At 34.5% G+C, this 72,089-nt stretch overlaps 2 pseudogenes; both read left to right on the top strand.

Moving 5' to 3' along the window:
- The first annotated feature begins 38,111 nt into the window (after positions 1-38,111).
- Positions 38,112-55,220, top strand: LOC149561939 (U-box domain-containing protein 15-like; annotated as a pseudogene).
- Positions 55,221-55,222: 2 nt separating this feature from the next.
- LOC149561938 (uncharacterized) lies at positions 55,223-55,841 on the top strand (annotated as a pseudogene).
- Positions 55,842-72,089: the final 16,248 nt, after the last annotated feature.

Raw genomic sequence — 72,089 nt, 5'->3', positions numbered from 1 at the left:
CTCCCCACAGCTCCAATGTGGGACAAATGAAACTTAATGAATATTAGATCAGCACACCTATAGATGCTCTTCTTGTGCTATGGCTTTGTATATCTGCTGTGTAGAGCATTTCATTGCCCATTGTGAATGTTTATTTCAAAACCTGGGTGTTAACTTGCTGTCCCATATGAAGTTCTTCACCTGCAAAACGTGGATCTCCCTTCTTTGGTCATTTTTGCCATGAATCTGTAGACTCCCCATAGTGCTGGTCGTTTTTAAGCTCATGGGCATTTATAATGGAGTTTCCCCCTTCTAAAAACGTGAGACTCTTGCTGGGAGAAACCGTGAGCTTTAAAAACATGGATTAATGCTTCCCTTTATGTATGGATCATCCTCTTTTCATTGCCTGTTGCAAAAACGTGGATCATTCACCCTTAATGATTCAACCATTTTAGAAAGTGGGCAGCCGCTTCTTTCTTTTGGCTCGTGGGTGTTCAGCTGATGAATGTTGCCCATAAAAAACACAAATCCATAAATCTCCCACATTGTATTATTATTTTTTATTTGAACACCAATGTCATCCTTTTATTACCGCATATTTTCTTAAAACATTCCAATCATCCAGTATCTCAAATGTTTTTTTTTTTAAAACACACTCTTGATCAAGACAAACAATCCTTTGCACATAGTCGACTCCACTGTGAAATCTCTATTGGGAGGCCCACCAGGTGGCCATAAAAACTGATCCAATCAAGTAATCGGGCTATGAAAATTGGCATGAGTGTTCAAACCTACACACTCTACCATACTGTAAATTTTCAGCCAATAACAAATTCCCAGTCAAGAGATTTTAATTGCCGAACATTGATACTTCAATTACCCTGCAGGCAAATAGTGTTAAAAAAATGTAAACTCGGCTCGAGTTTGGCGTTATAAAACTGGGCTATTGATCACTTGGGCTTCTAAAAACCTGGATATAGGTTCTTTGCCATGAGGAGAATATAATTCTATGGTTTAGGCTCATGACGAATCACAGGGCACGTTTGGCGAATTTTTGAAAATAGGCACTTGGAAATTTTAACTGGAAAACGTGTCAAAAAGGAATTTTTGGCAAATTTACGGACATAAGAAAGTATGCAAATGGATTTGTCATGACTTGGGAACTAGCATACTTCAAGGATTTTTAGGAGACAACACAATGATATAATCCATTTAGGCTCACCAATCACAGGATCAAAGTTATAACGTGCCGAATAGGGATGCGAATCAATCTGGATACCTTAGCCGTAACAAAACAATGCAAACTGGGTTTTTAATCATGTTAGCAAATTGATCAAATGGCTTCATCATGACCTCAAAATTTGAACATATGAAGTGTCTGACCCCTAGAACATGATACAAAAGGAATTTTTTCATTTGGGTCAATTGGGTCAAATATATGATTGGTCGAACAGGGCTTCCCAGAATTGTGAACAACTAGTTAAATGCACAAAACAGTAAATGACCAACTTTGCGGGGTGCAAAACCTAGTCAAACGGATTCAAAATGACTTGAAAACTGAAACATAGGTTCTCTATTATGGACACTAAACATCCCCAAAGTGGCAGGTTGTGAAACATTCCTGGGTAAAAGATATTCAAATGCAAACTGGGCCTCTAATCGCTATTTGACACTTGGATAGAATTGCAAATTTTGACACTAGCTCAAAATGGGACTTCACAGAATGATTCGAGATGGAAAAATAACATTGTGGATCACATGCATATGTCAAATGAAAGGTGTTAAGCCACTCAAACACCATCTAGGCCTCAAATTGACAATTGGCTACATATGCATAAAAGGCACTTTAGGGCATGATTTTCTCAAAATTTTCTAAATGTGACTGAAAATAGACCATGCAATTTTCAGTCCCAACAGTGGCTCTGTCTGGGGATGCATGCCCCTTGCGGGCATGGCAAGGATTCAGATCTCTGGAGGAAGCAGACCATTCCCAAAAACTTCAGAACTTCCCTCGAACATCTTATTGAAAGCAAGGAAACAACTACCTCTACTATGTACAAGCGATGGCCCGGGGCCACCGAACTTCAACAAAATTGTTTACCCCTATCATAGACCTGATTTTCATTCCTTTCATCATGAGGTAAACTAAAATTATTACTTACACCAGCTTCACCAATCATATTAACATTCTGAAATGAATCACTTAGCAAAACTGAATCTACAACTTCACTTTCATAATGCATATAAAAGCTTACTTCATCTTCAACCGTTAGCTCATTATGAAAGTTCTGATCAGCATGCTCAAAAATATTAGACTGAAACTGAAAACCTTCTCTAACAAATGACTCATGCATGCTATCATTCTCGAATATGAAGGCTTCATATTCAACTTGGGGAAAGGGATCACACATACCTTGAAAATGTGTATCCTTATGCATAACCAGATGATATTCAAACGAGCACTCTGACTTGTACTCACACATGTCATCAACATCAAAATCTGAAACTAATCCACAATATTCCATTGGTTCTTCACAATCAGCAAACAGATTAGTCTTCGCATTAAAATATTCATCATAAAACTTAGTACAAGATGCATGTTGATTTTCAATAATAACTTTGTCAAACATCTTGTCATCTATCTCATTAGATGTAACATCATAATCATTTTCTCTGTCAAACTCAGAAGAAGAACATTCTGATCTCTTACAGCAGTAAGATAAAGTATCATCATCAAACTTATTCTCTGCTAAAACTGAAACTTCCATGTGTTCTTCAAAAAGAGGATTGATAACTCCATGCAAAGTGCCTTTGTAGACATTAGGACAAGTAATGTGCTGATCAACATCAAAGTCCTCACCATATAATGGATTAGTGAAAACTTTAAAATCATTTCTAACATCACTGTCATGGACACTTTCAGCATATGAAGAAGAAAAATCAGAATCATATGAAGACTCAACATCCACTCCGTCAACGAAGCATGTAGAATATAGATCAAAGTTACTTTCATTGTCTCCATATAGGTGATTCAAATGTCTTGCAAGAAAATCATCATTTATCTTACCAATAGGTGCTGATGCATTAATCTCAGAGTCAATCACGTATTGATCATCATTACACTCATCCTCAAGACACTCTTTTACACAATTAGGTAATACATCTTTATGGATAACCTCTTTGTCTTCATATTGTGTAGACACATTTTCTTCATAACTTTCAATCTCAAACTGGTTTACACAATTCTGATATGGAAACTCACTTTCAGATTTAGAAACAACATTCGTACCTTTATTAGCAAGAGAACACTCACTTCCATCATTGCTCTCTTCTTCCCAATCAGCATCTAATTCACATGAAGACGGACACACACTAGCACTATCCTCTTCTTGACTTGAGTGATAACTCTCATCATCAGCTTCATATGACACCTCTTGATAATATATTGGATCAGAAATTTCATTATCACTTGAAAAATGAATCTCAGCTTTATCATACTCACATTGATATGATTGTCTTTCAACTTCAGATTTAATAACGTTCTCAACATGATGCAATCTCTCAATGAGATAATTCATTTCTTGCCTATCCTGTTGGTCAAGAGAATGCATCTCTACCACTGAAATATTATCAACATATGAGCTTAGTTCTTCTGACTGTGACTGAGATACATATGATTTACATTCTTTATATTGTGTCATCTTGACATGACATGTCGGATCAGCAATTTCACCTTTATCACTTGATAGATCACTTCTGATTTCTTCCTCCCCATACTGAGATGAATACCTTTCCTCTTCCTGATTCATTATGTTTTCAACATAATGCAAATTATCAATGGGAAAATGAATGGCCGGATTTATATCTTGCATGGATGACTCATCAAGTGAATCAATTCTATCATTCGCTGTTGTAATACCATAAACATGTGCATTTACTTCAGCATGAATGGAACATGTTTTTATTTCTGAGGCTTCAACAAAACTATTTACAACAGCAGGAGTGCTTATTTGCTGATCTGAAATCAAACACTCCTTATGACATTGGCTTGTGCTTTGCACCTCATATTGCTAGCCAATATTTCTAGAGAAGTGACTCCGGGTTAAGCCATATTTTATGTTATTCTCAATCTCTATAGCTGTCATGAATACCTGATGCAAAGTCTTGGGTCTTTTATCTCTCAACAGATAGTTCATCTTCCTATCAAATGCACCGAGATAAACCACTAAACACATTTGATCATCCGGCTTGTAACTTTCAGGAAATTCACTCAAAATCTTTGCAAATCTGATATTAAATTCAGGAACTAACTCACCATTCCTGATTTCAATTTTCAAAAACTTATCAAAATATTCAGAGATGCTTACTCTTTCCCCGAACTGTATCATGAAGGCTAACATTAATTCATCACAAGATGAAATTGAACATGCTGGTAAAAAAGAAAACCAGTCCCTAGCATCATTTTCTAAAGTCTGAACAAACAATTTCATCTGAATGTCTTCATGAGCAATTTCAAAATCACCAACCAAGTCACTAAACAACTGAACATGATGACTGGCTGAAACTTCATGGTTCCCACCAAACTTAGGCAAATACTTTCTGAGGTTACAAGGCATAGTATTCGGGAAACCATGAATACCATTAAAATTTAATAGCATATACCTCCTGGTAGAAACAGATCTAAAACTTTCACTAACAGGCTGCATATTAGATGAGATAAAACTTAACATTCTTCAAAGTCAAGACTCATTCACCATTAAACACTTCCAGAATTTATTAATTGCAGCAGATCTGGAGTTCTTTCTACCGATTCAAAACTTCAAACATATTTTGACATATAAAACACTTTTGCTGAATCTACTTTCCACAAAGCATGTTGAACTATACTGAACCAATCTCCTATTTAATGCTATAAACCATTTGATCGAGAAACTTTTGAAATCTTACTTTCATGTAAATTAGAACACATGAAAGTGGAAAATACCTTTTAATATGGATGCCTGCAACTACTTCAATGCTGCAAATAACAGCAGATTCAAATCTTAACCATATTTATTAACACTTGCACTGCATCTTGTTTCATTCTTTTACCCAGTGTCAAGAACTTGAAATGAATTCTTCAAACCTGCCTTCCCACTGTTGTTTCCTTCAAAATATCTTCACATTCTGAAGCACTGGTGCAGAGATATACTTAGAGTCGCCACTCACTTAGTGAGAAAAGATTAACCAATCTTGCAAAACAAAACAAGATGGTCTAGAACTTACAACTGGTATTTGCAAACTGTATTTAACAACAGGGAAATTTCACATTCTTGACATACTAAAAGAACATGACATTAACTCTAAAATTTGACAGCAACTTATCAAAACTTCAAGTGACTTTGATATTGCAAATCATTCAATTCAATTAAACTTCTGCTGTCAATGAATAAGAACATTGGGGGACATGAATCTTCAACAAAGAAATGGAAAACACTTCATGACCTTGCTATTTATACCAAAAATTCCAGTAGTTCCAACAATGAATTTCTTCATAGAGTCCCCAGCAGAGTCGCCATCTTGTTGGTGTTTGAAAATGTTACCCATTTCCAATTACCCTGATGAGAACAAGATGCATCTAAGGGCAGCTAACTCCCATTATCAACACATCCATTCAGGCACTAGGCCAACTATAAGGTCGTACTCCTTCTGCACTTCAGGCTTTGCAAAACATAGGCGGGTGAACCTCTTTAGAACTGACTATTTGACCAGTGCAATAAGCATATTCAGGATCTATAAAAGCAGATGAAACCCCTAATCCTTCTATGCTTAACCAGGAGATCACAACCATGAAATAGCTAAGGACATGACTCATGAAACTGGAAAGCTAAGTGTGGGTTATACTTTGAATACCTTTCAACAATAAAATGAAAATGATTTAATAGATTGATATCAGCAAGACCCAAGTATGAGCAACAGAACTTAATGATCATATCTCTGACCAGTACCTTATCTATTGGGCAATTAAATGAATCATAACCATACATCTCCTGGAAACCTCAAACGTATCTCTACATTAAGATCCCTGATCTATCTTTCACCGTGTGAATAGACATCTGCTACAGAATGAATCTCATACTCAGAAAATCCTATCATGAAATCTGCAAACCCTGTGACAAATATCAAGCAATTACATGGTTCTTTGTTCCATAAGCAAGACATTTTAACCACATACATTTCAAAATGTAATGCAACCTAATTCATGCTCTTTGATCATAAATTAGAAGAAATAACAGAGCCATAATCAGGAGACAAGATTCAAACTGAACTTCAAACTTTTGCTGCACTTTATTTGTTTTCCTTGAAATCAAATACATGAAATGTACAGAAAATAACTCATAGATCACCTAACAGAAAAGAACTATCTGCACAAAACTTAAAATGCTATTCAATACAAGAAGAAATGCTGAAGAATGGTTTCTCAGTGCAAAAAATTGGAACCTTTACAAAGTATCAGAGAAAGAAAGATATAGACAAGAAAGAAATCCCGGATCTGATCTTTACTTGACAAGTGTCCACTTGAAAATCAATCTTCTAGCAACTGAAAACCTCTTTCATCTCTATACCATTTTATCTGATTTTCTGTTTCATCATTACATTGTAACTGATTTGCAAAATATCCTTGCCTAATGATGAAAACCCTTTACTTGCCAAAATATCTGATTGCCCCAAGAAAAAGCCAGTGAAAATGAGTTTTTATTGAGTAAATCAGAACAAATTCGACCCTAACTGCATTTCCATTGTCTTTTTACTGGTATTCAGGTCATTACCTTGACAAAAAACAAAACTGAACTTCCTGGTCTAAATATAGTTGCAATCCAAGTACCTGATAGAAAACCTCATGTAACTCAAACTAACTGATACCTGTGCAAAAACTGACTCCAGAATCAGAAAGTTCGTCTTCTCCCGATTCCGACGATATATAACACTTCACATTTTGGTTGTCGGAAGCGCCTGAAATTGCCATTTGAAAAATGTCCCCTCTGGCTATAAAATGCTTAGGTCTGCAACTCAAAATTTTTAAAAATTCAAAATTTTAAAATCTCTAATGTTCAGACTTTGTAAAAATGACCTCTTGAATTTAAAAAATTTTGTGAATGTGCACACCCACTAGAAAATAATTAAAAAAATTATTTTTTAATTCCTTTGAAATTTTCCCTTATCCTCTGAATCTGGGGTCAAACTTCTGTTGACCAAGTGCCACGTGTCACTCTGTGATTGACCTACATGGTCTGCATCATCTGCCACGTGTCATCTCCTCGCTACTTTGCCATGCTTAACCGGTGAGCAACTTCGGTTAGCGAGGTAACGCGAACCGTCAGATCTGCCACATGGCGCAATCTAGTGCGCTCCTGCCAGTTGCTCGCCACATCATAATCCAGTCACTCTGTCGCTGCCACTTGTCATTATTCGATTGGCTGTTGCTCCTGCATGAATTTTTTGGCCATTCGCTATGTCGCTAGCCGAAATTTCTTAAATTTTCTGGCTAGCGCCATGGTGACTAGCCGGATTTTCGCTTTTTCGACGGGCTTCAAATTGATAACATCATCCTTTATTGCTTGGTATATTCTGTCAAAAGTTAGCACATTTGCATGCTGACCAGGAGGGACCCACCACTTGGCCGCGGCCTTTGGAAAAGGCGTGTCTTTAAGACACTTTACATTGGACTGCAGATGTATTTAAACATTATTTTAACTCCCCATAGCTCCAATGTGGGACAAATGAAACTTAATGAATATTAGATCAACACACTTGTAGATGCTCTTCTTGTGCTATGGCTTTGCATATCTGCTATGTAGAGCATTTCATTGCCCATTGTGAATGTTTATTTCAAAACCTGGGTGTTAACTTGCTGTCCCATATGAAATTCTTCACCTGCAAAACGTGGATCTCCCTTCTTTGGTCATTTTTGCCATGAATCTGCAGACTCCCCATAGTGCTGGTCATTTTTAAGCTCATGGGCATTTATAATGGAGTTTCCCCCTTCTAAAAACGTGAGACTCTTGCTGGAAGAAACCGTGAGCTTTAAAAACATGGATTAATGCTTCCCTTTATGTATGGATCATCCTCTTTTCATTGCCTGTTGCAAAAACGTGAATCATTCACCCTTAATGATGCAACCATTTTAGAAAGTGGGCAGCCGCTTCTTTCTTTTGGCTCGTGGGTGTTCAGCTGATGAATGTTGCCCATAAAAAACACACATCCATAAATCTCCCACATTGTATTATTATTTTTTATTTGAACACCAATGTCATCCTTTTATTACCACATATTTTCTTAAAACATTCCAATGATCCAGTATCTCAAATGTTTTTTTTTTAAAACACACTCTTGATCAAGACAAACAATCCTTTGCACATAGTCGACTCCACTGTGAAATCTCTGTTGGGAGGCCCACCAGGTGGCCGTAAAAACTGATCCAATCAAGTAATCGGGCTATGAAAATTGGCGTGAGTGTTCAAACCTAAACACTCTACCATACTGTAAATTTTCAGCCAATAAAAAATTCCCAGTCAAGAGATTTTAATTGCCGAACATTGATACTTCAATTACCCTGCAAGCAAATAGTGTTAAAAAAACGTAAGCTCGGCTCGAGTTTGGCGTTATAAATCTGGGCTATTGATCACTTGGGCTTCTGAAAACCTGGATATAGGTTCTTTGCCATGAGGAGAATATAATTCTATGGTTTAGGCTCATGACGAATCACAGGGCACGTTTGGCAAATTTCCGAAAATAGGCACTTGGAAATTTTAACTGGAAAACGTGTCAAAAAGGAATTTTTGGCAAATGTACGGACATAAGAAAGTATGCAAATGGATTTGTCATGACTTGGGAACTGGCATACTTCAAGGATTTTTAGGAGACAACACAATGATATAATCCATTTAGGCTCACCAATCACAGGATCAAAGTTATAACGTGCTGAATAGGGATGCGAATCAATCTGGATACCTTAGCCATAACAAAACAATGCAAATTGGGTTTTTAATCATGTTAGCAAGTTGATCAAATGGCTTCGTCATGACCTCAAAATTTGAACATATGAAGTGTTTGACCCTTGGAACATGATGCAAAAGGAATTTTTTCATTTGGGTCAACTGAGTCAAAGATATGATTGGTCAAACAGGGCTTCCCAGAATTGTGAACAACTAGTTAAATGCACAAAATAGTAAATGACCAACTTTGCGGGGTGCAAAACCTAGTCAAACGGATTCGAAATGACTTGAAAACTGAAACATAGGTTCTCTATTATGGACACTAAACATCCCCAAAGTGGAAGGTTGTGAAACATTCCTGGGTAAAAGATATTCAAATGCAAACTGGGCCTCTAATCTATATTTGACACACGGGCAGAATTGCAAATTTTGACACTAGCTCAAAATGGGACTTCACAGAATGATTCGAGATGGGAAAATAACATTGTGGGTCACATGCATATGTCAAATGAAAGGTGTTAAGCCACTCAAACACCATCTAGGCCTCAAACTGACAATTGGCTACATATGCATAAAAGGCACTTTAGGGCATGATTTTCTCAAAATTTTCTAAATGTGACTGAAAATAGACCATGCAATTTTCAGTCCCAACAGAGTCTAAGCCTTCTCAAGCATCAAGTGTCACAATGCTTTGTGAGGCATCCAATTTTGAATATAGTCAGCACAATTGATAGCCTTAGCCCAAAATGAAGAGCTCATAACACGAGACTATATCATACAATTGGCCATCTCCCGTAATGTCCTATTCTTTCTCTTTGCAACCCCATTTTGCTGAGGTGTATGGGGAATAGAGAACTGATGCTATAAACCATGCTTAGTACAAAAATCTCTGAAAGAATAGTTCACATATTCCCCGCATTGTTAGTGCATATATTCCTGATTGAAAGACCAGACTACTTCTCCACAAATATCTTAAAGATTCAAAATGAATCAAAGACGTCAAACTTATACTTCAAAAAGTACACCCATGTGCATCTAGAGAAGTTTTAAATGAAGGTGAGTACATATCAAGCATCTAAAGAAGATGGAGTGGGAAATGACATAAGATCATTGTGTATCAACTCCAGTGGTGCCTTAGCATGTGTGGATCTACCTGCTAGAAAAGGATCTCTATGATGTTTTCTAAGTGCACAACCTTGACACAAACTGTTAGTACAAGAGATTTGAGGTAACCCAATCACTAGCTCTTGTGTACTCATCTGTTGTAGATACTTGTAGTTGACATGGCTAAAATGTTCATGCCAAAGCTTTCTCACTATGTTTGCATGAGCAATGAGAGAAACACCTATAGAATTGGAGCTCTCAAAGCCATCAAACTGATATAATTGAGACTGAAGATCAACACTCCCTATAGCAATTACCAAGTTAGGATCATGAAGGTCTCAAATAACCACATCATGTGGTGAGAACTCAATTTCCTTTCCAGACCCTAAATGAAAAATCAAAAAGATAGATAGGAGGTTCATAGAAATGACCAAAACCAAGAGAACATTTTATAATGAACCACCTTCTAAAGAGATAGTTCCTAAACCTATGATTGAAAGTTGAGAAGAATCACCAACTACAATCTATGTAGTTGCACTCTGAGCAAGTGAGGTAACTAAGTTAGGTGAGTGTGTCATATGATGGGAATCTCTGGAATCAAGAATCCAACAAGCTATAGAAGATAATGCTCATGTAGAAAGAGCATGTTGATTCCTTGTAGGTGGAGGTGGATGCTTCGAAGAAGCAATACTAGAATACTACATGGCTTCCTCTAATGCCTCAAGAAATTTCCAACACCTACAAACTAGATCTCCTTCCTTTCCACAAAAACTATAAGGTTCACTTGTATACTTCTTAGTCTTGGAGGAAGACTCACTAGAATTAGAAATATTACACTTTGAAGAGGGCTTCTGAGCATTTGATTTGGAAGGAGGCTTGGAGGAACTCTCACTACCCACTAAATCTATCTTATGCTTTAGTTTCTACTTCATCTTTTCTATATATGTCTAAGCTACCAATGCCTTCATCTTAGAACCAGTCATAGTATCTAACTATGTGAGCTTTGACTACTCTCTAGTCAAGCGATTACAAAATACCTCAAAAGTAGGCATAACAAATCTATTCCCCAAACCATCTTTGGTGGAATAGAATGTAGAAACAAATAACTAAAAATTCCCTCAAAGCTTAGAGAGAATTAAATAGATGCACTTAGCATCAGTCTTCATCTTTCCACAACCCTACAAAAAGGATCTCTATTGATTAAACTTCATCAAGAAATCATCAATAGTTAGAAAGGAATCTGACACAAGTGATGTAAGCTCTGCCTCTCACTAAAGTGCCCTAAACTCATTTTTAGTATCAAACAAGCCATGAAGCTTGATCCACATTGCTAGAGGGGCATCACACCCATCCAAATGAAACCATAGACTATCTGATACCTATAATGCAATCAATCTAATTGCCTCATCCATTTTGTTTTGATGCTGCATGATCTCATAAGGCCTTTGAAAAATAGGTAGCACAACATCTAAACATGATCACAACCCTTTTGAATGGAGAATCCAAGTCATCGGAGTCTTCTAGGTGTGATAATTGTGAAGGTCTCAAAAGTTTTAGAGAAGAAGTGGTCTCAACCATTGTTTTAGAAAGGGTTTTTAAAGTTTTCTAATATTATGATATAATAACATAAAATAATATAATAACGCCCCCCACAATGCAATGAATCGAACCCCAGCTTACAAATAAATTTTGTAAATGAGAGAAGAGGAAAAAAGCTTTAGATTAAAAAAAAAAACCTAGTACCAAATACTAGTGAAATGATAGAGAATCTAGAAAGTGCTCAAGAAGAGATTTTTGGTGCTTTTTTCAAAATGGAAAATAAAGCTATAATGAAGAAGTTATGCTCCCCAGAAGATAGAAGTTATCAATAGACTACAACCACCAAAACATGTATGAATTTGGAAAAAAAATCTCAAAAATTCCTTCCCCATCAACTCCATCTTGGAACTAGCTTTCTGGTGCTTCTTTCAAATTGAAAAAATTCCTCTATATGCTCGAGTTATTGGAAAAAAAGAGAAAAGGCCCCTAGAAGCAATACACATTATTGTTATTTTAAATAAAAATAAAAAACTTTTAAAAAAATCCACTGCCAATGAGCAATGTCCACGTGGAGGGTGGCAGAGGTGAAGCACTGCCGAGTGCAGTGGAGAAGAGTAGAACTGTAGCAGAGGGAAGGAGGCCTACCAATGGATGGTAGTGCCTAGACCACAACAATTTGTGGGACTATTGGTGGTCGTTAGGGCCGCTAGTGGTTTCAATGACTACTAGCCAATTTTTTAAACTATGACGATAAAAAAACCCTTTTTTATGATTTTGAATTTTTTTCATCTTTAACTATGTGCACCCTACTGTGCAATTTTTTTTTCCCTCCTGGATCAATGTTGTCTAAAATGGACAAACTTTATATGAAAACAAGGGTTTTAACACCTTCTAAATCCATTCGTGACATCCATTTGGCCTCAACCTACTCCAAAAATTAGTGATCCCCCTCTTTTCACAAAAAAATACCTAAAAAAATTGAAATCTATTCTATCAAACCCTCGGTCTCCTTTTTCTCCAAATAATGAACAAGCTACAACATATCTGGCTCTAATACCATGAAGGATTTGATCAATACAAATCCACAAAGACTTCAAACATCTACATGTAAAAAACCTTTCACTTTTGCTTTGAAAATTATGCAAATGTATTCTTAGAAATGAAAGAGATAAAAAATAATTACAGAAGATTAATCCTTATAAAAGGAGATCAAAACCTGAAAGGGTAACCTAAAAAGTTACAAAGGGTAACCTAAAAGGGAAAAGCTATTTAATAATTACTAGTTAATTAGTAAATCAAGATGTAAAAGGTGCATAGAGTAAAATCTTAAGGAGGGAATAAAGTGAATTTAATAAATGAAATGAAATTAACACTTTACTTTAACACTAGAAACTTCTCCTTAAATCCTCCTTGAATGTGCCTCAAAATGGTTTACCATGAATTCTATGCCACCAACTCTTCAATCTTATCTTCCACATGGTTCACACAATCCAATAAAATCAACTTGTCAGCTTAGATCTATCAAATTCATGTTCTTTCTAATAATTTTGACACTCGACATTAACTAGCTTTTGATGCATTGCACATACTATGTTTCTCGACATCCACTATACAATCACTTGGCATGAACTAAAGTTTACTGGTGCTCAACATCAATTAAACTTTACTCAGCATCAACTATTTTACTTAGCTTACACTAAAATTGACTTTGCTTGACACCTACCATCCACTTGATCAATCTTGGCAAACAAACTTTGTTTAACTTGTTCTTCTAATCTTGCTCAGTGTAATCAACCTTTGCAACCTTAAGTAGATTATCAATGCACTATGATATCAATGTCTTAGCTAATTATTGTACCCCTTTTCATATCATAAATCAACCCTTCCTCTAGGTGCTATTGTTACAAAATTTTGATCAAATCCTCTTCATCAATCAAACAAGTGATAGTACTTAAAACATATAAGTAGTTTTCTTACCATCAAATAGCAAGTTTGACATCAGTGACAAAACAATGATTGAAACATATTTATCATACTTGTATCAATCTATTTTCAAGATCCCCTCCTATCAATCTATTTGTTTTATCTATTTTCCCCATGATTGGGTTCCAAGAATTCTCATTGCAAACACCTTTTTCTAATTGGATATCAAGGCATTTGCATGGAAAGTGTTGTTATCTATAACCCATTATGTTACAAATGTTATCTTCTAGGCATTAAGGTGTGTTAATAAAGAAGATTTATGATTTAGCTAGATTTACTTTTTGTCCCAAGACCTTCATGTATGTTTTTATTATTTCTTTAAAACTTCTAGTCCCTTTTGTAATACTTTCTCTAGGGAAAATTATATCCTCAAAAAATTATTAGTGAGTAATTCTGGGTATTCCCTTTGGGAAAAGGATCCCTTTGATTTTACCTGATGATGTGCTAATTTTATTGCTCCACTAAAGGCTTCTACCATGATAATAAATAAAAAGGGTGATAATCGATATACTTGATTGATTCCTCTCAATATGTTGAAGAAACCTTCAAGAGTTCAATTGATGAGTAAAGATATTTTAGGTGTCAAAATGCAGTTAAAAATTAAATTAATTTACTATCAAGAAAAGCCAAATGTTTCAAGGGTTTTACATAGGAGTCTCCAGTCAACTTTATCGTAACCTTTTAGGATGTCTAGCTTCATCAATATACAAGATTCCTTTTTAGATTTTACAAAGTGAATCAATTCTTGGATGATTATCCCATCAAAGATTAATCTAGATAGATAAAACTGGTTTGTTCCTCTAATATAAGATGCAATAACAATTCATTGAGCTTATTTCCTAATGCTTTGGAGAAAATTTATAAATAGTGTCACATAATTATATAGGCTTGAAGTGACTTGGATCCTCATAATATGATTTCTTAAGTATTGGTGCTATAAAGGTTTTGTTAATTTTAGTGTATAATGATATCAAATTTCTAGTGGCTTTAGTGGCCTCCCATAAATCATGACCTAGGATGTCCCAAATTTTTGAAAGAAAAAAGCTCAAAATCCATCTGGACTCTACGACTTGTCTAGATTAAATTTTGATTCTAGGCGACTAGGTTGGAAAATTCAAAATTATTTAGGATAATAGCAAAAGATTTAACAAAAAACTCTACTATTTTGGAAGGGTCTTTATTTACAACCCTATCCCCATCCTTAATCTTTTAATTCTATTTATATTCCTTTTATGGATAGTGTTGTCATTTATTGGATAGTGTTGTTATGAAAGAATTATGTATTTCTATCATCTTTTGCTAAACATGTCTCACATTATTTTTGTTTCCAGAACATTTCTTCTTTAGCTAATGTTAGAGTAAAGGATTAATTTAATTTAATTTATTAAATTACCTTTACTGCCTACTTAAGATTTGCACTTTATGCATATGAATTCCCATTTAATATTTAAATGTCATTTACTTCTTAGGGTTTCCCTTTCAGGTTTTATGATTTCCTTCTATAAGCATTGATCCATTGTATATTTTTAATCATTCTTTTTGTTTGATAATATTCTTGTATATTTCAAAGCCAAACGCTTGCCTTCTCTTGTCTTTTTCTTCTCTATGATAGGTTCTTGCATGTAGGTGTTCTACTAGATCTGTGAATTTGGTGTCATCAAATCCTTCATGGTATCAGAGTGAGATTGTTGTAGCTTATTCACATTTGAAGGAAAAGAGGAATGTAGGTTTGACAAAACAAAATTGGTATTTTTTAGGCATATTTTGTGGAAATATAGGGGGATTTTGAAATTTAGAGCACTTTGAGTCCAAATGGACCTTACAGTTGAATTCAGAGCATGTTAAAACCCCTATTTCCATATAAATCACTTCAATTTTGAAGTGTGGGCAATCTGAGGCAATTTTTTTACCTACTAGAGTGGTATGACCCTTGGTATACATTTCAATGTGATTTATACTAAATGAAAAATTTTAAAAATCACATTTTAAAATAATGCATCAAATTTTAAAAATTGCACCTCTGATTGGTTTCTCAGTAGCCATTGTGCCACTACAATCCTCAGCTTCGCGACCATCACAATCACCATCACAACCGCTATCTCCACTCTATAGCCACCACAACTCCTGCTAGGCCCTTACACCACCCAATCACCATTGGCACCAACTAAATTACCACCATCACACCAACAATGACTTCCAACCCCTTTTTTATCTTACCTATGGTCACATGGTTGACTAGGGGGCTAATTTTTTAAGCTCTAAGGGGGTTCTATTTTTTTTCTTTGCTGTCTAGAGGCCTTGCCAATTTTTTGGCATTATCTAGAGCATACGATAGAATTTTTATGAGAAAAAGATACCATCAAAAAGTTTATTCTAAGACAAACACATTAGTGCATGTTTTATTGGTGAGTTTCCCTAGAATGATACTTGTTTTTGATTTGGAAAATAGGTTTTATAGGGATCCTGAAACCCAAAGTTTTATAGCAATAAACAACTTAAAAGCATAAAAGTCATAAATAACAAAAACAACCACAAAAGGCCAGAAACAAAAAGGCCCGAAACCAGGGAAGCAAAGGCCAGGAATAGAGCCTAGCGGGTAGACTAGTGCCCCTTCTCCATTGCCTGTAGGATTTCTGTAGTGTCACTTTCCTTCTGGATGGCTTCCTCCTCCTGGGTCACGGGGGGGAAATGCTTCTGGTCCCCCTGGCTATCCTGGATACCAATCTCTTTCTGAGGATCCTCCCGGTTGGTTCCGTAATCTGTACTCTGCTCCATGTTCCCCACAAGACCAGCGTTGGTCAGATAGTCCCCCAGATTGACAATGTTTTCATTCAAGGTATGGAGGGTATCCACAATTTGTTTAGTCACAACCTGGTGAATGGAATCCAACCTTTGGACCTTCTGATTGAGCCGGGTGATTCTGTCCTCCTGATTGTCACTGGGGTCCTTGCTTCTATCTTTTTCCTGGCTGCCCACTTGGTCTTTACCGTCGCTGGCCTCATGATCCTTGACTTCCCCCCTGTTGTTGGTCTGGTTGGACTTGTCCTTCAGAGTCTCAATTTCCTGAAAAAGCCACTTAATGGAGTGAAAATTGTCAATTAGGTTGTTCTTTGCATTGTTGAGGAAGTTGATGTAATCACCTAAAAATGGTCATCTAGACTATTAGCCCCCTTTTCAACATTTTGGCTAAATTAATTTAATCACTTACCTAAGCCAAATTGCTAATAATCAATTTATTTGATTATAACCTATAGTTTGACTATGCTATCCTAAGTTCATTATTTGATTAAAAGAACATGTCCCCTTTTAATTAAATAAAAGACCCCATTCTTATAACCCACTTAAAGTGCACACATAAAGTCCTTTTTCTATTTTGCAATTAAAAGAAAAGGCTTTGTGACTTTTGTCTTATATGACAAGTCAACTTATATTCTATTGGTTGATTTGTGTGTGCACATGGATCACTCCTATTTTCGAATTCCACCGTTGATCATCCACCATCTTCATCTTGATCTCCACCGTCCATACATCTTTAAAAGGGAGAGAGCTTTCCCCCTCAATCCGATCCTCATTTTGAATATTGTTATGCTGCAGGTTTTCTAACAGGTTTCTTTGGAGCTTTGTGGAGAACTTCTATTTCTTGTCTATATTCTCTCATCCATGGCATCATGGCATTTTAGCTTAGCTTAGCTTTCATTTTTACATGTAGCTTAATCTCACATAGCTTAATATTTGGATTGTAACACGCTCATCCATGCTTAGAATAGCTGCACTTTTCATATTCATTCTAGTTAATCTTTAGTTGCATTGCATTCTTGAGGAACTCCTTGGGACATTTGCATTCTTGCATCTTGTCTTTGGAACCTCCCATTGCATGGTTTACTAGCAAGAAGTACATTTCTAAGGCTTGGCTGAGAGCCTTCATGCTGAAATACTAACTCCTTGCACTCCGTGGATAGGGAGCTCTAAGCCGGCATTCAAACATTCCAACTCATGGAATCGTTTGGATAGAAGGGTTTAGAGTGTGACACAAATCGAGTGTACATTTTGGCGCCCACCGTGGGGCTTGAATCAAAATTTCAGCTCCATTTGCTTTCATTTCTTATCTTTGGTTTTTTACAGCAGCATATTGGGTCTAATCAAATGCTTTTGTAGAATTTTCACTTTGGTTTTAAGGCCAAGCCATAAGTAAATTGGTTTGAAGGCCAAAAACTTAGTTGATTTAAAGATTTGATCATATCTTTTAAACCGCTTAGAATTTGGTTCTGAAATTTTTTTTGCAGGTTGGGTATATGCTCAAAATGTCTCAGTCCAATTTTCAGAGAATTTTGACATGATTTTCGGAAGTTATGATATTTTCTTTATTTTTCAAAAAAAGCCGTTTTTGATCGCAAATCAGCGCATTTTTTGGAAAAACTTACATTTTCAGAAAGATTTTTGAATTCTAATGGGGGTTCTTTCTTTTTGTTTTGAATTTTGAGATCGTATTAAGGATAAAAAATTCGATTTGATAAATTTGGCCTATTTTGACAAAATCAATCTCTAGGGAGCAAATGAAGAGATTTTTTAAAATTTCTTGCATTTTTGGAAAGCTCTCTGATTTTTAACAGGGGTCTCTTTTTTTCATTTTCATTTTTGGATACGAAATCATAGCAAAAAATTCCAATCTTGTTGACTAGGTCAAAATCAAAGAGTAAAAATGAAAGCATTTGTGATTAACTTGCACTTTCTTTGCATGTACTTGGTTGGAGGATAAATTAGATTTTTGAAGCAACTCACCACTTTTTATTGCAGATTTTTATGTTATTTCACACTAACTTTTGTTGCTAACAAGTTGTGATTTCAGGTTGCCATCCTTGTGAAAAAAATTGAAACATTGCATAAAAAGAACGCATGTCAAAGCTTCAAATGCACAAGGGCTACTAACGATTGTTTGCAGGGCTGCCCAAAGCATAAAAACCCAAAATTTCTTGCTTTTTTGTTTTCATGTGTGGCATTGAATAATTGTTCATTTTTCATAGGCACATAAAACTTGTGATTGGAGTCTTTTGGTAATAGGAGAGTATGCTCTTCACCCTTGTGGTGAATCAGAAATCTTGACTTGCCATTTGGTTTCAAAAGCAAGGGGTAACTGAATCTTCTTGGCGTGTTTGGGAGAAAATGATTAGAATAGGAGAGTATGCTCTTCACCCTTGTGGTGAATCAGAAATCTTGACTTCCAAAATTTGATCCACTTTGTGTAGTTAGAATCCTTTAGAGGGCCTGCTCTCGGACAACCTGAGAGGAACGACCCAAGTGGGGACAAGCAGATTACCCGGCTCTTCCAACCCACTATAAAATCAAGGCTACCAAAGACACAAAACTTTGGTAGACATAGTGTTTGTCTTCGCCTAGTGTGATCGCTTATGGAATTTCGACCATAAGGAGATCACTAGGCAAGAATGCTTAAGGTACTCTTGTGATCGCGAGATCGGTTACTCATCGCAAGGTGAGGTGTCCCGTAATTGGGAGCAAGAGGAACACTATGAACGGAAGCCCTATCTAAAAACTCTAAGTTAGTAACTACCTTTTTTTTAGCCGCTCAACTTCTTGGTGCAAGGATTGATCCTAGTGGACTACCCGGATCACCCCAAGATTTACACTCACCATATGTGTTCCCTTGGTTATGCTTATGGCATTTCCATGACAAAGCCAATATCTCTTGTGGGCAACCACTTGGTGTGAGGCGAAGGAGCATCAAGCGTGGGCTAAGTTGTTGAGTAATGAACCATGACTTCTAGGTAGATATTGCTTGATGTGTTCTCGAATGTGGTATACTTATGGAAATCTTTGGAACATACACATGATGATACTTATACGGCTTTCTTTTAAGACCTCAGATATGCTTGTATCATGCAAGGTTGCTTTGTCCCTTGCTTGATTGTTTGAAGACTACTCCATGTGTCACTATCTTGCTTGGAAAGAAATTTCTTTTGAACATCAAACTTGCTATGCTATCAATTATTGTCAAACTTTGTCAACCAAGTCAAAACATCAAGTGCAAACATTTTTTTGTGTTGCTTCTTAAGGGGAGTCTCATCATTTGACTTTGATTTTCTATGTCTCTAGTTCTTGAACATGCTTAAATTGACTCTTTGGTCTTAGTGCTCTTGGTCTTTTTGTCTTCATGGTCTATGTTTGCTTGCTAGTTATCCTTTTGCTGAAATGGTTGCCTTGATTTCTTGACTACACTCTTGGGTTGGAGAGTTGTTCACTTGTCACCTTGCTTGCTCTATCTATTTGGCTATTTGGGGCATCTTGCCTAGCTATTGACTTGAGTCATTCATGTCGTAAGTTTCTTGGACATATTGTTTGACAAGTCGCTTTAATCTCTCTCTACTATCTTGGCAAGTGAACACTCTACCTCCTATAGTTTCAACATCAAGTTATCTTCTAGACTATTTTATGCTTGGCTTTGCATCTAAAACTATGGGATCTAAACCTTGTACTACCAAACCTCAACCAAATCTAGATGATCATGATATCCTCCATGTCACTAAAGAGTTTCAAGATCTATATGCACAATACAAAGAACTAGAAGAGACAAATGATCTTTCTTACCTTCATCTCTCTAAGTGCATGATAGAAATGAAGTCTAAACTTGAGAAAAGGTTAGAGGAGAAGATTGCATCATTACATGAATCTTCCTTAAGGTCTTTACATGCGTGTGAGTCACCTTCTTTGAAGTCATCCTCTTCTTCTAAGTCTACATGCTCTACTTCAAGACATCAAATGTCTTCATCTTTTAGATCTAAAGACCTCTTTAGAGAACAAGCAAGTGATACCTTCTTTGAGCCTATGCTAAAATTTCATGATGGACATATCTTTGATGAAGCTAATGATGAAGACATGGATGCATACCATTCACTTGAGAAACAACAAAAGGACTCTAGACATACTTCTAATAGAATTTTTTCTCCCTTGGAAGATTCTTATGATGACACATTGCAAAAACTTCTTGGCAATAAGATCATCATGTTACCAAAGTCTAGCTCGTATGGAAACCCATTCTTGGATATCTATTGTGCCTATCATCGATCTAATGACCATGCTACTTCTGATTGTATAGAGCTGAAACATAAAATCCAAGATCTCATTGATGATGAGATTATTGATCTTGGAACCTCTAGTGACTCATGTGCTGAGGATACTTCTCTTGAGCAAGATCATATTAATGAACCTATGTCTAGTGATGGTTTCCTTGATACCTCCACTTCTTCCAACACTCATGCATCTCCCAACACTTCAAAGCTTTCCAACATGCCTCTATCAAAAAAAGAACCTAATGCTTTCCACATTGACTACATGTATCCTCAAGGGCTACCTCTAAAAGAAACTCAAGCTAACCTTCACTTGGCTACAAACCTTTTCCATGCTACTAATCCTAAACATCCTCAACCTTCATGCACTACTATGCCTAATCCAAGCACTACTCCATTCACTCTTCATTCTCCCTTGTCCTTAGAAGTGGCTCCATGTCAAGAGGACTCTCAAAAAGAAAAATCTATAAATGTCAAGAAAGATCAAGATCAAGCACCCTTTCATCTCTTTCAAGATTTTTCCCCTCCATATTCTATATCTTATCCACCTCCTAAGTATGATGAAGATACCACTTCCATTATCTCCCTTGAGCTTACTGAAAATTATGAGAAAAGTTCTCTTCATATGCTATCCAAAGCTACTTGTCAAGATCAAAGTGTCCCCTCATGTTCTACTTCTCCATATCCACTTAAAAATTGTGCTCAAGCTTCAAGTCCTCCTATTAAAAATGGTGTTTCTATCAAAGGTACTCATGAGTCTATTCATGGCTTTGACCATGTTGCTCAATCTAAAGATGTTGATATCCCTTCCCACTATCCCTTTGCATCTTCTAAATCTATCCTTGGTCCTTATCCATCTAAGCTAAAGCATTCAAACCTTCCATCCATATTGGGGCCTTATGTTCCTCCATCTCCAACATTCACTCCTAGCTCATTCCCTAGCTCTCCCATCATACCTCAAGATCAACAAAGACAATCATCCTTGATGACTTTTCACCCATCTATCCATGTAAACCAGTCATATCAGCCTTATTCATCCACAAATCCCAAGTCCTTTGGAAGTGAGAATAAACATAAGAATCCATTGAAAAAGAAAGATCACTATGTCCCATCTAATCGACATGTGAATGCTAAGAAGGAGAATGCACAAAAGAGATCGCAAAGGTCCACTATTCAAAAAGCTAAATCAAAGAAAATATGGGTTCCTAAACCCATTATTGAAGAAATGTGTTTTGAAGTATCCAAAGGAAAATCTAAATTTATATGGATTCCCAAATCTCTTCTAAAAGACTTGAATATTGAAAATACTTCAAAGTTGACATTCAAACTTCCAAAGGCTTCCATTCCATCTTCTTCCAAAACTCTTTCTAAAAATATTCCAAAGCCTTCCACTCCACTTTTTTCCAAATCTCTTCTACCACCTCATACATCAAAACCTCAAGCTACTTCATCCATGATTCCTCCATCATTCCAATACCCTTCAAGGTGTGTGTCAATGTTGATCTTGTCCAATATTTCAACTACCCTCATGAAATCCTCTAAAGCTTACACTTACTTTCTATACATGAACTATTATCCTCCATATACTCTTCCTACTACCATTTCCCTTTCATCACCTTATCAATATCTTTGAGCATACCTTTCTATGGTCTTGGCTTATCATGGCTTATCTTTCCTATAGGAGCACTATCTAAATTTAAAAAGCTTGAGCTCTTTCTAAAAATTCAAAAGAAAAAAAAAAAAAAAAAAAAAAAAATGAAAAAATGAAAAAAAAAAAAAATGTTCCTTGGTGAAAACTACTTCTTGTGGCACCTTGGATAAGTACCATGATGAAAACCTGGCAAACAGGCATCATGCGTAATTCTTCCATCATCCATCTATCCCCTTTTCTCTCTTTGATCTTGACAATGTTGAGCTATCTTTTTATATTGGCTATCTTATCCATGATATTTTCTATTGTGCTCTCCCATTCACTCATAGCCTCTATCTTGAGCTTTATTCTTATTGCTCTATCCCATTGCTATACTATCTAGTTGACCCCTTGATCTTGATCATAATAAATGAAACATGGTTCTCATAGGTCTCTTGACATGTCTACTCTTTTGGACTACATGCTTCATGCTATCTCACTTGTTGGCTTTACTACTTATCCTACATGCTATCTTGCTCATTTCTTCCATTGCTTATCCAAAACATGCTTCATATGACTATTTCACTTCTTTCCCTAGCTTGGGTACTCTTGAGGAGTCAGTTCTTGAGGATCACTTTCACTTGCTTCACATTCCTTTCTTATGCATTATCGCTTATCCACTGGCTTGTTTCTCCATCATGTCCTATACCTTGCTAGACATTAGGAGAAAATGATGTGATCTTACTTGAGAACTAGTGATCTCTAAATTATTCTAAAAATTCAAAAAATCATATATGATGCTGAAAAAATCAAAAAATTGAAAAAAAGTCCTGAATAAAATCTGTCAAGTGGTGAAAACTTGGAAACAGGCACTACTTGAAACCCTTGCACCTATGTCTATCAATCTCAATCATCCACTTCGCTACACATTTCCTAGCTTGGAATTGTTTCTTGTCCTCATCTTGTGGGCATAACTACTTAGCCTATTGAGGTATTCTTGTGGATTAGGGTTTCTTTGACAACTCACAAAATAGTGTTTCTCAACACTTCCCCCACCTTGACATCAAGTGTTTTTCAACACTTTTCAGATAGTTTACCTACGGTCTCCGATGTCGCAATATTTCTCACTATCAGAATCAAGTCTTGAAGAAATGACCAAGTGACTTGCACACACGCACTTTAACACTTAAACGACTGAGCTATGCTGATCTTTATCTACTTTGTGTGCTATCTATGATGATTTCTTTGCCATGTGTTCCCTCCCTAATAGTCTTTCAAGGATGTCATTGACTAGAAGACTGGGGGCATGGGACATATTTTCTTGATTTCTGCTTGTGGGTATACTTTTGTTTGTCTATAGTGTTGTAAGCATTCATGCTTGTCCTATTCAACACTTTGACTTATAAATGTATCATCCTTGATTGTTTTGCAAGATCGCACTCAGGGTTTATCCTGGCGCTTATGCCTTGATACAGGTGTAATCTTGCTAAATTAAACTTAGGGAATCTAATCGTGTAGTTATCTTGACTTACATGTCTCTGATGCTTAGATTGGATTTCCACATACCTATCTAATATCGATCATATTCATATCCTCATAGTTATACTAGTGATGGTTGTATGATCTCATGATGTCCCTAATAAATGCTCAATGATGAAATTAAGAGTCTAAATGTTATACACTTCTTGCTGGTAAACCACTTTGCATATTAGCTTGCATTTTAGGTTCATTTTCTAGCTTAGTCTTGCATTCTTGCATATGGGGAGAGCTCTCTCTTCATCTTTTTGTGGACATATCAACTAACTCCTTTCATATATTTCTTTATTTTCTTCTTGTTCATGTCTTTTCACCTTCTTAATCTTTCACTTCATCTCTTTTCTATCTTATCATCACATTATATAAAGTTTTGACCTCTTAAATAATTTTGACGTCCTAGATTCATTTTCGGGATCGAAATCTAAATTCGAGTTCATCTTGATGGTCAAAATTGTCTTTTAAAATTCTACTTTCTTCTAAGCAGTTAGCTGACCTTTTGAGGTCTAATCTCCGAATCATCACTAGGGCATCTTCATTTATTCATGACTTCATCATTTCCATACTTCATATCTACTTCAATTCACTGTTTCACATCTAAATCATCTTTCTACTAGATTTGACCTAATTTTATGCTATATCCTTCAAGGTCAACTCTAGTCAAACTGGGGCATTTTGTCAGTTTCTAATAGTCATTCTTGAGTTCTAATCATCTATCTGTCATCTTGGACATTGCTATATTCTAATTTTCTCATTTCTAGCCAATTTTTGCATCCCCTTACCTCATTTCAATTTCGATCCCGAGGGGGCAGAAATACTCTATCACTGCTTAGGAGCATTTGTTTGATCTTCTCACTTGCTCTCACTCTATCTTCTTTTCTAAGTGTTAGTATTCTTCTTGAATTCTAACATCATCTCTTCCTAGTGTTCAGTACTACTGCTATCAGGCTGTGCATTTAGGACTTGCTATCTATTTCTGCATTTCACTCTTCGGAATTAGACATCTATATCTATCATCGCCTACTTGGCTTCGATTTTCTTTGACATAATGTGTTCCCAGATCGATCACACATTAGTCAAAGAGGGGCAAATGTAATCACCTAAAAATGGTCATCTAGACTATTAGCCCCCTTTTCAACATTTTGGCTAAATTAATTTAATCACTTACCTAAGCCAAATTGCTAATAATCAATTTATTTGATTATAACCTATAGTTTGACTATGCTATCCTAAGTTCATTATTTGATTAAAAGAACATGTCCCCTTTTAATTAAATAAAAGACCCCATTCTTATAACCCACTTAAAGTGCACACATAAAGTCCTTTTTCTATTTTGCAATTAAAAGAAAAGGCTTTGTGACTTTTGTCTTATATGACAAGTCAACTTATATTCTATTGGTTGATTTGTGTGTGCACATGGATCACTCCTATTTTCGAATTCCACCGTTGATCATCCACCATCTTCATCTTGATCTCCACCGTCCATACATCTTTAAAAGGGAGAGAGCTTTCCCCCTCAATCCGATCCTCATTTTGAATATTGTTATGCTGCAGGTTTTCTAACAGGTTTCTTTGGAGCTTTGTGGAGAACTTCTATTTCTTGTCTATATTCTCTCATCCATGGCATCATGGCATTTTAGCTTAGCTTAGCTTTCATTTTTACATGTAGCTTAATCTCACATAGCTTAATATTTGTATTGTAACACTCTCATCCATGCTTAGAATAGCTGCACTTTTCATATTCATTCTAGTTAATCTTTAGTTGCATTGCATTCTTGAGGAACTCCTTGGGACATTTGCATTCTTGCATCTTGTCTTTGGAACCTCCCATTGCATGGTTTACTAGCAAGAAGTACATTTCTAAGGCTTGGCTGAGAGCCTTCATGCTGAAATACTAACTCCTTGCACTCCGTGGATAGGGAGCTCTAAGCCGGCATTCAAACATTCCAACTCATGGAATCGTTTGGATAGAAGGGTTTAGAGTGTGACACAAATCGAGTGTACAGTTGAAACCCATTTCACAGGCATTGTCAGAGAGAACTAGAAGAGTCGGGTCAAGGAGCTTGTCATAGTGGGTGTTACAGTTGAGATCCTCCAACACCTGGATTTTAGCAGGTTCTCTAACAATTCCCAAACTAACACTATCTATATTGAAATTTTTCCAAGCTCTTCTCTTATTTTTTTTGATGGCCTCCCCTCCCTTTTCAACCATAATTTTTATCATCTCTTCTGGGGGCGAAATGGGGATCTCCAGGGGGGAGGTGGGTGGAGTGGGGCTGGGAGGCAAATCAGTGTTATCGCTGAGATGATCATGGGTAGGGGTTTGGTCCAATTTTCTTTTCTTGGGGTTATCCTAGGTTACCAAGGGGGTTACCTCCATCTTGTCATTTTCTTTTTCCTTGTCATCTTCCAACTCACTTTCCTTCTCTACCACCGAATCTGCTTCCTCCGACTCCGTATCTGACTCCTCACTAGGCTCCTTAGGATGAGGGGTAGGGGGGTTAGGGGGAGGGCAACTGGGGCTCTTCTTGCTAGGGAAGCAGGGAGAGGTTTTGGCTTTAGGGATTTCAGACTTGACAGATTTCACAACGTGCACTTTCCCTGATTCAGAGCTAGCAGTGTCCTTCGAGGAGCCACCCGAGGCCCCAATGGGCTTGACTCTTGTTTGGGTTTTTAGAAACTCAAAAATGAGGAGCAGGAAACCTTCATGAAGGGTGGGATTCTTGACAGGACATTTTTTTTTAACTCTCTATATTCTTAGTCATAGAAGTAAAAATATAGAAAGGAAAGAAGATTTTCACTTTATGTCTAAAATGATTAAGCAGAACAAAATGATGGGTCCTGACTCTATCAAACCTGGGCTACAGAGTGACATACTCTATGATGATCCTCAGAACAAGCCCCCAGAACTTCTTAATGGACTCTATGTCGTAAAAGGTGTCAATCTTTACCAATTTTCTTTTCTCCTTGTCATTCTTCACGAAAGCGTTGACAATATTGGCGGACATCTTCTTATCCCTGAAGAAGCTGATGCCTTCCTGGGAGAAGCTTGTCACCTCTGCAATGAGACCCTCAGTGATTTGGTGTGAGACACCATCAATTATGACCTTTCCATTGTGCTAGGTTTCAACCAGTAACTTGGTAACCCCTGCGTCGAAGCCATGGAGCCTCTCCATGATGCTGGTTATGCCGCCCTTCTGGAGTTTTTTCCAAACCTTCCCTTTTTCTTTCTAGCTCTCCATTTCTCCCCATGGCTCTCTTCTAATCCTTTCTCCCACCATAGTGATTTTATGCCACTCTAACTTAAACCCTGAATAGAATTGCAGAGCTCAAAGATGGACAAATCACTAAGGATGAAAGCTTTAATGCGCATGTTTTTGGGTTTAACTCTGACTTTCTTCTGCTCGTGTAATCCGTACACATTATTATGAAACGATGGGGGTTCCGCATAACTCCTATTGATTCCCTTTTTAAAACATGATTTAGCATGTGTCATCATCCTAAAAAGATTTTGAGTTGGTACCTTGAATTTTCTCCTTTCGGATGAGCTCAATAGCCGCTGCCAAAAAATGATTATTGTTTCCCCACTTCATCACTAAATTGAATGTGACCACTGCATTGGCGAACCAGTTAGCAACCATGTTAGCGTCACGGTAGACATGGCTGACGTGGTAATTTTTAAATTTGCTCAAGTCCATTTTTAGATCCTCAATTATGCTTTCAATGGTCCATGATGGTTTGGTTACTTCTAAAATACAATTAATTATATTTAGGGAGTCACCTTCAAGCAACAGTTGTTCAATCCCTGAGTCCAGGGCCAGCTTAATAGTGAGTCTGGCCACACTGGCTTCAGCCAGATGCTTGGTTTAGTGACCAATAGGTGAGGAGATAGCCGCAATGCCCCCTCCCAAGCTGTTTCTTATGATTCCACCACATCCGACAGGACCTGGGTTCCCCTTAGCCGCTCCATCGAAATTGGCTTTATGCCAATTTTCGGGGAGGAAGGACCAAGAAGCCAGCTGTCTTCTTTTGATCCTATCTTCTTTCCTGGTCTTAAATTTCCCTCCGTCCTTTATGTTTCCATCTCTAGTTGTGGCATAGTTCTCTTTCATGAGGCTGTCAATTTTCTCTGCTCTAATACCCTCAAGAGTTTCTCTATCTCTGAATATCCTATTGTTGCGCTCCTTCCATATTCCCTAGCAAAAGTGTGGGATAATCCAGGAACTCAAAATTTGGGATTCCAGGCCTTTGTGGATGCTTCTCCACTGAATGAAGAAATTTTGGATGCTGGTAGGCAGGCACCAGTAGGAGTTCATATTGGAAATTAGAAGACTCCACACTCTAAAGGAAAAGGGGCAGTGAATGAAAATGTGGTTAACCATTTCTAGGTCAATTTTACAGAGGCAACATCTATTGGGAATAATTTGGCCTCTTTTGGATAAATTATCCAGGGTAAGGATCTTATCTTGCAAGAGGAGCCAAAATAAAATGTTGATTTTGGGCGTTAATCCAGGGATCCAAGCCTTGGCCCAAATAGGTTTCTCCCTTGTTCCCACAAGGGAAAGATAGCCTGAGGCCACAGTATAATGGCCTCCAGAAGAGTCTCCCCAGACTAAGGTGTCGCCTATCTAGTTGATGTTAATAGCGTTTAAAGAGGCCATCAAAGGCTCGAGATCCTGTGAAAGTTCCACCAGATTGTACCAATCATTCCCATTTCTGTAGTTCCTAACTAGACAACCATATTTGCCAATTGCCTGATCAGCCCACCTGCCAAAGGAAGGATGGTTATTGAGAGGTTCCTGAAAAAGCCAGCTGTCCTGCCAAAAAAGGATTTTGTCTCCCATTCCAGATTTCCATTTGGCCCTGGATTTCGCAAGGGGAAGGGCCTTCAAAATACCTTTCCAAATGTAAGAACCCAACGACAACTTGACCCCCTAGAAAATGGAGGAGAGAGACATGCCTCCCAGGTACTTCTCAGCCAAGATATCCCTCCAAACACCTGTGCCTTGGAAGATGTGCCAAGGGAGTTTAGCTAAGAGGGATTGATTGAGGTGAGAAATTTTCCTGATTCCAAGACCTCCCTGGCTTTTGGGAAAGCATACCTAGTCCCAGGCTACCAGGTGGTATCTCTTGTGGTCATCAGTTCCAGTCCAGAGAAAGTCCCTCTGAATTCTCTCCATTATGTCCGCAAACTTAATCGAGATCCCAAAGAGACTGAGGGCATAGGTGGGGAGGTTCTGGAGAATCGAGTTAACCAGGGTGCATTTACCAGCCTGACTGAGGGTGGGCCCCTTCCATCTAGCAAGTTTCTTGTTGAATTTGTCGATAATGCTTGTCCAAAAGGAGTCTGGGGGTTTGGAGCCAAGAGGAAGTCCAAGATAAGTCGTCGATAGCAACCGAATGCCACAACTCAAAATTTGAGCAATTTTCCTTTGCCTCTCCAAAGGAGTGTTGAGGAAGAAGACAGAGCTCTTGTCTAAGTTAATAGCTTGGCCAAAACCCCTGGTGTAGGAATTAAGAATGCTATTGAAGGTCCTCACCTCCCAAACTGAAGCTTCACCCCCCAAAATTGTGTCATCCACAAATTGCTGATGAGTGAAAGATGAAGGACCCAAAGAAGGCCTCAAACCCACTAAACACCTGTCCCTGATCTTCTTTTGAATGAGTATGCCAAGGCATTCCACCATGGTAACAAATAGGACCAGAGAGATGGGGTCTCCTTGCCTTAGACCCCTAGAGGGGGAGAAGCAAGGAGAGGGGTGGCCATTGACCAGAACCAACAAAGAGGGTGAAGACACAAGCTGAGAGATGAGTTTGCAAACCTAATCATCGAGGCAAAAGGCACAAAGAACAACAAAGAGAAACTTCCAGTCAACCCTATCATAAGCTTTAGATAGGTCCAACTTTAGAAGGAATCCTTCCTTTTTGCCCGCCTCAAGAGAGTGGATGACCTCATGAACCGAAACAATTGAATCGAGGATCTGCCTACTAGGGACAAAGCCGGTTTGCTAAGGAGAGATCTTAGCAATAATCTTATAGAAGGAATTGTAGAGGCTAATGGGCCTAAATTTATCCAGAGAATCAGCACCCGAGATTTTGGGGATGAGAACCAGAAAGGTAGCATTAAGTTCTTTAAGCAAATTCCTGGCTCCAAAGAACTCCTAAATCGCTTTAACCACATCCTTTTTCACAACATTCCAAAAGATCTGAAAAAAGAAAGTAGGGAAACCATCCATCTTGAAGAATTGGGGGAATGGTCGCTAGGATTTCCTCTTGTTCAGACCCAGAGAGGGAAGGGTCTACAAAGAGGAGAGATGAGAAGGAGCAGACAACTTCCTTCCCAATTTCATTGTCATTGGTAATCTGAACCTGGCCCTTTACAATGTTGGATATTCTATTATTAGCCTGGTGCTTAAGGGTGGTCAGGTGAAAAAATCTGGTATTGCGGTCTCCTTCCTTCAACCAACTGACTCTTGATCTCTGTTTCCAGAAGAGCTCCTCCTTAGATATGATGTTGTGCAGATCTATTCTAGAATGATACTTGTTTTTACTATTGAAGTTTGATGATTTTTTTGCATTCTGAAAGGCATAACTTGCTTAATTTTACTCCATTTTTTGATATGAAAGAAGCATTGGAAATATATCTTCAAGCTCTTTCCAAATTCTCTTTTATTTTCATCAAATTTTTTCAAAGATACACATGATACTCAACTGAATCTATTTTTTGCTCTTACTTGTATACACATTTCTTCTAGCATACGTGGTTTAATTTTTTGTATTGTGGGGGGTGATTTTTATTCTTGTTTCTATAATTTACATATATAAATAAGAATAATATCAAAGCAAACACATTCTAAAAAATGGCCAAGATGCCTTCTTTTCTAGTTCCTCTAAACCTGCATAACTATCACACATGGACAACTACCATGACATGACTTGTGTTCAAAGGGTTTATGGTTTTATTTAGATGAAACAAAATTGACTTTTTAAAGTATATATTAGACCTTGCAACATAGGAATAAGATGGATGAAGCCATGGTTTTGATGTCTTTGAGTGTTTCAGACAACTTATAGTTTCATCTTAATGGGTGTGATACTCCTTGAGAGATGTGGGCCAAATTCAAGAACTTGTTTGGTATAATCAAACAGTTTAGGGAACTTCATATTGAGATAAAGCTTACATCATTTGTAACTAATTCATTTCCCTCCATTGAGGAATTTATAATGAGATTTAAATAATAAAGATCATTGTTACAAGGTTCTGGAAAGAACAAGATTGATACGTAGTGCATCTATCTGATTTTGTCAAAGCTTTGAGGAGACTTTTAGATTTTCTCTTCTACCTTCCATTCCATTATGGATGCATTGGGTCCAAGATTTATCATGCTGAAATTTTAGGTATTCTTTGATCATTTTACTAGAGAGTAGGCCAAGCTTACATAGTTGGACTCTCTAGTAGGATTAAAGATCTAGGCATTGGTTGCTTAGACATCTACAAGGAAGTTAAAGCTAAAATTGAAGCCCAAAGTAGATTTATATGGTAGTGAGAGTTTCTCCAAGCCATCATCTAGATTAGATACTCAAAAATCCACTCTAAAGGGAAAACCTTCTAACTCTAGTGAGTCTTCCTCCAAGACTAAGAAGTCTACAAGTGATCCTTGTAGTTTTTGTGGCAAAGGAGGACATCCAATTTCTAGGTGTTGGAAATGTCTCAAGGCTTTAGAGGAGGCCATGAAACAACATAGTATTACTTCTTCCAAGCCACCACCTCCTCCTTTAGGGAAAGGACACGCTCTTTCTATATTAGATTTTTCTTCTTTTGCTACTTTGATCATTGATTCAAGTGCTTCACACCATATACCACAGTTAGCTGATTTGGTTACCTCACTTGCTTAGAGTGTTACTACACATATTGCAATTAGTGACTCTACACAACTTTTAGTTTTAGGTTCTGGCACCATCTCTTTGGAGGGTGGTTCTCTACATGATGTTCTATTGGTTTCAACTTTTACGAACCTCTTATCTATCTATTAGATTTTTCATTCTAGCTCTGGTAAGACAGTTGAATTCTCAACACATGATGTTGTTATTTAAGACATCCACAATCTTGATTTGGTTGTTGCTACTAGGAGTGTTGATTTATAGTCTCACTTATATAAATTTGATGGCTTCAAAAGCTCTAATTCTACATGTGTTTCTATTGTTTTTCATATAGACACAATGAGAACAATTTGGTATGATCATTTTAGCCATATCAACTAAAAATATCTAAAGCACATGAGTATATAGGAGCTAGTGAATGGGCTACCTCAGATCTCTTGTGCTAACAATGCTTGTTGAGGATGTTCTCTTGGCAAACATCATAGAGATCCTTTTTTAATAGGTAGATCCACACATGCTAAGGCACCATTGGAGGTGATACACAATGATCTTATGCCATTCCCCACTCCATCTTTTTCAAGTGTTGGATATGTCCTTACCTTCATAGACAACTTCACTAAATGTACATGGGTGTACTTTTTAAAGCACAAGTCGGATGTCTTTGATTCATTTTGAATTTTTAAAATATTTGTGGAGAAGTAGTTTGGTCTTTTTTTCCCAGGTGTATACACACTAATAATGGTAGGGAATATGTGAATTAATCTTTCAAATATTTTTACACTAATCATGTTCTACATCATCAATTCATAGTTCCCCACACCTCTTATCAAAATAGATACAGTCTTGAGATATGAATCCTTTTTTGGTTGAGGCTATCAATTATGCCAACTATATTCAGAATCAGATGCCTAACAAGGAGTTGTGACATTTGACATCTGAGGAGGCTTGGACTCATGTCATGCTTGATGTTTCTACATTTTGTATTTATGGTAGTGAGGCTTGGGAATTTATTACAAATTCACAGAGAAAAGTCATGGAGAGGAAGAGTTGACCACTCATATTTTTTGGCTATTGTAAGGATGTGAAGGTGTATAGGTTATTTGTTCATGACACTACAATATTTGGGGTCAAATTGTGATGACAATTTGTGATGGGCATGTAATTTGTGTGTGATTTTCATGTTTTTTAAAAAAAAGTTTCCCCAATACCATCATAATATTGATATTAGCTTCATAATTGCAATGCCCATGTGATTATAAACAAAAAAAAGAAAGCATGACATAAATCATTCTCATTTGATTGATTGAGATATTGGAGAGTTATGAAGTGAGTTAAATGATTGTGGAGATAAGCTAAGAGACCAGTGAAAGGTATTTATGTGCCATTATGATCTATGTCATTCCCTTGCTCTACCATTACCTTACTGTGCATGTGCCCTTTCCATGATGCATTAGGTATTCTGTGTTCCTTTTTATGCCCTTCCATTTATTTCATTTTATTCTTAACATTTTTCTAATTTAACATGATTTTCATTTCATGGATTCATCCTCCTTCAATGTGAAATAATAGGTTTTCAGAGATGTTTGCAATTTAAGCTCTTAATTTTAGCAATGAGTTTCATAACTTTATATGTACACAATGTCTTTCTTGTTTTTTTTGCTCACATGCCCATTTCAATTCATATGATCATTTGAATATAGTGTATGATAAGGTTGATGATGAGGTTTATAGTGTAATAAAATTCTCCATATATTTATGTGCAAAGAAAATCTACATTGTGGCTGAGATTGGAAAGATGTATGGCTTTGGATATCATTCGTCTCTTCAAACTGAGATGACTTAATTGGTTTTATGGCTATAACTTGGGCAAAGATGAGAGTAGGGCTAAAAGAAGCGGGTCTTCTGAAATCATGTCATGTGAAGATGGGAATGCATAGCATTATCATATCATTTCAATACAAAATCAACATGATCTTAGCAAAAAAAGAAATACCAAGCTATGATAAGGCAAGAGATCCTTCCTCTCTATATTTCATTTATTTGCGTGCCATTAGAATTAATAAATCTACTTCCAATATGAATAATCTATTTATATTCTTCATGCAAAATTAAAAATTTATTGGACAACGAATGTGTCTATATTTTCTCGAACCAATGTGTGGACTAATGATTTTTTAAGTTAGAATGTATATACTAATAAAATAATAATAAAATGTAATAGTCTTATTTCAATTTTCACAATGGTAGGTAGTGACTTAGTCAATCTTGTGTAGGTATATTCTAATTCTATATCAAAATGGAAAATTTATTAAAATTTTCTCTCATTCTATGTGTGTCCATTTCTCTAACAATTTATATGTGGTTATCTATATATAATTCCTCTTTGTTACTCTAAAATTTAACATGTGGCTATAACATTTTTAACTTTGATATTCTATTTCTAACCATCACTTGATGTGAATAAACTCATTACACTCTACATGCCTAATTGGCATCTTCTCACCTTGAGAAATCCAATAGTATGGACTAAAATAAGAAAGGGTGCAATTAAATAATTAGAAGGGTGTGACTAAAAGTGAAAGCATCCGACCCAAGTTACAATAAGTTACAACTAAAGAAACAATTGGCTACAACCCATGATGCAATGGGGCATGAAAAATGAAAGATGACAACATAAAAAAATGATTAAAATCATTAAAACAAATAAAAATAATGAATCATACATCTAATTTTTCAAAAAAGGAAGATGGAAAAATTCGGTGGAATATGCAACTAAAAATAATCAATGTGTACAAGCTGAATGCTCTACATATATCATTTGTTCACTTCTTCGATTTCATTCTGCAATGAGAAAACTATACTGATTGTTAGGAAGAGGAGATAAGTGCACTTAAATTAAATTCTATTTTTTCAGGTTAGTAGATTCATTTTTTCGAACTATTATTTGTTGTTTCCACATGTAATTCAAAACACATCGCCCCTTAATAACACACACATTGTACAATTCAAGCATTGGACAAATCATTATCACAAAGAGTTGGAAGAAATACATTGGCCCACTACCCCTTTCCATTAGACTCCTAAAAGTTTGAAGTAACTTCCAAGTTTTTGTTTGAAAGGGTTTTAATAAATTTAGAAGGTTTACATTTTGTCAAATAGAACCTAACAATTTTTTAAAAATGAAAATAAATTAAAGCATAAGGTCTTTCAAGCATTTGTTACTTTGAGAAATTACATTTACAAATGGATTATGATGAAATTAAATATTAAACACGTTGTAATATGTTGGCACAAAAAATTGCATGGTCAATTTTGAGAAACTTTGAGAAATCATGCCCGTTAAATGCTTTTTGATGCCAATGTACCTGGTTGTACCTTTGAGGCCTAAAAGGTGTTCAATGCTCCTAACACCCTCCATTCAACATGTCTAAGCATTTCATGATGATAAATTGACATTTTGAGTCATTTTGTGAAGTCCCATTCTGAGCCAGTGTCAAATCTGCATTTCACCTTAAGTGTCAAACAACGACAAGAAGCTGTGCTTGCAACTAAATATCTTGTGCCTAGAAATATTTCATGACTCACCGCTTTGGGGGTGTTTAGTGTCCATACCTAAGAGCCTATGTTTTAGATTTCAAGTCATTTTGAGTCTGTTTGACTAGGTTTTGAACCCCTCAAAGTTGGTCAGTTACTGTTTTGTGCATTTGTGTAATTGTGCAAAATTCTAGGAAGCCCTGTTTGCCGAGCTATAACTTTTGACAAGTTGATCAAAATGTTGAATTTTATTTTGCATTGTATTGTAGACATCAAAGATTTGTTATGTTTCAGGTTTTAGCTCATGAAAAATCCGTTTGATTAGTTTTCAAACACAATTCCAAATGCAATTTCTATCTTTTTACTGGTGTCAGCATTTGCAGATTGTTTGGTATCCCTGTTTGAGACGTTATAACTTGAGATTTGTGATTGGTGAGATCAAATGTGTTGTACCCCTATGTTTACCTCTTAAAATACTTTAAGTGTGCCAAGTTTCATGTCTTGATGAATCTGTCTGCACACTTTCCCAGGTCAATTCCATTTGCAAAAATAACTTTTTGTCAGTGTTTCCAGTTTGCAAAATCCAAGTAGCCCACTTTGACCACTCATCATTTGTGCCCAATTATTCATCATGAACCCAAATCACAGATTCATATTCACCTCGTGACAAAAAAATGATGCCCCGAGTTTCGTTCTTCCAGGTGTTCGTTTGCCCAGTTTTTGAAGCCAATTCTGAACCCAATTTTTTGCTTTCTGACATTTTCTTGCAGGCAGTTCTGAGAGGTCAACTTTGAAAGCAAATATCTTTTGACTCCAAATTTTTCGTGAGATAAGATTTGGTATGGTGCAAGAGTGCGGAGAAAGAGTCAGTGTGCTAGTTTTCAGAGCCTAATTAGGTGATTTTGTCAATTTTTAAGGCTAGTCAACCGACCTCTTGGCACAAATTTGACAATTTGTAGATAAAGTGGTAAAATGAGTTTTAATGGATCATTTAGCGATTGAATTTTGATCAAATCAATTTCAGAAGACTAATAGCTTCCACATGGTTAATCTTGGGGCTGTACCTAAGGTAGTGGAAAATTTGGCACCTTCAGTCCCTTGTCTGGATTGAGCAGCTTTGTCTACAATTTAGTGCTTCGCGAATGTGAGGAACTTTCTTGTTGCAGTTGAAGAAATGTAGTTGCCAACCTTTGAGGCTTATGATTTGGAACAAGGAGGGTCATCTATTAAAGTGGTGGATTGTGTTTTAGGCCTAAAATCCTACTACGACTGGAAGGAAATAGGAGCACATGGCCTTCTAAAATATGGTGTTAATGTGAAGTTTTCGGATGGAATAAAGCTTCCCATCAAGGGACCTGGAAAAACTCTGAGTTAATGAATGATTCTCTCTTGAAAGATCATGTAGGAGGTAAAAGTTCTTGGTGCTAATCTGACATGTAATCATCAATTGTGATTTGGTATCATTGTTCCCTAAGTTCAATGCTCGAAGCTGGAACAATTGACTAAGCATTGAGGTAGATCTTTTCTTTCTCTCAAACCTACGTGTGAAGCAAGGGAACCACATTTTTTAAAAAAAACATCAGAAAAGTTTGACTGGGCATGAAGACATATATTGTTGGTCATAAGGGATACCTACAGGGATAACGTATAGTATATGGGCATGAAGGCATAGTTTTCCAAAAATTACTATAAAATCACCATAGTACCCGGTATTACCAGTACATCATAGCAATTATAAGTGTGGTGTCTAAGAAAAATTAAGCCGCCAAGTAGGCCAAAGGCAGTTTTCAGAATGCAGAAGAAATTTCTTATGCAGATTCATATGAGCTCAACTATTCTTAGCGCATTGTATTGCGAGGTTTGGCCTTATATTTTGGAGGCCAAGGCATTGCATTCCAGAGAAAGAGATTAATTATGCCATGGAAGAAAAATATTATGCCATAGAAATGGAAGTTGCTGAGGGATAGGCCATTTGATGCTCAAATTGTGTCAATTTACAGAGGTGGCTTACAAGAGATCACAGATAGATTGCTACCAATTGGTATATTTTAGCGAATATGTGCATAATCTGTGTTTACAGATGAGAATCCAGACTTCAAGTGTATTGTCTGTTGGAGAAAATTCAAGGTGGTCTACGATAGGAGGGTTTAGATTTCTTACCTTTGCTACCTTGACAAAGGGGTGTTCACTTGGAAAATGTTAGTTGCGCCCACCTGTAGAAAAGAGGAAACTGCTACACAACTTGGAGACAGCATTCACACAGAACAACAAGAAAGCAAGTTTTAAAGCTGCCAAAGGGGGACTCCACGCTAGAAGGAGGAGGCAACTTTGAGTCCAAAGTGCCATGAAGGGGAGGCTTTAGCGATGAATGATTAAAAGAAGGGTTAATGAGCCGTAGGGAAAGCCATAAAGAGGCAAAGTCCCCACAGAAGAAAGCCAGCAGGAAGCGCATGTTAAAGGAAGCCTTGTGTGCTGGGAGAAGGTTAAAATTTTAATCCCACATTCAGTAGGCGGGGTTTTCTTTGTTATTTAAATAGAGGCTTTTGTGAAAGCCAAAACCTGCGAGGTGGGTCCCAGTCAGCTAGGTGGATGCAGTCAAACATTAAATTTTGAACGAACATGTAGTCAAAGCTAATGATGTTAGCAGCTATGAAACTGTCAAAAAACTTAAAAATCTGGTGCCTTGCTACCTTGCTAGCTGGGAAATCTAAAATTTTTGGCTAGCAACATAGCGAGTCATCAGAAAACTTAGAAATTTGGCCAAGGTCAAAATAAGCAATGTGGATTCCACATACATATCCAATGATGAATTAGGTAATGCCAAGTGGCAACTAGCAAGATGATGAGATGTTGACATGGAATCTAGGGTACAAGATGGCGCCACATGGACGATTCGACAATTGTCGCTATCTCGCTAAGCGAAAATGCTCACCAGTTAGCCATAGCAAAATAGCAATGCTTATGTGGCATGGGTGACTTGGCGCTGATGTGGGTGAAGAGTTAGGATGAGATGTGGGTCCCACTTGAGGTCCTCAACCAATTAGAAATTGACGTGTGGCACTGTTTAATTGGGTGAAGTGGAAGAGGAGTTTAAATTAAAAAAATATCCCTGCCTATGCACGATCACTTATAAAATGAAAAATTTGATTTCAAATTTTAACTTTTCTATAGTTCAAACTATATATTATTTTAAATTTCTCATTTTTTATTCTTGCCATGGGAACCATGGAACAGAGGTCCGAACTTCAGAAGGGCATAACCTGAGCATTTTTTATCCAAAATAGACACTCCAATATACCATTGGAACCAAGAGAACCTAAATTTTCCAAATATGAAGTCGGTTTCTACACAAGTCTTCACCAGTTTGCACTGTAGGCAAATTTGTAAAATTTGAGGCATTGGTGGCAGAATAGGCAAATTTGATCATCAAGCATCAAAGTTGGTTAGAGGGCAGTTTTAAAGGCTTTTTGGGATCTGAATGTTGAGAAAATCATCCTTAAGCCATTTTCTTGCATTCTTGAAGTCACTTTGTAATTGGTTTTTCACTTTTACTTTGGTTTCATTTTAAGACCAAAATCAGTTATATTCTTTCATCATGAGATTTCTGAGATATTCTACCTTGTAGAGGCAAAATGGAATGGGATTTGATATTTAGTTGAAGAGAGAGGGTAGAAAGAGGTTTTTCGTTTTCTTGGGAAGGAATTTTGAGTAGACACATGTCATCTTTACAACAGATCTGAGAATTCACTTCCTGCTATATTATTCCCTTCTTTTCTAATTGTATTGGTTCCAGTTTTTGTCACTGAGAAACCAGTTGGTTCCAATTTCTGGGAAAAAAAAACCACTCATTGCTGAGAGACCATATCGTGGTTCCAGTTATGATGGATTCCAAATACTGAGACACCATTCTTCAGCATAATTCTTTCATGTGAATAGCAGTAGTGTAGATAATATAGCAAGTTCTGATATGTTAGGTTTTTTCATGTTTTAATTTTGTGCATTTGAATGTATAGTTTCAAGGAAATCAATACATATGAGCAATAATTTCACTAGTTTCATTCTGGTTCTTGTCTCTTGTCTCAGTAATCCATAAGTCTTATGTGGTCTTGGAACAAAGATCTGAGATCCATTTGCATCCCCTTCAGGTTGTATGTTTGATGTATTTTGCTGTTGGACCAAAGGGCCAAGTAAATGCTTGATATGTTTAACAAGGTTACCGATTACTTGAGAAGGATATTTTGTGAGAATGAGATCTCAATGAACACTGATGTCTGAATCACAAGGTGATTAGATAGATCTGATGTCTGGGTATACGAAATATGTCCTGATGTCACAAATGTATGTTTTGAATTTATGGAACTGCCCAATGGATTAGGCACTGATCAATTATAGGATCACTTGTTATACTGCTGCATATTTGAGGTTGTGTTGAATCAACATCATTAATAAAATGTTTTCCCTTTTATGTTGAAAGTTATTCAATGTTTAACTCGCACTTAGCTTGCCAGTTTCATGAGTCATGTTATTAGCTATTTCATGCTTGTGATTTCTTGGTTAAGTATAGAAAATTTAGGGGTTTTATCTGCTATTCTAGATTCTGATTATGCTCATCGCACTGGTTACATAATTGGATCCTAAGAGGGTCACCCACCTAGGTTTTGCAGAGCCTGAAGTGTAGAAGGAGTGTAGCCTTATAGTTGGCCCAAGTTCTTGGTGAATTGTGTCCATTATTGGAGATAGCTGCCCATAGATGCATTCTTGCCTTGCATACTTGGTTGTTTAAACTTTGTTAGATCGGGAGCCAACATACTACATGAAAATCTCATAGAAGAGAGAAAACATATAAACTAAGCATATTCAAACATAAACATGCAAACCATATAAATGACATTAATATGCATGAAGATATGATGAAATAAAATAAGTTACAAACTTAAACTACTTAACAAGTACATGAAAATCCCAAATGATAAATGTTGAAGATGTTTGTGAGGAAGGAATGTTAAAGTGCTTCTTAATTAGGTTTAGATCCTCACAATTTCCTACATTGACTTTGTTTGTGAGTTTTGGTGTTCTTGATCTTCTTTGATTATGGTCATGAACTGAAAGCAAGAATGAAGATTTTTCCATTAAAACCAAAGTATGAAATTGCTGAGAACTAGAGCACAGTTATGCTAAGCTAGCACTCTCACTATGTCAATGATGTCCATTACAACAAGTGATTTAAATATTTTATGATATTTAGTATCATGCACTTTCAAGAATTCTATGAGAGAATCTTGCTCGTCATGGCCATTCTTCCAAATAAACTCAATCAAGCAATGTAAATTTACTATATATTTGTTTTCTACCACCAAGGAATAGTGAAATTTTATTTTGCTATTAAAAATTTTACCTTTGCTAGAAGCTTCTTTTTGTTGCTTTTCTTCACAAGCTTAAAAATTTTCTCCATTATGGTAGAAAATAATTTTTTATTACCATTTCGTTCAAAGTCCAAATATCTCTTGATTTCTTCATATTTTTTTCCCCTTTTCTGGAAAATTCAAGGGTTGTTATAGAGAGAATGGTTGATGAAGGATTAATTAGTGGGTACAATTTAGAAAAAGGTGGAGGGTTTAGGCTCTAGGTTAATTAATTAGTATTAATAAAACTCTAGGGAAATGGGATGAGATATGTTCAATTACCAAGAATAGATAAAACAAAGAGATTATAGATGACTGTTAGGAAAATCATTGAAATTATTGAGCATCTATTTTTTCTCTGGAATCTTCGTGAATAGTCACGTAGGAAGTAGATTGTGGATGAGTTTTTACTCTAATCCTATGAGTGTCTAGAACTAAAAGAAATGCTTGGTGAAAAAGATTCATGACTATTAGAATACCAATGATTATATCTACTTCCATCCAAATGTGTATGGAAAAATAAATGAATGATGTAATGAGATAGGCATAGATGGCACTGGACAAGTAAAATATGTGAAACTAAACATAGACACTAGATTTTGATATTGATTATCCAAGGTGGAAAGCTAATTGTGAAACCTCATTGGAATTCAAATATTCACAACATAATAGAAGAGGCTAAAGTTTGGAAATATAAAGAGAATATGTCACAATCACTAATATTACATGAAAATATAAAAAGAACAAGTAGTAATGAAGCTTAATATGAATGATGATATTAGCTCATTATGAAACTATCTAATAAAAAGAGAATATTACATTAATGAGAAAAGAAGTTGTCATTGCTGAGGAAGACATCTCCCAAAAACTCTAGCAAATGTAGATGTAGAAAAAGCTTTTAAGAAAAATATTTTCAATTTCAAAATCATTTGCAATAAATAGAATAAAATGTAATGAATTCTCATTGAAAAAGCTCAAAGTAATTTTGATATATTCAAATTTGCATAAAATATAATTTTAAAGAGGTATTGGAAGATTAAATTGATTTGTACACATATGTCTCTTGGGCATACAATGTAATTTTTTTTAAGGGAAATTGCCTCTCGCTTCCCCTTTTTCCCCTTTTGGATTTTGTCAAGTCCTCGCCTATAATTTTGTAGGCTTCTAGAAGGGTTTTGTTTTGTTTCCAAGATTGTGATTGATTCTTCTATGATTTGGCTATATTTTTTACAAGGTTTTTAGGGTTTTAAAGTGTTTGTGTGAGGGAGAGGGAGTAGATTGAAGGACATAATGGGGTAGAAGTCTTTGATATACAACTCTATGGCAAGAGGAACCCTTGTTCTTGCCAAGTTCACAAAATTCACAAGGAATTTTATTAGTATTATTGCGTAGTACCTACAAAAGCTTCCTACCAGTAACAATAAATTCACTTACAATTACCATAGTTATACTTTCAATTACCTGGTTGAAGATGGCTTCAATATATTTTCCTATTCATTGATAGCCCTTTTCCTTTTTGGTTTTTTGAGATAGATGGGTTTGTTTGAATGGAAATTTTTTTCATTCGTTGGGTTCTTTTAGATCTCTAAGATTTTGGACTCACAATGAAATTGCCTTTGTGTTTGTTTGGTAGGCTTTATAGATAATTTTCTATTGTTACTTTCTCATAATGAATTTTATCCCATTTTATTTTGATTGCATTGGGATTTCTTACTTTAGGGTGATCTATAGAGAAAATGTCTACAAGTGGTCCACATGTATGTTGATATGCTAGTAATGGTATAGAGTAAGCACACACGATGATTCTTTAGATATATCGATTTGTGAAATTACAAAGGTGGAAGTGATAATTTCCTGATGTATGCAAATGCACATGGTAGCAATTTATGACATTAAGAGGGCATAAAAGACTGTATTGTTGGACCATCTATGCCATTTGATTTGCGATATAGTGCCTTGTGTTAGGACACATACATGTCACAAAACTTGATCTACTTGCTAAATATTTTATATTTTCAAATATCATTGTAGTGATTATTAATACAACGCTTTGAAAGCCCTTTTAGATCCTTTTTGTTACCACCATCAAATGTTCTCCCTCATTCATACCAAGAATTATGTGGCACTATGAAACATATTGCAATGGAGTATCAAGCAATAGATGCTTGTCTTGAAGATCATGTTATTTATCATAAAGAACAAAAAAATACAATAGAATGCCCAAATGCTATACAAGTAGATATCAAGATGATCAAGTGACAAAAAAGGTACCTCATAAGTTTCTTCATTACATCCCCATTATTCCATGTCTTAAAAGATTATTCAAGTGCAGTAGCTTGGCACAATTTATGGATTACCATGCACACAATAGAATCCAAGATTACATTATTCAAATACATGTGGATGGTTCAATATTTATGAAAATAGAGGAAAAGTGGCCACACTTAAAAGAAGAACCTCAAAATCTTAGGCTTTCTCTAGCAATTGACAACATGAATCCTTTTGGAGAGATGCGATTTGTTTACTCAGTGTGGCCTATTTTTGTTATCAACAATAACCTTCCTCCATGGATGTCAATAAAGAGGAAGCACATTATGTTAGCAATGATTGATCCAACTATTTTATTATTTTATTTGTATCTACATGTAATTATAAGTCTTGAAGTGAAATGACCACGATAACTATCTGATGTTGTTTATTCAAATAGGTAAGTACCCAATGAAATATATGAATGTATATATTGCACCTCTTATCAATGAGTTGCTAGTGTTATGGAATGGTTTCACTATGGATGATATATATAGATCAATTGGACCAAAAAAATTTCAATTCCATGCAATGCTTGTGTGGACAATTCATGATGCACCAAGGTTGACACATTTATGTGGTATGTTGTTGGAAATGATTGAAAATATCATGAATGAAGAATAATGGAACTGGTAAAGAATGTTTTAAATCATTGTTTTGTCATTGATGTCAAAATTGCTACTTGTAGGAATGACAATTGCTTAAGTGATCCAAATACTATCAATTGGTTGATTGACAAGGATGAGGCAATCAATAAGATGTAACTAGAGTACCTAGAGAAAGGTTGAAGTTATGATGTTGTAATGAAGTATAAGGATCAACTAAGTCATTGATGAAATAGTGTATTGATGACATACTCTAAGACATAGGGAATGGATACACTAAGAAACATAAAAGATGTAAGGTTTAACTAAGTTCATTTGTGAGTGCTGAGCAAGCTAGTTAAAGCTCAAAAGTTCAACTTCAGTGTGTGTTGAGCAATCCTTCAGGTGCCAAGCATCAGAAAAAGGTAGTGGATGCTGAGCAAATTTCTTTAGATGTCGAGCAATCCTTTAGGTGCCAAGTGATTCAAGAAAATAGTAGAAGCTGAGTAATACATGAAAGCTTTAGGTGCCGAGTAAAGCTAAAACTATAGAGGATGCCAAACAATCTAGAACTAGATAGTGCCGAGCATCAGTAAATAGTAGTAGAAGCCAACTAACCCAGTTAATGCCGAGCATCGGTAAATCAATGATGTCGAGTTGCTGCATTATTTGTTATGTCAAAAGATTTGCCAGATTAGTAACGATAAGTTTGTTACATTGAATTTTGTGAATTAGTTGGATGATAAGGATGATGAGTAGATGTCACAAAATTTCATGTAAACCATGCAAACTAGTTTTGGGTGAATACTGATGGACTTATCATGAAGTTTTTGGAAGAAACAATTTGGAGGGAAAACAATATCGTTCTCCTAGATCAAATTAAATTAATGAGCAGGAAGATTTGAGCGAGAAATGAAGAAAAAAACTTATTTATAAGGAGTTACAGGTCAGAGATTGAAAGTGTAGAGGGAGTTGGTCATAAGTGTGGTCGTGCGAAGAAGCCAAGCGAAGGTTAGTGTGAAGTGTCAAAAGGAGGACACAATGAAGAGTAAGAATAGAGCATCAAGACTCTGAGTTGATCAAGTGACCATAGAGTGCATTGGCATAATGAGTGGAAGAAATCAAGGAGACAGATCTTGAAGGGTGGACAAACTGTCAGCACTGCAAGGAAGAAAAGCCAAGCAAAGAAAAGAACTGAAGAGTGATCTAAAATCTACAAGGTTAGAGTTGCAATCTTTATTAGGTCAAAACATTTCTAATACTTTCTTACCATTATATTAGACAATGAAATCCTACATTGCTAGATTAGCTTAATAACTAGGTGGATAAGCCTCAGGAAAAGGATAGAAGATCCCCAGGAGAAGGATGGGAGATCCTTAGGAGAAGGATAGGAGATCCTTAGAGAGGGATAAAAGATTCTTTTGAGAAGGTGAATGTAAATCCCATGGACTTGGGTGGGCCTAACAACTCTATGTAAATTCTTTGACAGGGTGGCATTCTAAGTTGAATGTTCTTAAGTCCTCTAATAGGGCACACTCCTAACAGGGTGTAGAAATCCTTTAATAGGGTCACATCTGACAGTGTGTAAATCCTTTAACAGGGTAGGCCTTTAACAGGGCAAACCATCAGAAGTGGTTGAAATCAATTGCACATTTATTTTGTGGATGTCATCCCCACCCTAGTTTTACGTTCTTATTCCTAGAGGGTTTTTGGGTCACCAAAATCCTTTGTGTTATGGTGTGATGCATGTTTACTTTTCATGATTGTTTAATATTTAACTGCATGCATGATAATTTCAATAATGTGCCATTAAGGATTTGACAAGAAAGAAAAAAGGCTAGTACTTCTAATTCACCCTCAATAAAATTTGTATTGGACATTATTGGACCTTGAATAACTGATTCACCCCCCCTCTTAGTTATTCTAAACGAATTATAACATATGTTATGTTGAAATCTAGTTGTACATGATAATATTAATTCTAAAAATTAACATATTTAATCCAATTGTATCATTATCTTGTAGGTCTTCAAACAAAGGAAAAATTTACATGTCCAATGTTTGGACCAAATATGAAATCTTTTCATTCCAAAAGTTTAAGAAATTAGGTGTTTGATAAGTATAGGTACTTCCTCCATAGAAATCATAAGTATCAAAGTGTTGAAAAACATCTTTTCAATGGGAAAGAAGACAAAGCCATAAAGAATGACAAATCACCTATGGTAGTTGGAATATAATAGAATTTGAGGTAGTATCTCTCCACCTAATGGTTTATGTTTGGAAATTATATATTTTAATTTTTTTTTGTTGGATAATTACATAATTTATGATCTTGAAGGTCATTAAGGCATCATTGATCACCTTCCAAAGGGACTAAAATGTTATCCTCAAGAATGTAGAAGGGTACCCTACTATGAGTAGCTACAAATTGTGCATTTGTTTGATACTATGCATATTGGAAAGAATGTAACATACACACTATGGAAAATACTAGATGAAAGGGGCGACAAAGAAAAACTTGCGAAACTTTGTAGTGACATTCATGATTCCAATGATGTAATAAAAAATATCATTGAACCAAATAGAAATGGAGATCAGATTAATGCAAGTGCCCTTCCTTGGTTATTAATGGAGTAGGAAAGTAATACCATAAAATTAGTCATACGAAAAATTCAATTTCCTATAGGATTTGTTGTGAAAATAAGCAATCTCATAACAAAGAAAGTGAATTTGGGCTAGGGATGAAAATGCATTACTGGCATACCTTCATCAAGGTAAGTTACAATCTTTTGTATTTGCAATATATTTGTGAAAATAAATTCAATTTTTATTGTATTATGTTAGAAAAGAATGAAATGATCAATTGATAATTGTTGTAGTATGTGCTACCCCTATTGCTCCTAGATGACTTTGATAATAATATCAAACAAGTGATATATGATCTTTGAAACTACATGAGGTAAGCAATGGTATTTTTTCAATATATCAAACAAGTAATATATTGTAAAGTCTCGTATTTATATATTTATGTGTCTTGAATCCCTTGTAGGTAGTTTTCATCTAAAGAAATTCATAAAGAAGATATAAAATATTGGAAGAAAATAATTCATTGACTAATGTGTGAAATGCAAAGTGTTTAGGTTCAAAAAATTTCAATGCACAAGAATACTACCTCATACACCAAGTTAAGGATATTGAATTGTGTAGACTTGTATAGCCTAGGTCAATGTGGATGGTTGAGAGACACTTGAAAATTTTGAAGGGTCTAGTTCAACAAAGAGAATGTCTTGAGGGTTCTATTGTTGAGGGATATATGATATACTAGATGATGGTGTACATTACTCAATATCTTCCTATTCTTGCAACAAAGACCCATATAGATTACATTTGGGATCTCAATTTCATTAAAAAAATTGAAAGGGAGTACTTGGTGGGGAATGCTAGATTTAGGAAAGTGAAAGGTAATAAATTATAATATGTTATTCTAGTTAATTAATTCTTAACCTTCAAAATAAATCTATTATAATTCATCTATTTAATTTTTTATAGTTGCTAAAGAGTGAGATGTAATACATTTGTTTATTGCAAACAATAAAAGATTGGATGATGGTATGGATTAACAATGTCAACATTCTGATCATAGATTAAAATGGGAATCTATGTCTTCATTAGTTATACAAGCTCATTGTAATGGAGATACTAATTTTACACAAAAGGAAATAGATTTTGCATATGGTTTAAAAGATCTCCAAATACTTATAAGTTTGTTAATCAACCATATTTTTTAAAACTCGTGATGTAATAATTTATACATGTTTGACATTATTTTAGGTGAAACACTACAAGACTATGTTATGTAATGGTTATTAATTTTGCATCATAAATTTTGATGACACAAAGAGAACTTGTGATTCTAGGATAAGTGCAGTCTTCTAGGTGACCAATATTTCATCTAGAAATGACTAAAATTCTCATGAGTCTCAAAATTGATACTATGAAATTTTGGTTGACATACTTGACTATGAATTTAATTCCTTCAAATCAGTTCTCTTCATTGTCAAAAGGTATAGACTATGACTCAATCAAAATAATCCTAATAGAATTGTTATTAAGCATGACAATGGATTTCAAATATTTAATACATGGTTATTTGAGCTAGTTTGGGATGAGCCGTACATTCTTCCAAGATAATTTAAGAAGGTATTTTACTTAGAGGTTCCACATAAATTGGGTTGGTCATTTTTTGTTAGACATGATCCAAGAGGAAGGCCGATAAAGTATAATGTGATGGAAGAAGAAGATACTGAGGAAGAGGAAGAAGTGGATCATGATTGAGAGTTAGTTAATGATGCTTTTGATGCTCCTAATGTTAATACTGATCTTTATGATGATGCTTCTATTGATCACAATGATGATGATGATGATGATGACGATGATGATAACAATGATGAAAACAATGATAGTGGTGGCGATGATCCTAATGATGAGATTGATGAAGAATAATATCAATGATGGGGGAGGGGGGTTATTAGCTAACATTGAAGGGGGGTTTGATTATCAATGACAAGAATGAAATGTACATTTATGTGGTCAATTCCTATGCTATTCAATATTGAGTTCTTGATAGATCAATGATTAATTTAATTAACTTGGCATATACCTTTTAATGTTTATAATTAATATGTGATGTTAATATTTGATGTAATTTTGAGTCTATGTATCATGATTGTTTTAGCTAACATATGAAAATTGATTTACATATGTAGAAACCTAAAGCCCTTTCATGAGCATTCCATAAAGTCTCATGGATAATCATCTATAAGTCAATACACCCCATAGAGATTAGTGTCTTTTACCATTTGTTAAATATCTCTTACATTACCACCTATCTATCTTATTTCATGGAGTGCAGGTACCATCAAATAGGTATTTGTTAGATTTGTCTTCCTTGAGTGAGGAAAATGTAGGAATGGAAGAAGAAAGTTAGACATCTAGTATGTCAAAATCAAGGAAATCAACCTGAGGTCAAAATATGAGAAAGACATTCAATAAGCACATGAAATTTTCCTCACTCAAGGGAGGTCATGCTCTTATGATGATGAGAGTGAAGGCAACTTTGATGTGCCCTTTAGGTACAAACATCTATAGAAACAATGGGTCCCTAATGAACTTCCTCCAATAAATACTAATTTTTGTGTTGAAGAGATTATATATCACATAACACCATCCTCATTACATAGTTTGGGCCTATTTTTCATGGATGACATAAAGGTCTCTTACAACAAGATTGTTGAATTGATGGAGTATGCCAAACCTTGCTATGATTACAATAGTTGAATGCAAATTGTTAGATATAAAAAAAGTATGTGTAGGAATGCACTCGTAGCAAATTATATACAACAAAAAGTTAGTGAACAAAGTAAAATAGTAGCTATATACATTGATGGAAGGCCAAAAGAATTAGGGAATATTGCAATTTTTATGAATAGTACATGACCTATGTACACTAAGAAGTGACCCAATTGCATATTTGAGGCATGCGACAAAAATCACATATTTTTATGTGTGATAAAAGAAATATGTAGAGGCTAAGAGCTTTTTATTAATTATAGTTTGAATCACATAGATACAAACAAAGCTACTATCATGGGTGAGGTGTTACATACTCTAAACATTTAAAATTAACTCCAACCAATGAATCCGACACACTATTAAATTTTTTAATTTGTTTTGCTAACTTATAATAATAACACATGTGTTTTAACATGTCCCAATGATTTTTTTTTTTGAAATACAGGGCTATAGTATGGATTAGCAACCACACAATATGCACAATGATGATTGTTCTCACAAGACTTCTTCTTCTCGACAGGTAAAAATTATTATTGTCATACAAATTAGATACAAGAAATATGTTAATGCTCATTATTTTATTATGTTTAATTCTTCACTACTATTTTGGAATGATTTTAAATATAACACTAATAATATTGTTCTCACAAACAAGTGCTAATCAGGAAAATGGAAAGGAATAAGTAGTCCATGAGGAGCCACAAGATGAGTAGGATCCATTCTTTTTTGATTTTTTGTTAGCCACTAACCCTATCACTATACTACAAAAGGTCCTTCATGCACTATCAAGAGCATTAACTCAATTGGCATCAATTCAACCTTAGACTCCTCAAATACAATAGAGAGAGGATGAGTTGATGCACCTAGCTTAGATTTATATCGTAAGTATTAATGTAGTTTGTAAATATAAGAAAAGTTGAATAATGGTTTTTATAGTATACTCTTTTATTTATGTCATTAAATAAAATGCATATGTCTTATTTTAATAGAGGATGCAGAATAGTTTAACGGGCCATGCCCCAGATGTAGATAGTTCAGGTGGTTCAAGTACATCATTGTTCTATCATATACTCAAGAAATTTTTTTTTTAATAGCTATAATGGTATTTTTTATGCTCTAACAATCTTATTTTTCAACACCTAGAATTGATCCTATCACTAGTAGAATTGGCCTAATTTTTTGACAAAAATTGGCTAGATTTTCTACTCATGTGGTTGAATGATCTACAAATTGTTTTCTCACTATTTTCCTTGTCAAAACTTCAACCAATCCTTGTCAGCATCAGAATTTTGATGAAAAATTTGGTAAAAAATGGCCTCCCTTGTTTGTGAGAATTTTTGTTGAACTTTCAACCAAACTTGGTCAAAATGGCTCCCTCGATCAACTAGGAAGCCAAACCCACGATGAAATCTTGGTCGATGCTTTGGTCAAAAGTTTGACCAAAGATGATCCCTTGATTGACCAGGATGCAAAACCCATCAAAAAATCCTGGTTGATGCTTGGTCAAAAGTTCAACCAAACCAACATGATTTGTTTAATTTTTTTTACCTAAAGATAAATATCCAAAGTAATCACCGACGACAACCTTTTCGATGATTAGTTTGGATATTTATCTTGAAGTCTTTGGTGGGTTTACCACCACCTTGAGATGATATTTCATATACCTATATTGATGGAACTTATAGAGAGATGAGATACTAGTATGATGCCATTCCATCCCCTAGTTGGGAGATGTTGGGAGTTGGCCATTAAATTAGTAAACATCTATCAGATCCTATATATTCTCATACATGGGGAAAAAGTTATGATAGATAAAATCATGATTGCTAACATCTTCTATGACTCATGCATCTATAAGGTTATGGTAGGTTAGTGGATGATAAAGGACATCTCTACTTGTGGTTTCTTGAGCAAGGATGGTGCTAGATTCTATTGATATGGTAAATTTTGATGATCAAAATGGCACTACAAGTGGCTACAAATGGACAAGGTTCACATATATTAGAGTGTCTCATTCCCTACATCTAGACCATAGAGAGGAAGAAAATAAATGTTGGGGTCATAGCATGCTGGCTAACCTATTCCACAATCTCAATTGCTACATACACCATGAGTACCACAAATCAAAACTAACCAAATATGTCAGGCATGGATGTCAGAGAACATCATGTGCATTAGGTTTGTGACTTAACCTTATCCTATTGATACTTAGCTCCCTCACACCCACATATGTTCATAAAAATAAAGACAAAAGAAACAAGGAACTAGCTTTCCTTTAAGTGAGATTGAGATAACACTTGCTCCAAAACTAGTTTGACACCTTCATCCATTAAAATAAATAATGCTATATGCATAATGTTTGACAAAATCCCTTTATATCTACAAAGTGAAGCTCAAAATAAATAATGTCCTAATATAGATGTTGGTGATGCCTCGTCCTACTTGTTGATTGAAAATGAACTCCCTCACATCCAAAATGATGCTTAACACAAGTAGTGCCTTGAGGTAGAAGGTATTGAAGCTTTGACTTAAGTATTGAAACTCAATTTTCTATTTTTGTAATAAAAAATTATGTGGTGACTACTTCTTCAATACCTTTTTCCACATACGCTACTTCTACAATGATTTCCATATTACACCACTATTTTCTGCATGGATTATCTTTCTTATCAATGAAGGTTTACAATGCTTGTGAAAGCTATTATAAATTAGCCCTTCTTTTTACATCTACATATAATGAAGGCCATATAGTTTTACAATGCTTACAATAATTTTAAAAGTGAATTCTCATCCTACAAGTATGGACATAGTATAGTTTTGACAAAATATTGTGTACAATACAATAATGAAGTATGTCATTCTTATGCACGGGGTTGTTCTTATACTCATTTATAATACAAAAATCCTCCCTTTCCCATACAAGTGGTCATATTATTTTCTCTCCTCATAGTTATAATTAAGAAGATATGATACATTATACAATGTCTACATTGGAATAGAATAAAAACACTTGCAACATCCAAAAATCCTTCATGCTACTATATGTGCTCAACCCAAGGAACTTATATGTTTTAAAACACCCATTAGAACTATCATAGTGCTTTGTGTGCTATGTAATTATTGGAAACTACATGCCTACAACACCCAAATGCTTCATAGTACCAGATATGCTTGATTCCAGGAAATATATATTTTTTACAATATCCATAATAATGTCATAGTATTGTCCATATCACCTAATTTTTCAATCTTCTTATAAGCCTATTTCCCTAACAATCTGCATGCCTACACCATCTAAGAATAATTCATAGTATTTTCCATCCTCAAAAAAAGAAACATACCTAAGCGCAAAACCTACACATGTTCCATGGTGTTGTCCATGCCAATAATTCCAAGTCTGTGCAGGAGAAGCTTCTGAATCTTTCCTAGATCTTTTACCAAAATAATATTGGCCATTGAATGTCATCTTTAATATAATAATAGGTTTTATAAGAAGGTAGAATACATCTTACAACTTTTAGATATATCCTTACCATAAAATTTCACCCTTTAATTGAAATTTTGTTAGCAAATCATTTCTAGATAATGTATGATTAAGTTACGCATTTATGGTTGAAATATTTTGGTAAACTATTTTCCCTAAAAGTAATTGGGCATTTATAAGTAAAAACTACACTTTGCTTTTAATTTCTAGGAGCAATATTCTAATACCCAAACTTTGGCAAGCAACTTACATGCGAAAGGTCTTAAAGGTGTTTGGATGATTGATCTAGGTATAAAAAATGAGAAAGGATATTTTGTCTATGACAATGGATGCTTAAATGATGTATGGGTTCTATAGGAAAATGGTAATCCATATGTAAGTGGGTATTTCTATAAGAAATGGTTAAAAATGTCACATGTTATCTGTATCTTTAAATATTTAAAAGTTGATAACTTGATACAATGGATATTATTGGTAGGGGAAGTTTGGCCTGGGTCATACGTTTTCCTTGATGTTACCCAAGCCACAACTCAAAAATGGTGGTCAAAATTAGTTGTTAGTTTTATTTCAAATATTTTTGATGGTATATGTAATGATATGAATGAACCTACTATTTTCAAGGCAAACTAGAGAGAGTCATAAAGTATATTTAGTTTTGACTGTAGTATCTATGATTATTTTTCCAATTTTAGGTCATTAACTTATAAGACAATAAAAAATGAGAATAATGGAGATTGTTGTTGTAGTTAATTACTTTGGAAGGTTTGATACTATATAGACTATGATAAAAACCATGCTTGAAAGAAACATCCATATAGGGGATAAAGAATTGGGTGGACAATAGAAGCATTCTCACTACCACAATGCAATGTGCAATATTGATGCAAATTACTCATGTACACCATTCTAATATTTTGTTGGAAAGGCCTCAAGAAGGTTCCTTCATAATTTATTTATTTTTGGTTGGTTATGGTAAGTATATGGCACATTGATGGAAAGGTCCATAGATTAAGGAATTCTACTAGCAAGTCCCAACTGATGACCCTTTGTTTTAACAAGAGCTAGATACATAGGCAGTCAAAGACATGCTGCAACATTGACATGAGATAATATTTCAACTTGGGAACACCTACATATGAGTATTGACATGAACTTGAATCTGGTACGTGTCTTTAATTTAATCTCAATTGCATATTACTCTATTGTTTAAATTGTTATGATTGAACTTCAAATGATTATATGTCATTGTTCTCTCAAATGGGAAAAACACACAAGAAGCAAATACTTTGACAAGGTTTTTGATGCATGAAACTAATAAATATGCAAGGAAGCTTCGTAAAAAGGTTAGAAATCCATAAAGACAAAGATGCAAGCTGAGTATATCCAAGGAAATGTTTTAGGATGTGAGCTAAATGCAATAAGAGGGCTAGTTGTAGATTTGTTACCAAATACGCTATACAGGCTTCTTAAAAAATAGATATGAAAAGCTCAATAGGAATCTATTTTATCTTATTGGTGTAGGATGAAAAATACTTTCTCAGCTCTAACTTCCTTTAAATCTCTCATAACAATTTTTATTAGATTTTGTGCATTTCAATGTAAAATACCCCTAGAAGCAAATACTTTAATGATACCTACATGCATGAATTTAGGTAATCCTATTAAGAATTGATCCAAATAATGATATATGACATTGAAAATCTATTTGAAAGGATAAGAAATTGAAAAATCACAAAGTACCATTAATTTCTCCAACAAAGGGAGTTGTAAAGTTAGTACTCTATATCTTTATGATCATAAAATTCATGATGAATGCCTTTTTTTGTGGCTTAATGCTTCTTCTTCATCTATCTTTCTTTAGTTATAAAACTATCATGCATCTAGTGGTAGTAAAATGGTAATGTGTAACTATGAAGTATTAGACAAGGTTTGAGGAAATTAGCTATAGTCCAAATGTGTGTTTTTTTGTAGTCACATTTTGGATAGATTTTTTGCTGTTGCACATTGCTATAAAAGAAGTAATTATAAGCATTTCAAACTTGTATTACAATATCATTGTCTAAATGCTTGAGGAATTTATATTATGATTACTGAGGTAGAGTTTTCCCTATTATTTTAGAAGATGAAGATTTTAATTTTAATTTTTTTTCCATTTTCTTTCCTCTTGACTATGTTTTCCCACTGTATACCATATTTTTTATTATGTGCACCATTAGCCCTTGACAATGGCGGAGGTCTTGAGTGCAATAGTCAGTCTATAAATTAAATTCTATAAAATCATGTTTAACTTAACACTTTCATTTGTTTATCTAGATTATATTTGGGAGTCTATTTGAGGTCTCCACCTTCTAGATCTCTACCTTGGGATTATCTTCCCTATATTTCTTCCTTGGAAAAGGCCCATCAATTTGCTAAGGCTTCATTTCAACTCTTTCCTAATCTTAGAAAACTCTATCTAGTATCCGAGAGTGACGTGATCACAATAAGGTTTTAGCAATTAACTAAGGACCTAAATTAAGCTCTAGATACCTTGCCTGATAATTTACTAAAATTTACTATTGAAGTTAAAGAATAGGTTGAACTAATGCACCTCCAATTAAAGAGATCATAGGGGATAGATGATACATAAGATATTGAACTTTTCATAGATATTATGATTTCTCTTTCACAAAAGGATAGTATAAATGTAGATTCTACTATTTTATAAAGGCTAGAAGACATACTTTAGCTATCAACTATTCTTGATTTAGCAAGAGAGTAAAGAGCACTAAAAAGTCTCAAGAAAGAAAGAGGCAGTGATATGGGTGAAACTACTAAACATGTAGTGACATGTGTGAAACTACTAAACATGTAGTAAAATTGTTATCATTAAGTGATGCAAATATTTAGGAGCATGTAGTGACCACCCTTCTAAATTTATCTATTCATAGTAGTAACAAATGATTAATTATTCAAGAAGGAGCCATTAGTTATGTAATAGAAGTCTTAAAGCATGGTAGCATGAAAGAAAGAGAAAATGTTATTGTAACTCTTTTTAGCCTATCTATCATGGATAAGAACAAGATTATAATTGAAGCCTCTACAACCATCCCTCCTTTGGTTGATCTACTACGTGATGGAACACCAAGAGGGAAAAATATGTTGCTACTTCACTTTTCAGTTTGTCAATTTATCAAGGAAACAAACCTAGGGTTGTTCGGATTGGAGTTGTCCCTTCTCTAATGAAATTTCTTGTTGACCAAAATATTGGAATGGTGGATGAGGCTCTTTCTATTCTCACAATACTTGCTACTCATCAAGAAGGTAGGATTATTGTCACAAGGAAAATGTTGTATGTATTCTTGTTGATTTGATTTGTTTAGCCTTGGTTTGCAAGAATATTGTTGTGTCTCTTGCCTTGGATATAAATGACTCCTTACATAGATAGATAACATTGTAGGTTGGTGTATACAAATACTTAGATGAAATTTCTTGAAATAGCACTACTAGAGCTTGATGAAAGGCAACCACTCATCTAGATCTCATGAGTAAATAATAACATGTTCCATAAGTTTGACTTTGTGTCATTTTGTTCCCATTCTACACCCAATAGATGAACTCATATTGGATGTGAAAACCTAATGCTCCATTTTTAATTTGGTACTACTGAATGAGTGAAGACTATTTTACTATTTAGACTATTTGACTAAATGTGCAAACCCAATACAATTTTACTATTTAGACTATTTACCATTTTGAGCTAACCAATAAGAATAAAAATTAAAAATTCCAGTACCTATCAAAATGTTAGGTTCCAATTGCATCAAACTCATCTATAAAGATGACACAAGGAGCTTTCTCTTTTGCAAGCTAAAATCCATCTGGAACAAGTTTTGCACCATCTTTGATAAACACCTAAATTGCAAATGTGTAGGCAAGAATTAGCCTTAGCCACTCATATAAAGAAAATACAGATTAAGGATTTTTTATGTAACTAAAAACATCATTACTTTTGGTTATAATAAGAAGCATTAGTATAAATCATACCTCATTATGACAAATAAAGCCAAATGTGTTCTACTTGACTTGAAGAAACTATGTCATAAAAAGTGAAAACTTAAACTCATTCTATCATGTTTACTTTAAATTTAAACCTTAAAACTATCCAGTATATTGTATTAGATGTACCTGGGAAATTTTTAGTGGAAAGAAGAGAATTCTAGCAAAAAGAGCTATGTAGAGAAGTGGAACCTATGGAGAAGAGTCACAACCATCAGCAATACAGAACCTCAAAAACACATAATCTCAGCCAACAAATAGAAGTATCTTGTTCAAGTGTTTGGAACTTGTGAAATGTAATGTTGGTTGATAAGGGTCCCAAATGTCAAAAGTTGCTCAGTTGTCAAGAAGTTTGTCAAATGGGTCTAGGGGACAAAAAGAGACATATTGGTTACTAGGGGGCCAGATTATGCCTAAACACCTCTTTTGAAGCTATTTAGTTCCATTCAAAAGGTATCAAGGGTCTAGAAGACAAAAATGAAAAAATTACAATGTGGTTAGCAACTTTTAAAAGTTGTTCCACAACATTTTTGTGCAACTTTTTAGTTGTGGCATTGAAGGAAGGCAATATGGTTTGTTTAATTGAATGCACACCTTGGGAGGTCCTACAAGACCTGGAAGAAGACAAATCTACAAGATAGATTTTGGATACTTGGCTAGGGAATTAATTTCCTAGATCCAGGTAAATTGATTTTTTTGAGCCTCACTTGGTTTTGAGAATACTTCAATATTCTCCACTTAATAAGGCCAACCACATGAAGGTGGAAGCTCATCTAGTTTATTAATGGTTCCATTTTCTATTTTTTGAATGACCACCTTTATAGCTCTAATACAATAAATGTAAGTGCAATTTCACACTATTTTATAGTGGTAAGATTTAATATTTTACCCTTATCCAAAAGAAATAACATACCATATTCATTGATCAGAGCATCATAGTCATAGCTTTTAGTAATAAAGGGGCCTCCTAATGTACAACCAAAGTTGGTTCTTCCATGATATTGTAAATTGTGCAACTCAAGTATTAATTCTACATATGATGTTGATGAAAGAGTTCTAAATTGGTAATGTTGTATGCTCCAATAGGTATCTTACATCATTCACATGATACAATTTTAAATTATTTTGACAAAAAAAGGCTTTCTTCCATAATAGTTTTTTTTTATAGCCAAAAAATCCTCTAATGTGCACAACCAAATGATACCATGTTATAATTTTGCATTGTGCCAACCTTTTGAAAGAAGTGTGCAACACTAAATGCCACATCGTCTATAGACCTATATGGTGTCGCACCCCCAAATGCTTGAAACTTGTAAATTAAATCATGAATATATGTTAAAAAAGTTTTCTACCTAATATATTTCAAAGATGTAATATACCTATATATGGAGCATAAATGGAAATGAACAACTTATACACTGATTATCTAAAGAATCATGTTTTGGGGTTGAAAATCAATATGTACATACTAGCCATCCATTTTTCTATCCAATTTTTTAGCTTTTTTTTATAATTGGGAGTAAATATATCACAATAAAAACCATTGCAAGTATTTATCTACAATCCATATATACCACTGTATTATTCTTATAACCAAAAACAATTTTTTATATCTTACAATTGAAATTTTAAATTAATTGAATTTGATTTGTGTGGTTCAACATGAAATTGCTTAGGTGGATGACTTCATGGTGAAGGTTTGATCATTGATAATAATTATAGACAAAATGGACTAATATCATAAATAGTTAGCAAATTTCATACTCGTTATAATTGGCCAGTGTTAAAGCTAATATACTTTTGCATTAAAGGTGCTCTCCAATGAAACAAAATCTTTACCTAAAGGTCCCTAACATTATAATTTTACATAAATGAAATGCTAAAAGTGGAAATAAATTAGAAGAAGTGAAACAAAACTCACAACTGGATCAGGAGCATCTTCCTATTTGCACATTACCTAAGGGACACCTATATATGTCCAACAACCATAGATGCTGCCCATTTGACGTATGATTTTCCAAATTCTCCATAATAGAATTCATCAATTTGATACTCATTTTAATATGTAATTAATATAGTAATCATGTGGACTTAACATGATCAAAGAACACCTTCTCAAGAAATGTTTATGTAGAGATTAGAAGGTAACTTGTATCTTGCAAGGGTTTATGATAAATGGGTATGCTATTGCAAAGTTCTAACCTACGAAAGGAAAATTGATACAAATATGAGACAAAAAGAATATTGTACAAACCTTATGTTCCATAATTAAAGAGGCTAGAAGATCCCCTTTTAAGTTGAGCATGAAGAAGTCTTCTTTAATCTGTCTAGCTAGGAGAGATATGGAAGAGTCCCCATAGTTTATTTGCTAGCCAAGGAGGAAAAACTCATTTGGGAAGAGTTAAAATGATTTATCATAACTAATTTGAGACTAAACTACTTTATTCTTCCTTAGCTTTGACAAGAATCTCAATAATATATGTCATTAGAACATTCACATGAACATTCAATAGAACATAATTAAAAATGTCTAGACATAAACATTAGTTATTATCAAATAAGTTACACAAATCACAATCATTTCTTTTTTTCCTTTTTAATTTTTTTGTCCTTCCCATATTGTTGTAGAGGCATATCCATGTTTTCATCGACATTTCTTCTTAGCTGTGGATGTGATCTCACTATCCATTGCAAAGGTGGGTCCTCTATAATAACAGATAAAATGGTTAAATTTAAAAAATTTGAGACTTTAATGACTTTAAAAATATAAGTGTATCACTCTTTACCTTGTCCAACCACATCATATTTTCTAATGGCTTGAACCTCAACACACTCATCAGGACCAACCTCTACATCCCCTACAACTACAATACAAGATGTTTTCTTAATCCCAATACATATTATAGTTAAATTTATATTACTACAACAAATTCAATTTAAAATGTTTACTTGTATTAATAATTCAAAAATCAAAATTTTAATAGAAAATATATACCTTCAGTACTACAATGCACATTCTAATTGACACTTCCATGGTGCTTGGATGATGTATCACAATTGGTCAACTGCAATCCAATGTAATATATATATATATATATATATATATATATATATATATATATATATATATATATATATATATATATATATATATATATATATATATATATATATATATATATATATATATATATATATATATATATATATAAGATGTTTTCTTAATCCCAATACATATTATAGTTAAATTTATATTACTACAAAAAATTCAATTTAAAATGTTTACTTGTATTAATAATTCAAAAATCAAAATTTTAATAGAAAATATATACCTTCAGTACTACAATGCACATTCTAATTGACACTTCCATGGTGCTTGGATGATGTATCACAATTGGTCAACTGCAATCCAATGTAATATATATATATATATACAAGAAAAATACTGAGAAATGTTAATCATTCATTTTAATATATACAAATATATTTACTTTAAAGTTAAAAATATATATATAATCATTGTTTCCTTAAAAAAATATAATGACTTATATTTTTAGAACTTAATATCAAATATTATAATTGCTAAAGTATTCAATTTGAAATAAAAATCAATTGACTTATTTACCTCATTGATAGATCTAGTAGAAGAACCTTGTGCACTCTTTCTGAGAGTCATTTAGCCACAGTTGTATAGCCTTGTCTATAGGCTATTTTCTTGTTCTCTTCAGGAGTTTTTTTTTTAAAACTCCAAGGCCTACATTTTTGCTTGGTATCATGAATTTATTTTGTAATCAATTTCATTGCAACAATTTATAAATATTTGCATATAATTTTCTATTTACTTATACTTACAATTCATGCAACAAGTTTTGAATATCCACCCAAGATGAGCTCGTGTTTCTTGTGCTTCTATTTTCTTACTTTGGTTTCTTTGATGTGTCAAAAAACCTTCGTGAATTTTGAAATATGTTAGATCACATAAGTGTAATTAGTACATATTTTCATTCTTAATATTATGACATACCTTCTTTCCTTGGGTGATGCTATTTCTCCACCATGTCTTGCATTTTTCTCAATGACATCCTTTTTAAAATTCTCCCACTCAATAATAGGAATATAGGGGGGTCAGTCATAATAAGAGTTGCGTTCCATTTGGGTCTTGTATTTGTACCTAATATACTTCAAATCTTGGCCCACTTTCTCAAGGAGCCTAAGCTTTTGAAAGACATTGGATCCAAAAAGTGTTGTCATGGCATCAACAAGTTTATCCTTTAACTCTTTAGTTTTTAAATTCCACCTTTTAAGAAAAGAAAAGAATTATTAGATTCATAAATGAATTGAAGCTACCTTTTAATTTACTTTAAGAAATTGATAAAAGAAAATCTGATTTAGCAATGAAATCAAAATATGATACCCTATGCATATGGTTAGCTCAAATATGTGCAAACATTCATCATTAACTTTTTCATAAAATAGATTATTACCTATAAAATAATAATGGGATTGGTAGTTATTGCAAGGCATTGCAATGGAGGTTAAAATAAAGGATTAATCTTTAAAGTACTTGGAAGTTGGACTACGCTCAGGGGAAGTCCATCGTCATTTCTCATGAGCTATTGATCACAATTTTTTAGTATTCCCATACATTTAACACAGGTACATACAAGAATGTCCTCATTGCCTCCTACATAAAATAAATCCAATATTAGAAAATGCCCCCTAAGAAATAATAGTTCAAGTGAGATAAACACATGAAATATGAGAGAGAAAAAGAGGAATCTAATTACCAATATGTATTTCCATCGCATCTATGGCCATGCTACATGTTATTGACATTGCAGTCGACATTACCTCTTCAATTTTGTTCCTTATAGAAAGCGACATGGTGAACATACAATAATACATTATAGGTCAATTTTTGACCTATTTTTTTGACAAATCCCTTAATTGGCTTGTTCAATACTTTTAAAATTTTTTTATGCCTGAGTTGGTTGAAATTTTGACCAAATTGGGAAAACTTGATTTGGTCAAAATTTTGACCAATTTGGGTTCATAAATAAAAAATGAAAAAGGCAACATTTAGTTTCACATTTTAGTGGATGTTTGGATTGGGTTTGCATGAACATAAGGAGCTATTTGAGGTTAGGGTGCTCATATGTTATTGTAATCCTCTTCTTCTTTTAAGTTTTAAGATCAATACATATTAATTTATTTTTGGCTCTACCATAAGAATGATAAAGTTTTTAGAATGGGAGATGCAACTCTATTGATATTTATCACATTGGGCTTGGAACCACCCATGGCATTTAGGAAAGGGTAGCACCTTGGAAACCCTATGTGGCTTCTAAGAGACCTTTCTTGTTTCCATCACCTCTAGAGATCTATATCCTACAATGCGAGAGGAAGAGGTAGTCAAAGAAGTTATGCATCCATCCATCTCACCACTAAGTAGGACATTCAAACATCTTACATTTCCATGACAAAGTTTCCCTAAGGATTCTTTATGGATATGAGCCACACCTCTTACTACATCCACTACTATCTTCACCCTTATCACCCAATCCAATGGAACCCTTCCTATACCACCTCTCCTATCTTTAATCAATTCATACACACATTGCATTGAAACCATCAATACAACTCTCTCAAATCCCAAAAAACATGCACATTCCATAGTAATTCAAATATATCTTCTATCAGTTGTGGAAAATAATAAGTAAACATAGTTATGACATACGTTGTTCTCACAATTTCAACTATATATGTATAACTTTCAGATCAAACTCCTTGACCCATGTTTTGTAAACCCATCTCTCATCAAGAAAAGAAAACCCAAAATTTTTAACTTTAAAAATCAAAATTTTCACCATTCAGGTATCTGATGAAGGTATGATACGAAATCATCTATCAAAATTATAATGCACACACACACACACAATATTCTAATGCTCACATTGGTGCATGAAATGTAGTCACTTATTACAAAAGGCATTTAAAATAGGAAACCAAAATTTTTTTCAAACTAACTTATTACATCAATAAATATCTAAAATCAACTTCACATTGTGTTGTAACTCTAGCATAGGTGTTTGATCATCGATAGCTTTCATTTAAGCATTCAAGTTTTCAAGATTGGCCAACACCCTCACTTATGGACCTCTCAGGTCAAGCACTTTCTATACTATTTCAACACCAATGTTCTGTTGGAAATATAGATGGAGTTTCCCTCTTGTAAGACATCTTGATCTTTAACTTATATCCTTGAAATACTTCTTGCAAGCACCAAAAGCTCTAATACCAATTATTGGAAATATAGATGGAGTAACTAAGAGTGAGGGTGAATTAGTTACCACAAAAACAAATCCATAGATCCCTTAGATGCCTTATAAAATTAGAAATTGCTGTTTCTTGGTAACCACACAGAAAAATGCTGTAACTCGGTAGATGTAGTGTATGTTATCTTTCACAAAACTTTAAACATTCCCAATTATTAACATGCATGCATAAAGAAATAACATGAACACAAGAGACACCAGATTTAACATGGAAACTCAATATGGGAAAAACCACCAAGTAACTAGCTACTAATTTTCACTCTTCTAAAGTGAGCTTTGTTAGGAGCCAACCTTGTTAAAGGTTACAAAACACACTGTTAGGTGTGACCTTGTTAGAGGATTTAATCACCTTACTAGGAGTGGCCTTGCTAGAGGACATTTGAACAATTCAATAGAACTATCACCTTGTTAGAGGATTTGCAAAATGACTGTTAGACCAACTCTATTAAGAGATTTATAAATCATTGCTACAATGGTGAGAAAGTAAGAATGAAGTGACTTGAATGAGATGCAACTAAATTGTTAATATAGATCTCTATTTTGCTTCATTAGATTCTCTCTGATTGAATACAACTTTACTGCTCCTCAAGGATATCTGATCCTTCTTCAAAATTTTCTCACACTTTCCTCTTCACATAATCAACACACTTGCATGCTTTCTCATTACAATTTAGAATTCACAACTTGACCTTTTATTTATACCTTATAAATTGTCAAGTCCACTCATTTACAAGTTACATTTATCAATAATCATTACCTTAGTTGGCTACAATTATTGCATAAAAAAATTAAGCTTTATTTTCCAAAACAATAAAATCCTTCATTGGCCGACCCTGCTTGGTAAACACTACTCCAAAAATGATTCCTAGTGTTAACCAATTGAAGCTCGGTGAACACTACAAACTCTAGAAAATCCTTTGGAGACCAAATGAACTCAGTAAACACTAATTTTCCTTTGCTAACCTTGTGAGCTTGGTTACCACTGACTTTTGCCAAAAAATCCTTCGATGACCAAGTGAGCTTGGTAGACACTATTTCCACAAAGTAATTTCTAGGAATGCTCAGTAGACTCTGGAGTTTTCTTTGCTGACAAATTGAGCTCGGTAGACTCTATTTGCTGACTGATATGACATTTGTGTAACATCAAAGACAACACACAATTGAACAATTGTATCCAAAAATCTCCCTCTTTGGAATTGATGGCAACACAATATGTCATAGCATAATAAAATTTTAGAACAAGTCTTTTTTTGACAGAACATTTCTCCCTCTTAGATTTTATGCTACAAACTTGTCTAATGCAGTAATATCCCTTTGTGAAAGAATTACATAGCTTCTTTTCAAACAACAAACTTTCCACAAACAAACTCAAATTTTAGAAAGATATGACAGTAAATTCTCGCTCTTTGACAACACGTTCCAAAGACAACACATACCAAATGAGTAACAATGTACCTTGAGTACTAATTCATATGCAATGTTTTCATGAATATGCTATGTCAACTGATAGATCTTCAACCTGGTTCCTATTGATGCATCACTAAAACTTCATTTTAGTGAGCTTCATATAGGGGAATGACCCCTAACTTACCTCTTAGATATAAGAATGCATCCTTAGATAATGACTTAGTGAATATGTTAGCAATTTGTTCTTTTGTATGGACATATTCCAATTGGATCTCCTTATCCTACACCAATTCTTTGACAAAGTGATACTTTATTGCAATGTGCTTGGTTTTGGAATGCATCACTGGATTCTTTGATATGTTGATTGCACTTGTATTATCACAAAACATAAAAATTGGTTCTTTGATTTCAAATTTTATGCCTTCCAACAATTTTTTGAACCAAACAATATTGGAACAATTAACTACTACTGCAACATACTTTGCTTTTGCTGTAGATTGGGATGTACAATTTTGCTTTTTACTTGTCCAAGAAATCAACCTCTTTTCAAGAAGGAATGCTCCACCACTTGTACTTTTTTTGTCATCAATTTTTCCCACCCAATCAGCATCAGCAAACACTTTCAAGTCGTGATTACCTCCAAATTTGTACCACAATCCATAATCTTCAGTGCCTTTCAAGTATCTCAAGATCCTTTTGATTGTCATCATGTAATTTTCTCATAGTTTTGCTGAAAATCTTGCTACTATACCAACTCCAAGAGCAGTATCAGGCCTTGTATGAACTACATACTACAAATTTCTAATCATTGATCTATATAAGATCTAATCTACCTCTTTTGATTCATCATCCTTGGTAGGCTTTAGTCTAGTGCACATGGGAGTTCCAACTAGTTTACAGTCTTCCATACCAAATTTTTTGACTATCTCCTTGATGTATTTAGATTGAGTGATGTAGATACCATTCTTGCTCTATTGAATTTGAAGACCAACAAATATTTTAATCTCACCAAACATAGACATCTCAAATTCTTTGTTCATTTGCTCTAAAAATTCTCTGCATAGATCATCATTCCCTGTAAAAAAAGTATCATCCACAAATATTTCTACCAAAACAATCATGTTATTTGGCCCTTCCTCGATATACAAACTACTATTATCATTAGTTCTCTAAAAACCAATCTGAATAATATAGTTATGTAATCTTTCATACCATGCTCTAGGAGCTTGTTTTAGACCATACAATGCTTTATGTAATTTGCAGACCATGTCCTTTTTGTCTGGATAAAAAAAACCTTTAGGTTGCTCAATGTAGACTTCTTCATCTAGAATACCATTGAGAAATGTAGATTTGACATCCATCTAATATACCTTAAATCCTTTGTGTGTAGCATATGCAAGTAAGGTCCTGACACCTTCCAATCTTGCAATAGGAGCAAAAGTCTCTCCATAGTCTATTCCTTCTTCTTGAGAGTAGCCTTTACATACTAGTCTAGCTTTGTTTCGTGATACCTTACCATCTTCATTCAACTTATTTCTTAATACCCACTTAGTTCCAATCACATTTTTTTCTTTAGGCCTAGGTACAAGAGTCCATATTTTGTTCTTTTCTATTTGCTCTGTTTCTTCATTCATAGCCTCAATCCAACTTTCATTTTCCAATACATCTTTGACATTTCTAGGTTCAAAATTAGCAAGTAAACAAGTACCTTTTAGCTTACTTCTTCTCATAGTACCTTTAGATTTGTCTCCAATAATCTAATCTGGTGCATGGTGCTTCTTGACATACTTGGCCAATATAAGTTCCTTGCCTTTTGATTGAATTTCACTATCTTCATTTTGGTTTTCAATTTTTGGCTCTGGTTGATCTATCTACTACTTGGCTTCTTCAGACTCAGTAGGCATTGGCTCGATAGCATCTGCAGGTGGCTCAGGTTCCTACAACTCAATTTGAACTTCTCGCAACTTACTGACTCAAGAAGACTTGGGAGTAGAAGTCACTTGATTGATAGATGTGTTTGGTACTCTATCAGGTTCAATGAAAACAAATCTCCTATAATATTTTGGTTTCTTTTTTCTTTCTTCTTCAGTCCTTTCTGCAAACTCATCAACTTTAAAATGTGCACTTTCTATGACTTTATGAGTAGATAAATTCAAACATCTATATGCATTACTCTTGTAAGAATATCCCATAAATATGCCTTCATCACCCTACACATCAAATTTTCCTTTTCCAGATTCTTTCAAAATATAACATATACTTCCAAATACTTTTAGGTAACTTACATTGGGTTTATAGCCATACCATAACTCATAGGGGGTTTTGAACGAGTCCTTCTTCAACTATACTTGATTCTAGGTAGGAACTGTAGTGCTAAAAGCTTCCTTCCAGTATTTGATAGCAATGTTCTTTTCAATCATTAGAGTTCTTGCACAATCCATGATAGATCCATTCCTTCTTTCAACTATTCTATTATGCTCAAGAGTTCTAGGAGCCATGCCCTATCTTTTGATTCCTCTTTCAATGTAGAATTTATTGAATTCATGGGAGATGAACTCACCACCTTTATCTGATCTCAAAAATTTTAGTCTTTTCCCTATTTCCTTTTCTACTTTGGTCAAATACCATTTGAACTTCTCAAATGCTTCTAATTTCTCTTTCAGCTACATGACAATCATCATTCTAGAGTAACCATCAACAAAAACAATGAAAAAATGTTCTCCAATATAACTCTCAATACTAATAGGTCCACACAAATTAGTATGCATAATTTCCAAAATTTCTTCAGATTGATAGTTTTTACTTTTAAAGCTAGCCTTTCTGATCTTACCAATCTAACAATTCTTGCATAGGCCAACCTCAAGTTTCTTTATACTAGGAATGCCTCTTACTTTCTTGAATTTTCTTATTTTCAATAGGTTATCAAAATTCACATGACATAACCTTCTGTGCCATAACCAACTTTCTTCAACTTGAGCAATAAAACATGAATATTCACCAAGTTCAAGATAAAACAAGTTACCTTTTATCTATATGCTTGATCCAATCAGCTTTCCTTTGTCATCCAATAGTCTTACTTTTCCATGCATGAATTCTACCTTGAATCCAATATTTATTAGTTGTGCCATACTCAACAAATTGTGTTTTAGTCCTTCAACCCAATAGACATTATTACATATAAGCTCTTTGGTTAGTGAGATTCTTCCTCTTCCTTTTATGCAACAAGGTTCATTATTACCAAACCTCACACTACCACCATCATAGTCTTCAAAATGTTCAAACTTTATTTTTTCACCAGTCATATGATGTGAACAATCACTGTCTATGATCCATGTATCATTTTTTCTAACATGAGAGATAAGTGCCATCTTATCTTCCTCATCATTATCAAATTCATCTTTCACAACAATGTAAACAATTTGATCTTCACTATTATCAAAATCCTTAGAATCTTTAGCCATGAAACATGTTTTCTTACCTTTGTCCTTGAATGATTTGAATTCTTTCTTACCATTGCACTTATGACCCTTCTTCTCATTCTTTTTTTTCTTGTTTGGGCACCTAGCAATAATATGACCAGTTTCCTCACATGAAAAATAGATAAGAGGAACCTTACCTTTGTATTTTCCTTTTTCTTTAGAATATTTTCTTGTAAATAGAGCTTTAACCACCTCAAGATCATTGTCAAAAATTTATTTTGATTCTTCTTCACTTTTTAACTAAGAATCTGTTATCTTCTTGCCCTTTTCTTTGAGTGAAAGCTTGGCTTCAAATGCTAATTCAATGTTCTTGGAAGGTGGAACATAGTTGTAATAGTTATTTGGCTCAAATGTAGTCAATCATCATACTATGACCTCTAAATTTATCTTATGATTTGCTCCACATCTTCTTTCTTGAATTTTAGAAACTCTAATTGCTTAAATGAGAAGCAATGTTCTACAAACTTTACTTACAACTGTTTCTTCTTTGATATCTCCTCCAGAAGCCTTGATTGCATTGATGCTTGCTTTGACTCTTTCAACATATTTAGCAATGTTCCCATCGTCTCTCATCCTCATTTGATCAAATTATCCTCTTAGAATTTCTACTTTGGCTCTTCTCACATTTCCATCACCTCCATAGATATCTTTCAGCTTGTTCCACATAGCAAAGGCTATTTTTCAATCCTTGATATCATCAAATTCTTCATAGCTTAGGGCTGATGCAATGTCTATCATCATGGTTTTATGAGTCTTCTTCTCAACAATGTCATTGATAGATAGTGTACCAATAGGAGTTGTATATTCTTCATCAAGATATTTCAATCCTGTATCTCCAATGGAAGCTAGATAGAGTCTCATGAGACCTTTCCATGCTAAAAAGTTATCCTTGTTAAGCCTTGGAATTTCCCTCTTTTAAGACATTTTGATCTTTAGCTTAGATCCTTGAAATCTTTTTTGTAAGCTCCAAAAGTTCTAATACCAATTGCTGGAAATATAGATGGAGTAACTGAGAGGGGGAGGTGAATCATTTACCACAAAAACAAATCCATAGATCCCTTAGATGCCTTATAAAACTAGTCACTGCTGCCACTCAGTAACCACATAGAAAAATGTTGTAACTTGGTAGATGTAGTGTATGCTATCTTTAACAAAACTTTAAACATTCATAATTATTAACATGAATGCATAAATAAATAACATGAATACAAGAGACACCAGATTTAACATGGAAACCCAATATGGGAAAAACCATCAAGTAACTAACTATTGATTTTCACTCTTTTGAAGTGAGCCCTGTTAGGAGCCAACCCTATTAAAGGTTACAAAATACACTATTAGGTGTGACCTTGTTAGAGGATTTAATCACCTTACTACGAGTGGCCTTGCTAGAGGACTTTTGAATAATTGAATAGAACTGTCATCTTGTTAGAGGATTTGCAAAATGGCTATTAGACCAACTCTGTTAAGAGATTTAGAAATCACTGCTACAATGCTGAGAAAGTAACAATGAAGTGGTTTGAATGAGATGCAACTGAATTGCTGATACAGATCTTTGTTCTGCTTCACTAGATCCTCTCTAATTGAATACAACTTTGCTGCTCCTCAAGGATATCTGATCCTTCATCAAAATTTTCTCACACTTTCCTCTTCACACAATCAATACACTTGCATGCTCACTCATTACAATTTACAATTCACAACTTGACCTTTTATTTATACCATACAAATTGTCAAGTTGGCTCATTTACAAGTTATATTTATCAATAATCATTACCTCAGTTGGCTACAATTATTACATAAAACAATTAAGCTTTATTTTACTAAAATAATGAAATCCTTCATTGGCCAACCTTACTCAATAAACACTACTCCAGAAATGATTTCTAGTGTTAACCAACTGAAGCTTGGTGAACATTGCAAACTCTGCAAAATCTTTTGGAGATCGAGTGAACTTGTTAAACACTGATTTTCCTTTACTAACCTTGTGAGCTCAGTTACCACTAACTTCTACCGTACAATCCTTTGATGCCCGAGTGAGCTTGGTAGACACTATTTCCATAGAGTAATTTATAAGAATGCTCAGTAGATTTTGGAGTTTACTTTGCTGACCAATTGAGCTTGGTAGACTTTGTCTACTGACTGATATGACATTTGTGTAACATCAAAGACAACACACATTTGAACAATTGTATCCAAGATGTTCTTGCTTCTGAGCTAACACTTCTTAAGGTGTATTTTCTTGTAAAACATTAATTATGTTGAACAATTCACTTAGAGGCATAAATGTTGTCACAAATACAACAAATTTGAATTGCAAACAATGTGAAACCATGTTTTAATTTGATGGGCATTGATATGCTATTTCCAATATTATGTTAAGGTTATGATTGGACCAAACTTTGATTTTTTGTGAAGTTTTTATCATTTTAACACTTGATCATGCTTGATTCCAAGATTTTCTAATATTAAGCTCATCATGATTATATGAAGAATCTTTGTCAAGCAACTAGTTATTGTTGTCATGAATCTAAATCTTATAATTATAATTGTGAAGCTTCTTAAATTGAATTATGTTTCAGACTCTTTCAATTGAAGGATAGTTGAATACTTAGAATTATATCATATTTATAATGATGGTAGAAGTAGAGAGATGAATGAGAAGTATGGGAGAGTATTTGCATTATCTTCTAAGCATTTATGGATACACACAAAAAATTATGTAAAATTTGTATAGTATCTTATTACTTGGTTCTCATTTCAACAATGAAAGGACTGTGGCATACTATGCTTGGTTTTTAGGGTTGTGTAGCTTATGTTTGATATATGCTATTTGATCTAGAATTCTTAAGATCATTTTGAGTTTTACCAAAGTTCAGAGGGCATTTCATTAGTGTTAAAGTTCAATCTATCGTCTCCTTCCTTTTCCTAAACCCAAGTCTATGAAGAGTCATCTCTTTTTAGATGTTCTTTAATGGTTTGAAATTAGATCCCATAGCCACTAAATTTTCCTGTGCTCTATAACTTTTTATAAGCCAAAAAAATTAGGATCAACATATGATAAAATAAGAAACCCAAGTAGGACTAGTTAAGAAAAGGTGGCACACAAGCGTACCCCCTCAAATAAGTCCATTTGCAAGGCCAATTAGCTCTTGAGTGACCAAAATAGCTAACAAAAAATTATAATCAAGTCTAGCTAAAGAGAAGGTATGATAGAAATCCTCACATGTTCACATTAAATTATTTAATACTCCATTTAGATACAATCACACCCCTAGACTTGAGCCTACAATGGCCTTTCCAACTACAAACTATGTATAGTTCAAGTTCATAGAAACTTTGGATACTTAACAAATATGTTTGGAACAAATTTAGAACCTTTCTTCATTGTCCTAGATTAAACCAAAATGAAGCATATTATTGAGATAGGAAGACTAAAAACCTCCAATTATTTTTATTAAGTTTTGGTTTAAGAAGACTAGACTCAAATAATTTTAAAGGGTCATAAATGCGTTAGAGGTAAATAAAATCCAATGATCTATGCTCTTAAATAATTTGTGTTGTTGTCTTACTTTATAAACAATGATAAAATTACATAAACAGACTTAGGCATCACCATTTTCTGAAGAACTAATTTAGATAATAATGTATAAATACTCAAGCTCATTCAAAGTATCTGACTTGGTATTTCTTTAAAATCAGAGCAACTACTACCACATATTAGCAATAAAATTATGTTACATGGATTGTAATAAGAATTACTTCATGAAATTATGTTACATGGATTGTAATAAGAATGAATTGGTAATTCAAAATTGAAAGAGACTTTACAATATTGAATGCTTTGATTTTCCAAAGTGGATTCCAAACACAAGCTCTCAAGATAAAGAAATCAGAATTACAAGAAGAACACTTCATTGCTACCATTGGGTGAATTCCACAGGAGGCAAGGTCTATTGTAGTGGCATCATGGCTTGCCTTTCTTAAGAGAGGGATAAGTTTGTACCAACACCAAGCTTGATGACATCCTCACATGAACCAACACAAAGTGTTTGTTTTCCATTACCACTGCCTTTGCCTCCATCACCGATTTTATTTAATGAATTGACTCTTTCACAAGAATTGATTATAAGAAAAGGGAGAACAAATACAATAGATATATGACATCATCCCATGTCATGTCAATAGGAGAAAAAGATGAAACACATCCATTTCAAAAATAAGTCAAAGAAATTAGAAGGTAAAGGTTATTTGCATCACAACTTAATTGAAAACAATGACCACTAACATGTGTTGTCATTTTTTAAAAGAGAGACCATTAAAGGGAAAGGGAACAAATACAATGGATATATTACAACATTTCATATGAATTGAAGAATTTTTTTTGAAAGATTAGATATATCTAGATTACATGATCAAGTAAAATCAAGAAATAAAAGATCACTTGCATTAAAAATATTGACT

Source organism: Cupressus sempervirens, chromosome 4 (assembly GCF_028749045.1).
Source record: "Cupressus sempervirens isolate cs-2001-9-10 chromosome 4, ASM2874904v1, whole genome shotgun sequence".
NCBI lineage: Eukaryota > Viridiplantae > Streptophyta > Pinopsida > Cupressales > Cupressaceae > Cupressus > Cupressus sempervirens.
The sequence above is the reverse complement of the archived record's forward strand: the minus strand, read 5'-3'. Positions and strand labels throughout refer to the sequence as shown.